The sequence below is a fragment of the Canis lupus genome, chromosome 1, assembly GCF_011100685.1.
Source record: "Canis lupus familiaris isolate Mischka breed German Shepherd chromosome 1, alternate assembly UU_Cfam_GSD_1.0, whole genome shotgun sequence".
NCBI lineage: Eukaryota > Metazoa > Chordata > Mammalia > Carnivora > Canidae > Canis > Canis lupus.
In genome coordinates, this window is record NC_049222.1 from 103647209 (window position 1) to 103718959 (window position 71751).

Here is a 71751-nt window from a genome sequence, read left to right on the forward strand (position 1 = left end):
GGAGAAGCAAGTTTTTCAGTGGGGAGCCCAATGTGGGACTCGATCCCAGGACCCCAGAACTTGGAGGTCATGTCCTGAGCCAAAGGCAAGTGCTCAACCACTGAGCCACCCAGCACCTGTCCTTTTGCTCTTTTAATGGAGGCTTCATCACGTAGCCATGCCTGATGAACTCACTGGCCGCTGGTGATTGATTCTACCTCCAGCCATCATTAGGTGTTTCCCCAAAGTCACTTACTCACGTAACAAAAAACATATTTATCGTTCTCACTTAGGAAATTCCAAGGATTTTAGGAGCTCTGTGCCAGGAACTGGGTGAAGGCCAAATACATATTTATTATAAATCACAGTATCACAGGTAGATGGTGGGCATGGGTCCTGGGCTCACCCTACACGTAATCTCACACGGTGAAACCTTCCTCTAGGGGGAGTTAAGGCCAGGATGCTTTGCCCCTTTATTTCCTGCTCATTTTCAGGGCTTGATTCTCTCATTCTTCCTTAGATTCCATGAGCTACACAACATCTTGGGAATATATTCCTTCTCTGCCATAACTAGCCAAGTGTTTTCTGCTGCTTGTGAACCAGGACTCTGAGTGAGTACAGTCCAAATAGGAGTACAGTCACTTACAATCACTGGTACTTTTACCAACTAACCTGGCATAAGAGCTCAGTGTGTAGACAGTGCTTTCATTCACTGGTCGTAGTCTGTCGGGCTGCTGGAACAAAATACCATAGACCGGGTGGCTTATGAACAGCAGATGCGTATTCCTCAGTTCAGGCTGGAAGCCCAAGATCAAGGCGCCAGTTCTTTGGTGTCTGGTGAGGGGCTGTTCTCTCTTGCACCATATGAACAAACCAGGAAAAGATGTCTTACTAAAACCCAACCCTGCTGGCACCCTGATCTCAGGCTTCCCAGCCCCTCGAACTGTGAAAAACAAATGTTTGTGGTTTAAGCCACCCTGCCTGTGGTATTCAGCCCAAAATAAGACTGGACTGGGTGATTCTTTGCTGTGGGGGCCGCCCTGCACATCTCAGGATGCCTCGCAGCACCCCTGGCTTCCACCTGCTAGATACCAGGAGATTCCTCTCTCTCAGGTTGTGGCAATCAAAACTGTCTCCAGACATTCCCTGATGCCTGTATTTGGGACTCTTCTATTATTACTGTTGATTCTATGACTCCATGCTAGTCACCCAGCAGATTCTGGGAACTCCACTGTAATTACCCAGCTGGCTCTGGAGCTCCTCTTGCAATTATCCAGCTGGTTCCTGAGACTACACCATGATTTCCTAGCTCATTCCAGTGACTTTACATCCTTCAGTGATTTTGCATAATTATGGCCAATTCCTAGAACACTGCCATAATATCTGGCCTTCTATAGAAATCCAATCATAATTGCCCAGTTTTCTTACTTTATGTATTATGTAGAGTCCTGCTGAGGTCTCTGGGATTTCAGTCCCTTTTCTGGGTAGCAGGAACATAGATGGAATTCTGATTCTATCTTGTCCTCAAAGAGCTTATAGGCTGTTGGAAGGAGAGAAATTAAGGCACTGTATCACCCAGAGACATGACAGAGCCAGCACAGAACCTGGTGGGACCACAGAGGACTGTAGAGAGAAGACAGCAGGGCTTCCTGGACAGCTGGGTAGTTTGTGCCCTGCACAACTCCAGGTCACCATCCCACAAACTCCATTTTCAATACAGTCCCTTGGAAACTTTGAATGCAAGACCACTTCTGAGACTTCCCAGACAGGCATCCAGGCCTGCTCTGGAGCTCCTCATGCAATTATCCAGCTGGTTCCTGAGACTACGCCATGATTTCCTAGCTCATTCCAGTGACTATGCATCCTTCAGTAACTTTGCGTGATTATACAAATTCCCCATCCCTCACTCAGACACCAACCACACTGCTCCCCCTGGTCATCTTTGAACAAGCACCACAGGCATCCACTGCAGGCTTTGCTCCAGCTGCTGCCTCTACTTACTGGGAGCTGTGTACCGCCAGCTGACCACTGACCAACTTCACCTCTTGCTCCAACTGTTGCCACATGCCATGTCCTCACGCTTTCCCTGGCTTCCTCATGAACATCAAAGCCCTCCCCTGCCCCCAGGTGCTCTAGATTCTTGGACCTCCCCTCCACTTTCTAAATCATTTTTTAAAAATTTTATTTATTTATTCATGAGAGACACACACAGAGAGGCAGAGTTATAGGCACAGGGAGAAGCAGGCTCCCTGTGGGGAGCCTAATGTGGGACTTGATGGCAGGACCCTGGGAACATGACCTGAGCCAAAGGCAGACGTTCAACCACTGAGCCACCCAGGTGTCTTCCACTTTCCTATTTTCCAAATCACTCTTCTTCTTCTGGTAGACCTCGAATTTACTGCTGTCCATGGTGTATGGCCTGTTTCCCTCTGCAGAAATATAAGCTTCTCAAGGGCAGGGATCCTTGTCTGTTCATCTGATGAATCTCAAGAGTATTGAATAGTATCTGGCATACAGTAGAGGATCAGCAAATACTTACTGAATGAAAGAAAAAATAATTTCTCAGATGAAAAAAAATTGTTTTCCCTTTGACTTCTAAAAGCATTTCTCCACTTTGCCCACAAGAGGGAGAACAAGATACATGCTAATTCCTTACGGCCCCAGGTGGGTGGTCTTTGATGATGAACCTGCTCCTGTTCTTGGATTTCAGCACCTCTTTGAAACATGGGAGACACAAAGCCCCCATGTGCCTATCTCTCTGTGTTGGTGGAGACCCAGTCACACTCGAGGAGAAACCCACCTCCAAATCATCGCACTACCAGGAAACCATCAAAGGACGCCAGGATGAGCTCACAGGGGAGGACTCTTATCCAACATTTTGATTTTGTTTTTTTTAAAGATTTTATTTATTTATTCATGAGAGAGAGAGAGAGAGAGAGAGAGAGAGAGACAGGCAGAGGGAGAAGCAGGCTCCCTGTGGGGAGCCTGATGCGGAACTTGATCCCAGGACCCCAGGATCACGACCAGAGCCAAAGGCAGACACACAACCACTAAAACACCCAGGCGCCCCGAGGATGCCGATTTTCATAAAAGCACAGCCCATGTTCTGAGGTGAGCTGCTGCTGCCCCATCCCTTGGGCACCTCTGTGTAAATACCTAGGTGTTATCCTCACACTTCCCTTCTGGGGCTGGTACTAGGAGTCGGTGGCACACAGCTTGGACATTCCTTGTCAAATGAGCCAGGGGGTCTCACCTGACAGCCTCCTCCCAGTTCTGGGGCCTGGGGGTGCATGCCCGACTCTGGTCGAATGTTAGACTTTCTCACCACATTCTATGCTTGTCTCACATCCTTCCTTGAATATTCTTCAATCTCTCTATGCCTCCACCTGGGTCCAGTCATCTGGCCACATTTCAGCTCACGATGTCCCTTGTCAGTCCAGTTTACTATCAGTTGAGTTCATAATTTCAGTCGCTACATTTTTCAAAATTCTATAACTTTCATTTATTTTTTTATTTTAAAAATATTTTATGTATTTATTTATTCATGAGAAACACATAGAGAGAGGCAGAGACATAGGCAGAGGGAGAAGCAAGCTCCCCGCAGGGAGCCTGATGCAGGACTCGATCCCAGGACCCTGGGATCACGACCTGAGCCAAAGGCAGATGCTCAACCACTGAGCCACTCAGGTGCCCCCAGAATTTTCATTTATTTGCATTTATATCCTCCAACACTCTCCATTTCTTTGTTTGACACCATAAATTATGGTTATTCAACGCCCAGTGTGGTCTATTCTTATTACATTTCTTTCCTCTGAGCTTTCTGGCCTCCTCTTGAACTCATGATACATGGTTGTTTTTGATGACTTGCCAAAAATGCCGTGCAACAAGTTCAAGGCTGCTTTGCCTCTTTGTGGCAATCTTTCTCCGGTTTGGTTTTGCTTCTGGCAGGGAGATGGCTTGGGACTAGGTGCCTCTGTTTAAAACTGGATTTCTGCCCTACTGAGATCTTACTAATGTCCAATTGACCTTCATCCCCTCAGATCCCATCCCAGAGCCTGGGGTGTTTATGGTGTCCCTCAACCATGAAGGGTCCTTCAGCTTGACACCCTTGATTTGAAATGTCGTTTAATTAGACTGCCAAATGTTCCTTCAGCTTTTGGGATCCCTGGGTGGTGCAGCAGTTTGGCGCCTGCCTTTGGCCCAGGGCGTGATCCTGGAGACCCAGGATCGAATCCCACGTTGGGCTCCCGGTGCATGGAGCCTGCTTCTCCCTCTGCCTGTGTCTCTGCCGCCCCCCCCCCCCTGTGACTATCATAAATAAATAAAAATTAAAAAAAAACTCAAATGTTCCTTCACCTTTTCAGCCACACATGTACTGCTTTTACTTTCAGAATCAGTAAACTGTCCATGTAAAACTACCCTCAAAAATAAATTCCCCTATCTTGGCTTTCTTCTGTTTTACATCTTATTTTTTTTTAATTTATTTTTTATTGGTGTTCAATTTACTAACATACAGAATAACACCCAGTGCCCGTCACCCATTCACTCCCACCCCCCGCCCTCCTCCCCTTCTACCACCCCTAGTTCGTTTCCCAGAGTTAGCAGTCTTTACGTTCTGTCTCCCTTTCTGATATTTTAGAATCATTGATTCTGCCTGCTTGGAAGCTCTCCAAGGCCTGCAAACACATGTTTTTATTTTATTTTGTTTTATTTTATTTTATTTTATTTTATTTTATTTGTTTGTGTGTGTGTGTGTGTTTTACAGTGGAAAATGTAGTTTAAAACAACCTAGTCAGACGTTTCTGGAAACCAAACCTTCCATCAGCTTCTTTTTGGGGGACTACCTTCCTGTCTTAAGTCCATACATTTGTATAAATCCAAACAACTCATCTCTCTCCTGGAGGTGGAGAGCTTCCTAACTGATCTAATTACACAGCTTTTGTTTCCTTTAATAAATGTAAAGTATAATTTATTAAATTACTGTTAAACATAGTGTAGCAATACTAGGTGAGAGCATAGGATCATCAGGATTGGAATCCAGGTCCACCTCTTACTTGATGAACATGCTATTCAAATTATTATTATTATTATTATTATTATTTTAATTTCAAGTTTTTATTTAAATTTTAGTTAGTTGACATACAGTGAAATACTGGTTTCAGGAATAGAATTCAGGGATTCATCACTTACACATAACACCCAGTGTTCATCACAGCAAGTGCTCTCCCTTAAGGCCCATCCCCCATCCAACCCATTCCTCCCCACCTCCCCTCCATCAGTTCTCAGTTTGTTCTCTATCATTAGGAGTCTCATGATTTCCTTCCCTCTCTCTCTTCCCCCTCCATGTTTATCTATTTTGTTCTTAAATTCCACATATGAGTGAAATCATATAACTGTCTTTCTCTGATTAAGTTACTTCACTTAAGATAATATCCTCTAGTTCCATCCACATTGTTGCAAATGGCAAGATTTCATCCTTCTGATTTCATCCTCTCTGATAGCTAATGTTATATATAACATCTTCTTTATCCAGGCACCTGTTGATGGACATCTGGGATCCTTCCACAGTTTGGCTATTGTGGACATTGCTGCTATAAACATTGGGGTGCAGGTGTACCTTCAGATCACTACATCTGTATCTTTGGGGTAAATACCCAGTAGTATAATTGCTGGGCCATAGGGTAGCTCTATTTTTAACTCTTTGAGGAACCTCCACACTGTTCTCCAGAGTGGCTGCCCCAGTTTCCATTCCCACCAGCAGTGTGAGAGGGTTCCCCTTTTTCTGCATCCTCACCAACATCTGTTGTTTCCTGTGCTGTTAATTTTAGCCATTCTGACTGGCACGAAGCAGTACCTCATTGTGATTTGATTTCTATTTCCCTGGTGCCAAGCAATGCTGAGCATTTTTTCATGGGCTTATTGGCCATGTGTAGGTCTTCTTTGGAGAAATGTCTGTTCATGTATTTTGCCCATTTCTTCACTGGATTATTTATTTTTGGGGTGTTGAATATGATAAGTTCTTTATAGATTTTGGATACACTAATCAAATTAATTAATCCTCTAAGCATCAGTATTCTCATTTATAAAATGGGTCTAATAATGGAAACTCCTTTCCTGAGCTATGATGCTGATTAAGTGAACTACCCATTTGTAAGACTCACAATAGCATCTGCCACATAAGTGCTCAGAAAAATGTTTGCCATGATTTTTACTGCCTCCTTGGGTTCTGTCTCCATAAATGATTCATAGTGAATGTTTCAGACAAAAATCTGATTATGCCAGGCTTATATTTCACACTTCACCCATAATCTTTAAAGATAAAATCCCAAATCTTTACACGGTAATTCAGTCCCCACTATTTCCCGCTTAGTTCTCCCATCTCTGGCTCTTCTGGAATTGCTACAACTTGTCTGAGCTGGCAAAGTTGTTTCCTGACTCTCCCACAGAAGCTTTCCCCTCTGCCCAGACTCTTCCTAGCCCTCCACTCTGCTTTCCCAGGCCAGGAGTTTATCGGTCCATGCACTCCTGCCGAAACAGTGTTATTATATCCACACACAAGGTCAAGTCCCCTTTTCACCCAAGCTCAAGGCCACTGCTTTCTTTAGTGCCCTTCTTCCATGAGCAGGGGTGGCTTACTGAGCACCAGAATGTCATGGCTTCTCTTGGATAGCATGGCATGATCACCAGAGACAGCCGTCCTACTGGGCACAGTGTTACCTGCCTCATGGCACCCACCGTGGACTTGTGACTTGGCCTCACCTTTGGAATGTGAGCAGAAGAGATATGTGTCACTTCAGAGTTTTGTTTTGTTTTGAAATGGATGTACCATTTTTACTCTCTCTCCTTTCTGGTGACAGAGTACTCCAAGGTCTTGGGAGGTGTTGGAGCCAAAATATAGAAGAATCCTGGGAGCATGAGTCGCCCCATGGAGGAGCTCCAAGTGTCAATCTGGGACACCCATACCTGACTGAGCAATAAACATTCCATTGCCATGAACTACTGATATTTTTGAGGTTGATTTATTTTAAAAAAATCTGGGACACCTTGGTGGTTCTGTGGTTGAGTGTCTGCCTTTGGCTCAAGGCACGATCCCGGGGTCCTGAGATTGAGTCCCACATCAGGCTTCCTGCAGGGAGCTACTTCTCCCTCTACCTATTTCTCTGCCTCTCTCTATGTGTCTCTCATGAATAAATAAATAAAAACTTTTTAAAAAAACTAAGGTTACTGTAGGTTACATATAACCACTGCAATTATATAATTATTTGAATAGTTCAATAGGTCAGTTCGATAGGTGTCTTCCTCATTAGACCATGAGCTCCATTAATTTGTGTATCTCAAGCATTTGGGACAGGCACAGGCCCCTTACGAGGTACCCAATAAATATGTATTAGTTGGGGGGAAAAAAGAAAACTCACCAAATCACATTTATTAAAATTCCTTGGGGAGATAACTGGCTTGAGGTACTGCATTCTTTGTGAGACACTTACATCTAACACTTGAGTCAGTGCTCGGAATCCCTCTCCACACCCCAGAGCCAGGGTTGCCAATCTGGACTTCACGTTTCAGACTGAAATAATGTTCAAGGAGGGCGTGAGTGTGGAAAAGAAAGTCAGGGGGTGGGATGGAGCAGTTCTGTCCCATCCTTCCAGTCAAAGGAAGGAGGGACTAGGTCTTGTGGATGACCTTTCTGTAAGACCCTTGGTAAGAAAACCACAAGATGATTGGGACTGAGTCTTTGACTCCCACACTCTGTCCATCTGTCTTCACGCCTGACTGCATAGGAACACGGCCATGTCTCTGCAAGAGACAGTCACTGTGGCAGCCTAGCACAGTGTCATGTGATCACAGCTGGTGATTTCTGGTGGGACAGATACCCAGATGTTGCCTAATCTTGGGTCTTGTTCCTTGTGTTCAGACCAAAAGGAAAATGAATGGGCCCCATGGAGTCCTTCAAGCCCAAAGTCAAGAACCCAGAGAATGGGAACTGACCCCCACTCACATGACTAATCTCTCTCTCTTCTATTTGGTTGTGACAAGTCTCTTCAAGTTAACCAAGATGCATGTTATTTTTCGTGTCTCTGTGATGTTACTCGGAACACCCATTTGTCCAGTTCCTCTTATGTCTTGAAGAGTCAGTCAGCCCAGATGGTGCATAGGATGGAGGGGTTATAATAGTACACTCCGTTGCTATACAGACTCATGTATTTCTTCTTTACTTCCCACATGAGGTGGAGGTGTCTGTTTGCTCACTGGGAATGTGTGAGTTTTTCCCTTCGCAAAGGAGGAGTGTCCTTGGGAGATGGTCTCCCTTGCAACCACGTTTGCAAGAAATTGTGTTCTTCAAAATACACCATAGGAGAATCAAGCCTCATCTAGAGCTCGAATAGATATTCACAATGCATATACCTGACAAAGAACTTTGTGCTAACAAGAAAAATAGAAAGCTTCCTACCATTTACTCACAAAAGAGAGTCAATGCAATTTTTTAAGATGAGGAAATGAGAAAAGGACTCATAGGGACATTTCACATAAATACAAAAAAAGATATCCAAATGACCAAAACCATATGAAAATATTCCCAGCAGCATTAGTCACCAAAGAAGTGCAAACTGAAACCATAGGGAGATACCACCACCGGTAGTGGCGTGTCTGCAACAGAATATGTAAAACTCCAGCAGTTGGTAAGGACGTACCGTAACCAAAGCACTCAAACGTACCGTGTATAAATCAATACAATCACCATGAAAAATGTTGGCCATACCTGCTAACAGTGGATAAGAACGCAACACAAAACACAAGGATTACGCTCCTACATTTGTACCAACTGACATGCACCTATACACTCATCTATATTAGACTCATGTCTAATAGACATGTCTTAGGCTATTCAGAGCAATACTCTCTGTCCTAGACAAGAAGCTAAATAAATGCCCATTAACACTAATGGATAAATACATTGTGGTTATCACACAACAAGATATTCCAGAGCAACGAGAATTGATGGTTTACATTTCCACACATTATTATGGATCAATCTTACCAAATTTGGTGGAGTAAAAGGAGCCAAACACATACAAAGAGACTGTGGAATATATTCACCTCTGGGTAAAGAACACAAACAAGCAAATTGAATCCATGCTGTTAGAAATCAGGATATGCATTACTTTTGGAAAGAAGTAACTGGAAAGCAGAATAAGGGGGCCTTGTGTGTGCTAGTAATGCTCTGTTTATGAACCAGGGTGATGGTGACATGAGAGTGCTCCGTTCGTGCAGTTTTATCAAACTGTGCATTTGATATGCGTGCTCTTTGTCCATTGTACCTCGATGAAAGTAAATACAAACACACCCAAGACTCATCACAGTAAAAGTGCTGAAACACAAAGAATCTTAAAAGCAGTGAAGGAAGAAAGGGCACATTACTTTCAAAGGAGCAACAACAGCAATTACAGTTCATTCACAACATAGATGACTAGCATCACTAGGTATTTATCCAAAGGACACAAATATAGTGATCCGAAGGGGTACCTGTACCCTAATGTTTAGAGCAGCAATGTCTACAATAGCCAAACTATGGAAAGAGCCCAGATGTCCATCAACGGATGAATGGATAGAGACGATATAGGGTATATATACAATGGAATATTACTCAGCCATTGAGAAGAATGAAATCCTGACATTTGCAACGATGTAGATGGAACTGAGGGTCTTATGCTAAGTGAAATAAGTCAATCAGAGAAAGATAATTATCATATCATCTCACTCACCTGTGGAATTTAATAAACGAAACAGAGGATCACAGGGGAAGAAACGAAAAAATAAAATAAGATGAAATCAGAGAGGGAGACAAACCATGGGAGTCACTTAACTATAGGAAACAAACTGAGGGCTGATGGAGGGTAGGGATGGGGTAACTAGGTGATGAGCATTAAGAAGGACATGTGAGGGATAGGCAAGATGGCAGAAGAGTAGGGTCCCCAAGTCACCTGTCCCCACCAACTTACCTGGATAACTTTCAAATCATCCTGAAAACCTACTAATTCGGCCTGAGATTTAAAGAGAGAACAGCTGGAATGCTACAGAGAGAAGAGTTTGCGCTTCTAACAAGTACAATGTGTTTGTAGCCACTCTGCACTGAGCAAAATGACTAGAAAGAAGAACTCACCACAAATGAAAGAATCAGAAACAGTACTCTCTTCCACAGAGTTACAGAATTTGGATTACAATTCGATGTCAGAAAGCCAATTCAGAAGCACAATTATAAAGATACTGGTGGCTCTGGAAAAAAGCATAAAGGATTCAAGAGACTTCATGACTGCATAATTTAGATCTAATCAGGCCAAAATTAAAAATCAATTAAATGAGTTGCAATCCAAACTGGAGGTTCTAACAACGAGGGTTAATGAGGTAGAAGAAAGAGTGAGTGACATAGAAGACAAGTTGATGGCAAGGAAGGAAGCTGAGGAGAAAAGAGAAAAACAATTAAAAGACCATGAGGAAAGGTTAAGGGAAATAAATGACAGCCTCAGAAGGAAAAATCTACGTTTAATGGGGGTTCCAGAGGGCACCAAAAGGGCCAGAGGGCCAGAAAGTGTATTTGAACAAATCATAGAGCTGAAAACTTCCCTAACGTGGGGAGGGAAACAGGCATTCAGATCCAGGAGATAGAGAGATCCCCCCTAAAATCAATAAAAACCACTTAACACCTTGGCATTTAATAGTGAAACTTGCAAATTCCAAAGATAAAGAGAAAATCCTTAAAGCAACGAGAGTCAAGAGATTCTTAACTATATGGGAAGAAGTATTAGATTAACAGCAGACCTCTCCACAGAGACCTGGCAGACCAGAAAGGGCTGGCAGGATATATTCAGGGTCCTAAATGAGAAGAACATGCAGCCAAGAATATTTTATCCAGCAAGGCTCTCAATCTCTCATTCAATAGAAGGAGAGATAAAGAGCTTCCAAGATAGGCCAAAACTGAAAGAATATGTAACCACCAAAATATTGGTGGTTAGGAAACATATCTTTCCTAAGGAAAGAGGAAGTCCAAAGAAACAATCCACAAAACAGGGACTGAAGAGGTATTATGATGACACTAAATTCATACCTTTCAATAATAACTCTGAATATGAATGGGCTTAATGATCCCATCAAAAGGCACAGGGTTTCAGACTGGATAAAAAAGCAAGACCCATCTATTTGCTGTCTACAAGAGACTCATTTGAGACCTAAGGACACCTCCAGCCTGAAAATGAAAGGTTGGAGAACCACTTACTATTCAAATGGTCCTTAAAAGAAAGCAGAGGTAGCAATCCTCATATCAGATAATTCAAATTTTATTCCAAAGACTGTAGTGAGAGATGAAGAGGGACACTATATCATACTTAAAGGATCTATCCAACAAGAGGACCTAACAACCATGAATATTTATGCCCCTAATGTGGTAGCTGCTGAGTATATCACTCAATTAATAACCAAAGTTAAGACATACTTAGATAATAACACTTATGCTGGGAGACTTCAACATGGCATTTTCTGTAAATGACAGATATTATAAGCACAAAATCCCAAAAGAAACAAGAGCTTTAAACGATACACTGGCTCAGATGGATTTCTCAGATATTTACAGAACTTTACATCCAAATGCAACTGAATACACATTCTTCTCAAGTGCACATGGAACTTTCTCCAGAATAGACCACATACTAGGTCACAAATCAGGTCTTAACTGATGCCAAAAGATTGGGATTGTCCCCTGCATATTTTCAGACCATAATGCTTTGACACTAGAACTAAATCACAAGAAGAGATTTGGAAGAAATTCAAACACGTGGAAGTTAAAGACCATTCTGCTAAAAGATGAAAGGGTCAACCAGGAGATTAGAGAAGAATTAAAAAGATTCAGGGAAACTAATGAGAATGAAGATACAACCATTCAAAATCTTTGGGAAAATGTTGGAGAGGATGTGGAGAAAAGGGAACCCTCATACACTGTTGGTGGGAATGTGAACTGGTGCAGCCACTCTGGAAAACTGTGTGGAGGTTCCTCAAGCAGTTAAAAATATACCTGCCCTACGACCCAGCAATTGCACTGCTGGGGATTTACCCCAAAGATACAGATGCAGTGAAACGCCGGGACACCTGCACCCCGATGTTTATAGCAGCAATGGCCACGATAGCCAAACTGTGGAAGGAGCCTCGGTGTCCAACGAAAGATGAATGGATAAAGAAGATGTGGTTTATGTATACAATGGAATATTACTCAGCTATTAGAAATGACAAATACCCACCATTTGCTTCAACGTGGATGGAACTGGAGGGTATTATGCTGAGTGAAGTAAGCCAGTCGGAGAAGGACAAACATTATATGTTCTCATTCATTTGGGGAATATAAATAATAGTGAAAGGCAATATAAGGGAAGGGGGAAGAAATGTGTGGGAAATATCAGAAAGGGAGACAGAACGTAAAGACTGCTAACTCTGGGAAACGAACTAGGGGTGTTGGAAGGGGAGGAGGGCGGGAGGTGGGAGTGAATGGGTGACGGGCACTGGGGGTTATTCTGTATGTTAGTAAATTGAACACCAATAAAAAATAAATTAAAAAATTAAAAAAAATAAAGTAAAAATAAAAAAAATATAAATAAATAAATAAAATAAATAAAAACCTCCCAAGACACAAAAGTCCAGGGCCAGATGGCTTCCCAGGGGAATTCTGTCAAACGTTTAAAGAAGAAACCATACCTATTCTACTAAAGCTGTTCTGAAAGATAGAAAGAGATGGAATACTTCCAAACTCGTTCTATGAGGCCAGCATCACCTTAATTCCAAAACCAGGCAAAGACCCCACCAAAAAGAAGAATTATAGACCAATATCCCTGTAAAGACAGATACAAAAATTCTTAACAAGATACTAGCCAGTAGGATCCAACAGCACATTAAGAAGATTATTCACTATGACCAAGTGGTATTTACCCCAGGATGCAAGGCTGGTTCAACACTCGGAAAGCAATCAACGTGATAGATCATATCAACAGGAGAAAAAACAAGAACCATATGATCCTCTCAATAGATGCAGAGAAAGCAGTTGACAAAATACAGCATCCATTCCTGATAAAAACTCTTCAGAGTGTAGGGATAGAGGGAACATTCCTCAGCATCTTAAAAGCCATCCATGAAAAGCCCACAGCAAATATAATCCACAGTGGGGAAACACTAGGAGCCTTTCCCCTAAGTTCAGGAACATGACAGGGATGCCCACTCTCACCACTGCTATTCAACATAGTACTAGAAGTCCTAGCCTCAGCAATCAGACAACAAAAAGAAATAAAAGGCATTCAAATTGGCAAAGAAGAAGTCAAACTCTCCCTCTTCGCAGATGACATGATACTCTACATAGAAAACCCAAAAGACTCCACCCCAAGATTTCTAGAACTCACACAGCAATTCGGCAATGTGGCAGGATACAAAATCAATGCCCCGAAATCAGTGGCATTTCTCTACACTAACAATGAGACTGAAGAAAGAGAAATTAAGGAGTCATCTCATTTACAATTGCACCCAAAAGCATAAGATACCTAGGAATAAACCTAACCAAAGAGGTAAAGGATCTATACCATAAAAACTACAGAACACTTCTGAAAGAAATTGAGGAAGACACAAAGAGATAGAGAAATATTCCATACTCATGGACTGGAAGAATTAATATTGTGAAAATGTCAATGTTACCCAGGGCAATTTACACGTTTAATGCAATCCCTATCAAAATACCATGGACTTTCTTCAGAGAGTTGGAACAAATCATCTTAAGGTTTGTGTAGAATCAGAAAAGACCCCGAATGGCCAAGGGAATATTGAAAAAGTAAACCAGAGCCGGGCATCACAATGCCAGATTTCAGGTTGTACTACAAAGCTGTGGTCATCAAGACAGTGTGGTACTGGCACAAAAACAGACAAATAGATCAATGGAACAGAATAGAGAATCAAGAAATGGACCCTCAACTTTATGGTCAACTAATATTCAAGAAAGGAGGAAAGACTATCCACTGGAAAAAAGACAGTCTCTCTTCAATAAATGGTGCTGGGAAAATTGGACATCCACATGCAGAAAAATGAAACTAGACCATTCTCTTAAACCATACACAAAGATAAACTCAAAATGAAAGAAAGATCTAAATGTGAGACAAGAATCCTTCAAAATCCTAGAGGAGAGCACAGGCAACACCCTTTTTGAACTTGGCCACAGCAACTTCTTGCAACATACATCTATGAAGGCAAGGGAAACAAAAGCAAAAATGAATTATTGGGACTTCATCAAGATAAAAAGCTTCTGCACAGCAAAAGAAACAGTCAACAAAACTAAAAGACAACCTACAGAATGGGAGAAGATATTTGCAAATAACGTATCAGATAAAGGGCTAGTATCCAAGATCTATAAAGAACTTATGAAACTCAACAGCAAAGAAACAAACAATGGAATCATGAAATGGGCAAAAGACATGAACAGAAATCTCACAGAGGAAGACATAGACGTGGCCAAGAAGCACATGAGAAAATGCTCCGCATCCCGGCCATCAGGGAAATACAAATCAAAACCACAATGAGATACCACCTCACACCAGTGAGGATGGGGAAAATTAACCAGACAGGAAACAACAAATGTTGGAGAGGATGCTGAGAAAGGGAAACCCTCCTGCACTGTTGGTGGGAATGTGAACTGGTGCAGCCACTCTGGAAAACTGCGTGCAGGTTCCTCAAAGAGTTAAAAATAGATCTGCCTATGACCCAGCAATTGCACTGCTGGGGATTTACTCCAAAGATACAGATGCAATGAAATGCCAGGACACCTGCACCCTGATGTTTATAGCAGCAATATCCACAATAGCCAAACTCTGGATGGAGCCTCAGTGTCCATGGAAAGATGAATGGATAAAGAAAATGTGGTCTATGTATACAATGGAATATTACTCAGCCATTAGAAACGACAAATACCCGCCATTTGCATCGTCGTGGATGGAACTGGAGGGTATTATGCCGAGTGAAATAAGTCAATCAGAGAAGGACAAACATTATATGGTCTCATTCATTTGGGGAATATACAAAATAGTGAAAGGGATTAAAGGGGAAAGGAGAGAAAATGAGTGGAAAATATCAAATGAGTGGGACAGAACATGAGAGACTCCTAACTCTGGGAAAGGAACAAGGGGTAGTGGAAGTGGAGGTGGGCGGGGGGTGGGGGTAACTGTGTGACGTGTACTGAGGGGGGTACTTGATGCAATGAGCACTGGGTGTTATGCTATATGTTGGCAAATTGATCTCCAATTAAAAAAAGAAAAAATAGAAGGATGTGTGATATAATGAGCACTGGGTGTTATATGCAACTGATGAATCATGACCTTCACCTCTGAAACTAAAAATACACTATATGTTAATTAAATTTATTTTAAATTAAAAAAATTTTAAAGTATAAAAATAAAACCACAGGGGAAAGAAAAGAAAGAAAGAAAGAAAGAAAGAAAGAAAGAAAGAAAGAAAGAAAGAAAGAAAGAGAAAGAAAGAAAGAAAGAAAGAAAGAAAGAAAGAAAGAAAGAAAGACAGACCAGTGTCAGCAACACTAGGATGCAGTCTCTGCAAGTGCTGGAGGAGCTGCCAACCCACATCTCCAGAGTAGGAGCACGCCCTTCAGCTCCAGAGATGAGAACAAGATTATTTCAGGCAGGGGAAAACTGTTTATCACCAACAGATGGGGACCAAAAGTATAAAAGGTTCAGGGAAAAGGAAATTAATTCTTGCCAATGGGAACAGAGACACACGATGGAGGAAGAACCTTAGAAAAGATAAATATTTCTTTTTTTTTTTTTTAGATTTTTTATTTATATATGATAGTCACAGAGAGAGAAAGAGAGAGAGGCAGAGACATAGGCAGAGGGAGAAGCAGGCTCCATGCACCGGGAGCCCGATGTGGGATTCGATCCCGGGTCTCCAGGATCGCGCCCTGGGCCAAAGGCAGGCGCCAAACCGCTGCGCCACCCAGGGATCCCCAAGATAAATATTTCTGTAAAGATAAGCATTTTGGATGGTGAACTCATCATTACTGAATTAGTAAAACTTTGGCACATGCTTATTATGTATTTGAAAGAGATTTCAAAAATCACTCTACTTTGTCATAAAGTGAAAAATGACCTTGGATGTATATACATGCATGTGTGTATGATAACAGTGTATTTATGAAACTGTAAGGGAAATGTACCAGGATTCCAGATGTTGGTTACTTTAGATAAGGAAGGAATGGGACAGGATGGGCTACCAATTTTACCAATTTTCTGGCTTCCCTACAGGATGTTGATTTCACAGGTTTTGTCTCTAGCATTCTGTTGAATTTTCTTTTTTTTTTTTTGTAAAGATTTTTATTATTTGTTTATTCATGAGAGACACAGAGAGAGAGGCAGAGACATAGGCAGAGGGAGAAGCAGGCTCCCTGTAAGGAGCCCAATACAGGACTCAATCCCAGGACCAGGGATCACAACTTGAGCCAAAGGCAGAAGCTCAATCACTGAGCCACCCAGGTGCCCCTCTGTTTAATTTTCTTGAAGTTGGGCTCTAACCATCACTCTGGTGCTGTATGTTTAACAAATCGCTCTCTGAAAGAAAATGCCTGATATGTAGCATTTGCCGATTTCTGTAGTATAAGCACTCAAACCCTGACGCCTTTCAAGCTGCCACAGTGACTTGACGGAAATAGAGGCTCACAGTCTTGTGTCAGGATCCTGTTTGAGCTGGTGGACTCCAGCACATCATCGAATATAGCACTGAGTAAGGAGAAAATTGTATTCACAAGGGTCTAGGGCTATAGGGGTGTCAGAAAAATAAAGGTCGAGGGAGGGGCAAGATGGCGGAGGAGTAGGGTCCCCAAGTCACCTGTCCCCACCAAATTACCTAGATAACCTTCAAACCATCCTGAAAATCTATGAATTCGGCCTGAGATTTTTTTTTTAATTTTTATTTATTTACGATAGTCACACAGAGAGAGAGAGAGAGAGAGGCGCAGAGACACAGGCAGAGGGAGAAGCAGGCTCTATGCACCGGGAGCCCGATGTGGGATTCGATCCCGGGTCTCCAGGATCGCGCCCTGGGCCAAAGGCAGGCGCCAAACCGCCGCGCCACCCAGGGATCCCCTCGGCCTGAGATTTAAAGAGAGACCAGCTGGAATGCTACAGTGAGAAGAGTTCACGCTTCTATCAAGGTAGGAAGACGGGGGGGGCGGGGGGGGGGGGGAAGAAATAAAGAAACAAAAGGCATCCAAGGGGGAGGGGGCCCCCGCGAGGAGCCGGGCTAAGGCCGGGGCGAGTGCCCCCAGGACAGGAAAGCCCCATCCCGGAGGATCAGGAGCTTCACCAATCTTCCCGGGAGGAAAGGCGCTCGCAGGGAGTTAGAGCAGGACCCCAGAAGGGCGGGGATGCCCTCAGGCTCCCTGGGACACTAACAGACACCTGCCCCCGGGGAGAGCGCACCACACCCCGAGGCCGAGCTCCCTAAAGGGCTGCAGCGCTGGGCCCGGGAGCAGCTCGGAGGGGCTCGGGCGGAGGCTCCGCGTGGAGGGGGCTGCACAGCCTGGAGCAGCTCGGAGGGGCTCAGGCGGAGACTCCGGGAGTAGGGGGCCGCGCGGCCGGGAGCGCGAATCCAACAGCGCAGGCCCGGGAGTACAGGGCACCAGGGACACAGCCCAGGATCCGACCTCCCCCCGGAACAGGCAGAGGCCAGGAGGGCCCAGGACAGCAAGGACGCTCCTGCCCCGAGCTGAGCGGATCAGTGGCCCCGCCCCGGAGCCTCCAGGCCCTGCAGGCTGAGAGCTCTGGAGTTACTGCGGGAGCTGACTCTAGGGCTCCAAGCTGGCCGCCGCCACTGCGCCACTGCGGTTGTTCCTCCTGGGACCTCACGGGGTAAACAACCCCCACCGAGCCTCACAGTGGCCTCACCGGATAAACAGCTTAAATATCTTTCGCTGAGCAGCTCCCCCAAGTGCTCACACCTGAAAATCAGCACAGCAGGCCCCTCCCCCAGAAGACTGGCTAGACGGACAGGGGAAAAACAAATTATTGACCAAGCAGCACTGGAAAGTTCCAGGGGAAGTCAAGAGACTTACAGTATACAGAATCAGAGGATACTCCCCCTTGTTTTTTTTTTCTTTGTTTTTTGTTTTGTTTTGTTTTGTTTTGCTGTTTGATTTCCGTTTGCTTCCCCTTTTTTCTTTTTCTTTTCTTTTTTCTTTTTTTCTCTTTTTTCTTCCTTTTTTCTTTTTCTTTCCTTCTTCCTCTTCATTCTTTTTCTCCTTTTCCCAATACAACTTGTTTTTGGCCACTCTGCACTGAGCAAAATGACTAGAAGGAAAACCTCACCTCAAGAGAAAGAATCAGAAACAGTCCTCTCTCCCACAGTTACAAAATCTGGATTACAATTCAACGTTAGAAAGCCAATTCAGAAGCACTATTATACAGCTACTGGTGGCTCTAGAAAAAAGCATAAAGGACTCAAGAGACTTCATGACTGCAGAATTTAGATCTAATCAGTCAGAAATTAAAAATCAATTGAATGAGATGCAATCCAAACTAGAAGTCCTAACCATGAGGGTTAATGAGGTGGAAGAACGAGTGACTGACATAGAAGACAAGTTGATGGCAAAGAGGGAAACTGAGGAAAAAAGAGACAAACAATTAAAAGATCATGAGGATAGATTAAGGGAAATAAGTGACAGCCTGAGGAAGAAAAACCTATGTTTAATTGGGGTTCCCGAGGGCACCGAAAGGGACAGAGGTCCAGAATATGTATTTGAACAAATCATAGCTGAAAACTTTCCTAATCTAGGAAGGGAAACAGGCATTCAAATCCAGGAAATAGAGAGATCCCCCCCTAAAATCAATAAAAACCGTTCAACACCTCGACATTTAATAGTTAACTTGCAAATTCCAAAGATAAAGAGAAGATCCTTAAAGCAGCAAGAGACAAGAAATCCCTGACTTTTATGGGGAGGAGTATTAGGGTAACAACAGACCTCTCCACAGAGACCTGGCAGGCCAGAAAGGGCTGGCAGGATATATTCAGGGTCCTAACTGAGAAAAACATGCAACCAAGAATACTTTATCCAGCAAGGCTCTCATTCAGAATGGAAGGAGAGATAAAGAGCTTCCAAGACAGGCAGGAACTGAAAGAATATGTGACCTCCAAACCAGCTCTGCAAGAAATTTTAAGGGGGACTCTCAAAATTCCCCTTTAAGAAGTCCAATGGAACAATCCACAAAAACAGGGACTGAATAGATATCATCATGACAGAAAAATAAAGGTCGGGAAGGGGGAGACGAAGGCTGTGCCAGGAAGAGAAAGGGAGGAAGAAATCTTATCTGGCCAGTGAATAAGAGGATTTTAGATAAAATTCTCCAGGAATAGTTTTTATAAGTATCATACCTACTAATTATACAGAATTCCAATGTGTATTCAGTAACTCAATGACTTTTTTTAAATATTTATTTTTATTTATTTATGATAGACTTAGAGAGAGAGAGAGGCAGAGACACAGGCAGAGGGAGAAGCAGGCTCCATGCCGGGAGCCGGACGCGGAACTCGATCCCGGGACTCCGGGATCACGCCCTGGGCCAAAGGCAGGCGCGAAACCACTGAGCCACCCAGGGATCCCAACTCATTGACTTTTATGAAGGAAAATTGATGGCTTGATATGTGGTACTGAGGCAAAATTCTACTTGGAATAATCATTTTAATTTGTGTGTTTAAAAAAATTTTATGGGAAAAAAATTTTTATGGGGCCTCTGGGTACCTCAGTCGGTTAAGTGTCTGTCTTTGGCTCAGGTCATGATCCCAGGTCCTAGGATCGAATCCCGCGTCAGGTATCCTGCTCAGTGGTGAGTCTGCTTCTCCCTCTCCCTCTGCCCCTTCCCCTGCTTGTGTGCATGTGCTCTCTCTCTCTCTAAAATAAAATCTTTAAAAAACATTTTTAAAAATAAAATAATTTCACAAGAACACTTATATATTTAGTTGGTAAAGGAATATTTAGTTGGGTAATAATACAACTTTGTAGTTAAGGAAAAAGAGGAAAGAAAAACTTTAAAGGTTTTAACATAAGTGTTTGGTGACAACAAATTGCAATCTCTTTGACATGAAGCTTGGATAGAGATGGAGCTCATGTCTGGTACTAACCAGGGGTGCAGGTTACCTGATACAGCCCTGGGTCTCCTGTGAAGAAACTATCCAGAAAACTAAGTTCTCTTCTTAGCCCAACCTGGGGAATATCAGAGAGCCCCCCAGAGCAGAACAAAAACCATTCATTTTTATGGATGATTGCTAGCTCGCAGACTATCTAAATGGCGGTGTTGGTGCCTCCCACACCACATCCTGCACATTTTTCAGCTGTGCCCCAGATCCTACAGAAGCATTTTCACATCCTCACGTTGATTTCCGTAAGTCCTGGAAGGGACAGGAGGAAAGGGTCATACTGGAATATCCTGTCCCAAAGGGTGGGAGCCTGTGGGAAGTGGGGTCCACTGACAATATCCTGGCCAGCCTGCTCAGACTCAGAGCCAGGATAACACCAAGTTACTGGGAGCTCGGATTTGTGTGGAAGTGGATCATCATTCATGAGCCTTCCTTGCATTGTTCACGAGCCTTCCTTCCAACAAGGCCAGAGGATCTGGACCCAAGTGGGTTAGTCAGTCCCTACCCCTAGGTTGATTTTTTTTTTCTGAAGAGGCAGAAGTCATGGAGCACACAGGTGTGGGCTAATGCAGATGCCTTGGGGAGGACTTTGCAGTTCAGTCTCCTGGAAACAGCAGGAATCAGAGACATTTGGGCCTGCTAGGCTCAGATTCTGTTCTGCAGACCCCTGATGCTCAGAAATATGGGTCTTTGAGATCTAATCAGGTACTCCCTTGGGTAACAAGGGAGAGACCCAGAGCCATACTGTGCAGAACCTTCTGAGGACCAGGATCCAGCTCGGGAACCACAAGGCGTCTATGAGGTCATTACCCCATCAAAGTCCCGGGAGGACTGATCTCAAGGAGTGACCCACGCTGTGGTATTTTTTGAATAGTTGGGTTATTCTGATGTGAACACATCTTTTTTTAAAATATTTTATTTATTTATTCATGAGAGACACAGAGAGAGGCAGAGACACAGGCAGAGGGAGAAGCAAGCTCCCTGCAGGGATCTCTGCACGGGATTTGATCCCAGGACCACAAGATCACAACCTGAGCCAAAGGCACACTGAGCCACCCAGGTGTCCCTTCATCTTTTTGTTTTTAATTGAGATACAATTTCCTTATAACATCCTGTGAATTGAAGGTGTACAACATGTTGATTTGATACATTTATATTGCCATAGGGTTGCCATTGTGGTGTTAGCCAACACCTCTATCATATTACATATTTACCATTTCTTCTTGTGATGGGCATAACTAAGATCTAGTGTCTTAGCAGGTTTAACCTTTAGAATACAGTTTTATGGTCTATAATCACTGTAGTGTGTTAGGGTTCCAGGGTTTATTTACCTACTCATACAAATATACACTCTTGCACAACGTCTCTACCAACCAACCCCCCCCCACACACACACACACACAGGTGCTGGTAACCACTCTTACACCTGTTTTTTCACTGAACTCACCTTTTAGTAACATTTCATGTTGCATCTTATATCACTGTATTTCTATAGATTTTGCCTTTGCAAACATTTAGCTTATATTTAATCAGCAAATGTATATGTATCCGAATCTATTAAAGGAAACATCAGTCCAAGGAAAGGTTTTGCTGGAGGAAGGTGTGCTCTGCTTATCCCATACTGAGCCTTAACATCAATATTCTCCAGTTTGGGATAAAAATTTTAGAAGAATACAAAGGCTGAGGGGCTTTCTAAGAGGAGTGAGGGATGATAGCTACCCATCACCTTCCCTAACTAAAAAACCACCCAGAATAGCCAACTTGATAGACACTATGACCTCAGTTTTCTGAGGAGCCTATAGTACTGGTGCTTTCAGCCATTCCTATTCTAAGTTGCCAACCCATCCCCACATCTTCCTGGGCATATGCAGGTATGTTGAGAGTATTAATTAGGATCCAACCAGGAAAACAGAAAGTCTTTTATGTATTTGAAAAAGAGAAAGAAGTCAATGCAATATGTACTCTGAATTGAATCCTGGCACAGGGAAAGAACATTAGCGGGGAAAAAATGGATAACATCCAAATACAGTCTGTAGTTTAGTTAATTACTGTATCAATGTTAATTGCTTGGTTTTGACAGATGGGGCCTGGTTATGCAAAATATTGATGTTAGAGAGTCTGGATGAAGGGCATGTGGGAACTCTCTGGGGCTTTGCAACTTCTCTGCAAATCTAGCGTTATTTTAGGGTAAGACGTTTGTTTAAAAAATGTTATGGAGCAAATGAATGTTTTCCAAAAAGAGGAAAAAAAGAAAAAAGATCAGTGGTTGCTGGGAGGGCAGAGAGGTTACAAGGACTCTTTGTGGCAACGGAAATCTTCATGATGATGGTGGTTTCACAGCTGCCGGAGCGCATCGGATTGCACACATTTGTGGATGCGGTTTGTTTTATGAGATCATGCCTAAATAAAGCTGATTAAAAATCACTCATAAAGACTACGCAAAAGGGCAGCCCGGTGGCGCAGCGGTTTGGCGCCCCCTGCAGCCTGGGGTGTGATCCTGGGATCGAGTCCCACATCCGGCTCCCTGCATGGAGCCTGCTTCTCCCTCTACCTGTGTCTCTGCCTCTCTCTTTCTGTGTCTATGAATAAATAAATAAAATCTTTAAAAAAAAAAGACTATGCAAAAAACGGAGCAGGGAGGATTTTGTTCGTGGGAGGCATTACTCCAGGGAATAAGGATTGCAAAGCAAAGCAGGGGACCAGGCCATGATGCTGAGGACAGCTAGTGAGCAAGCCAGAGTTGCAGAGAAAGGAGGCAATGCCACCAGGAATAGATCCCGCAGGGGAGAGGGAGTGGGAAAGAAGGAGGGAAGGAGACAGAGACAGAGACAGAGAGACAAATAGATCCCAGGGGGAACACACACAGAGAAAAAAGATGAGGAAGGTGCAGATTCGCGGGGCTGGCTGGTGTAGGTCATTTTTCAAGAGCAAGCAGTTTTGGCCTCCTGTTTCAAAACACGTATTCTTGACAGCCCTTAGAGATGGGTGAGTAATTTCAGTTCACTCTTACAATAAAATGGAAGCTTCAGATTCTGGCCTAGCAAAGGGAGAGTCTCCCCAGACTCCTCGACCAGGGTGACCTCTGGGCTTTAGCCTTTAGCCTCCAGGATCTGTGAGGCCAGGGAGAGAAGACTTACCTCATCACCGTCAAGGTGAGAGCCAGGTTCAGCCATCCAGCTTGACTCTGGGGAATCCCAACTTCCTTTAATTTCTGACTATTTAGCCTCCCTATAGCTTTCATATCTTTAAGGCACTTGAGAATATTCTTTAAAATATTATATCAAGCAGCTTTAGGTTTTTAAAAATAATTGTTATAATTGAAGATGGAGTGTTGGTCCATATTCTTATCCAATATTTTTTTAAAGTTAATTTATTTTTTATTGGTATTCAATTTACTAACATACAGAATAACCCCCAGTGCCCGTCACCCATTCACCCCCACCCCCCGCCCTCCTCCCCTTCTACCACCCCTAGTTCGTTTCCCAGAGTTAGCAGTCTTTACGTTCTGTCTCCCTTTCTGATATTTCCCACACATTTCTTCCCCCTTCCCTTATATTCCCTTTCACTATTATTTATATTCCCCAAATGAATGAGAACATATAATGTTTGTCCTTCTCCGACTGGCTTACTTCACACAGCATAATATCTTATCCAATATTTTGACAGAAAACCTAGGATTTTACTTATTAAGAATTCCAGGAAGAAGGGCACCTGGGTGGCTTAGTGATTGAGTGTCTTACTTCGGCTCAGGTTGTGATCCCAGGGTCCTGGAATCAAGTCCTGCATCAGACTCCCTGCAGGGAGGCTGCTTCTCCCTCTGCCTAAGTCTCTGCCTTTCTCTCTGTGTCTCTCATAAATAAATAAATAATTTTTTTAAAAAAAGAATTCCAGGGGGATGGGGTCCTTGGGTTGGTTTAGCAATCTACAGATTCTAGACCTCATGTTGTCCTACACCAGTTGTGTCTGCTGTTTTGTTCAAGCTTGTTGCCTCATGGCTGTAAGGTGGTTGCTACTGCTTTATCACATTGTCATGCTACAGTTGCTAGTGAAGAACAGCAGTAAAGGGGCAAAGGTGTCCTGAGACCCTACATTTTTAAGGGAGAAATAGGATTCCCAGTTATTGTGGTATATTCTGCTCTCAGCATCATTGGCCATACTTGGTCATGTGCCCCACTCTGGATCAATTACTGGAAATGGGATTGCCAGATTGCCTTCACCCAAACTTCATTTCCCACCCTGCCAGCCCCAAGCTTAGAGCAGAGCCACTCCAACAGCTCTAGGTTCCTGTTAGGAGGGAACTAGTGAGCAATGACTGCTGTGTCACTACCATCAGTGTGCCCCATGGCCATGCCTGGGAGAAATGGCTCTTCCAGGTTGGCAGAGCGGTGGACACAAGAATCTGTGCCGGGGTTCCTGTCCTTTTGGGCTCTGTGATGCATAAGTGTGCTCCCCACCCCGGTTCTGCTCTTTATTTCAGCAGACTGCTGGGTGTCCCATCTGGTCCCGCGCCTGAGGTCTGTGTCCTGGCCATTCCACCCCTTGAGGGTTTTGCATATACTCGTGGGCACCCTACATTTCCCTGGTTCCAATGTCACTGGGGGAAGATGGGAAGGGAACGTAGTGTTAGCATAACATTTTTAAAGTTCTCAACATGTGACTGAGAATTTAACGAATATTATGATAGTCAATGCTGGGAGGAAGATTCTAGGCTTCCCATTTCAAATATGAGGAAATGTTGGTGTAAAGTGGCATAATGTCTTGCCCAAGAACAGATGGTCTTTTTTTGGAGCTGGGACAGATATTCAAGTCACTTTCTTGTACACAGCCATGTCCTGCCTGGTCCCTGAGGTTGAAAATTAGGTTTTCCCCTCAGGGGTTCATCTGGGGGTGAGTTCAGCCTCATCCAAGCATGAAGGAAGAGGCATCTTTTGGAGGCCAAAACCCTCGCTCTGTCTCATAGTGGGACAAGTGGGAAGGACAGGGGAACATGCTTCCTCTTTGTGGGGGACTGCTGATGTAGAAACTCCATAACATGCCTCAGCTGACACATCCTGTCCCCGTGTCGGCTGCAGGCTCTATCCTACCCAGTGGCTCCAGGACGGTGCAGGCTGCAGGGATCTCGGCATGTTTCCCCATGTGACCACCTTCCTGGCCCTCAGTGAGTCCTGAAATGGAAATAAAGGGTTAGGGGGACAGCGTGAGTGGGCAGAAGATTTGGGGAGGGGGCCTGCTTCCCTTCCCAGTCCTGCCCCCAGTCCAGAAGACTCCAGGATCCTGGGGGAGTGAAGTAGGTCAACACCCTACCTCCTGCCCCAGACAACCTAGGTCAGACCATGTGGGTTCAGTTCTAGAACAGAGATTAATTCAGACTCCAGAGGGGCTGGGGGAGAGAAGCACCTATTTGGAAGAGGGGGCCGGGGGCTTGTCTTGAGACTATTTCAGAGCAAGAAGATGGACTGGGGTGGCCCCTGATGGAACTGGGAGTGGTCTCTCTCTCACCAGATCCTCTCTTTCAGCGCTCTGCCTGGGTGGAGGGCTCCACGCACAGCAGGGTGAGTCTCCTCCTCATCCTCTTTGCATCCCAAAGGCAGCTCTGGACAGGATGGTGCTGACCCTGGGAGGGCCTGGGAGGAGGCCCTGAAATTTGCCCCAAATTGCAAACAATCGCCAATGTATGACCCTTGCAAACTCTCTCCCTATTCCCCACCTGTGCTTCCGACAGCCACCCCCCTAAACAATTAGAACTGTGCAGGACCAGGCTGAGCCCAGGGCTCTCCCACACAAGCCCAGACCCCCCTCTCAGCATCCCCTTGGCAGAGAGCAGAGTCGTCAAGTGCCAAGTCCCAGACACCATCCTTGATCCCAACTTCATCCTCGATACAAAACACATCACCAGTGACTTGATTTTTCAAGGATAATTTTAAAATTTCACTCACATTTTTGGAATTTATTTTTCATATTTTTTTCTATTTGGGGCAAAATATTAGATTTTTAGAGTCCTTTCATCATCTCTGCTCAGATCAAATAAGACCCACGAACTGCTCTTTGGTCTAGATCTGTCCATCCTCACACTGTCCAGCTCACTTACCTCCAGATACCTCATCTTTCTTTCTCAAAAAACACCATTTCCCCTTCAACTCTGGACCTCCTCACACACTGATTTTTTTTAGGTCAAATGCCCTGGCTGCTGCTCTCTACTCAGTGTGCGTGCTTCACACTGGACACTCTGCTCTTAGCTCAGATGCCTCGTCCTTCCAACCTCCCCAAGAGGACCCCTCAATTCCCGTACTCACCCCCAGGGCATGCATCACAGTCTGCATCTGTGGACTCAGACAAGTATTTGATGAGTGTCTGTCCTCCCTCAATACTCTCAGCCCCGAGAAGGCAGGGATCATGAGTGTGTTTCTCATGTTTGTAGAACCAGTGGCACATGGAGAGCATCTGTACATGGATACATAGATGCTAAAATACAGTAGAAGGAAGGAAGGAAGGAAGGAAGGAAGGAAGGAAGGAAGGAAGGAAGGAAGGAAGGAAGGAAGGAGAAAGAAAGAAGAAAGAAGAAAAGAAAGAAAGAAAGAAAGAAAGAAAGAAAGAAAGAAAGAAAGAGAGTAGGCAGACAAATGAGCAAAGAATCTCTCTCAGCTCCTGCCTCCTGAGGGATTTTTTTTATTTCTTTTTATTGGAGTTCAATTTGCCAACATATAGCATAACACCTGAGGGATTTTGTAACTTTGATGCTGCCTTCCTGTTTTCAGGACTACAAAACCCCTCTTCCTCCACCGCCAGCCTAGCTGAGGCAGACGGGGGTTTTTAGGAGCGTTACAAACAAGGAAGTAGAAATAAGGCTGATCTATTTTTAACTGTTTGAGGAACCTCCACACAGTTTTCCAGAGTGGCTGCACCAGTTCACATTCCCACCAACAGTGTATGAGGGTTCCCTTTACTCCGCATCCTCTCCAACATTTGTTGTTTCCTGCCTTGTTAATTTTCCCCATTCTCACTGGTGTGAGGTGGTATCTCATTGTGGTTTTGATTTGTATTTCCCTGATGGCAAGTGATGCAGATGCTTCAACGTGGATGGAACTGGAGGGTATTATGCTGAGTGAAGTAAGTCAGTCGGAGAAGGACAAACATTATATGTTCTCATTCATTTGGGGAATATAAATAATAGTGAAAGGGAAAATAAGGGAAGGGAGAAGAAATGTGTGGGAAATATCAGAAAGGGAGACAGAACGTAAAGACTGCTAACTCTGGGAAACGAACTAGGGGTGGTGGAAGGGGAGGAGGGCGGGGGGTGGGAGTGAATGGGTGACGGGCACTGGGTGTTATTCTGTATGTTAGTAAATTGAACACCAATAAAAAAAAATAAAAAAAATAAAAAAAAAAAGAAATAAGGCTGAAATGAAAGTAGAAAAGACAGAGCAAACCCAGAGATGGGTGCTCCACAGAAGACTTGCATTGCAGACAGGAATCCTCATCCACTGAGGTCTGTGGGACCAGGTGAACTGGTGTCCCAGCACACCCCGCACTGGACTTCAGCTGGTGCTTCGCAGATTGCGCCCCCTAGCTGAGGCTAGCCCGTCCGGAGCCATTCCTACAACTCCAGACTCCTGCTTACCTTGTTCCCACAAATGGCCTGTCATCTTCATCCACTGTTTCTGTCCCAGCCCACCCCACCCCCCATCAGCCCCAGAAAGTGGCCACGGGTAGGAGCCGTCTGTATGTATGACCTCCCTCCCACCTCCCAGGACAGGACAGGCTGTCTCCTCAGAACGGACCCCAAGAACCTGCTCTGCTTCCCTCCTAGGGGTCCTGCCCAGCCCCTCCATCTGGGCCCAGCCGAGCTCTGAGATTCCCCGGGGGCAGCCGGTGACCATCGTGTGCCAGGGCCCTGCTGGGGCTGAGACATTCCGCCTGGAGAAGGAGGGAAGTGCTCTACATAAAGATGTGAGGAACCCACAACATGAGACGCAGGCCAGATTCCCCATCCCTGCGGTGGGTGAAGACACTGCCCGGCGCTATCGCTGCCTCTATAATAAAGACGGCACCTGGTCTGACCGCAGCAAGGAACTGCAGCTGGTGGTGACAGGTGAGGACATCTCACCTCTGCCCTCAGATTTCTCTGGGCCTGAGTGATGGCCGGATGTGGCCTTCGGATGGGTGCTCAGGGTACAGAGAGGCCAGGAGTGGGATAGACCCTGGGGGTGTCCACCTAGCATCGGTCCTTCTGCCCTGGTCACAGAGGACCCCCCACAACACACACACACATCTATTCTTCAGCTGGTGAGTAACAATGCTTGGGGACATTGCTGGGGGGGTGCTCTATGCTGGCAATCGGGCTGCAGGCCCAGCCTCCACCCCCCTAGGCTTGGGTTAGGGACTGGTGAGACCACAGTGAGGGGCTGCCACCTGCAGGGCACCACTAACTGGTTGAACTACTTGTGCCAAGTGCTGTGAAAGCAGTCAATGCTAGTAGCACAGGATGTGGGAGGCACTCTCCGACCTCTGAGAGCTCCCCCCCAACTCCTCTAATGTGCAAAGCCTTGCAGGTTTCATGCCCAAAGGCACAAAGCTCTGAAGGGGTGGAACCAGCCCAAGGGGGGGAGGGGCAGACCTCAGGTGGTGGCCACCCCCTTGTGGGCAGGGTCCTACTCTTGGCAGCTCTGCAAGGAACCTGGGTCTAGAGGCACAGAGAAACTAACAGCTCATCTTCCAAACTCAGACTCTGCGGGAGAGACCAGGGCTCTTGATGGTTATGTCCCCACAGTGGCATTAGGTCAGGTAGAGGAAGAGAGAGCCCCTCTAGGAGAACCCTGAACCCGATGGGTGGGGGGTGCACAGCCTCACCTGCTGCCCCATCTATTGCTGTGCAGACTGAAGGTCGGAGCAGAAGCTCCACAGCTCCTGCAGGGATTGAGATTCCAGCCCTGCCTTGGGACTCTATATCCGGTGGTGAATCACCAAAATCACACCTGGCCCAATTTCCTTATGCGCCAAAGGGGCAGTAAGTGTACTGACCCTGGAGCCCTGTTTCAGGGATATAGGGGTTGGTTTACGCAGGGCATGGCACTCAGGTCTGCTGAATGGGATAGCATGAAGACGTGCTGGTCTTACTAACGTGAAGGAATGGTTTTCTTCTTTTTTAAGATTTTTAATTTATTTATTCAGAGAGAGAGAGAGAGGCAGAGACACAGGCAGAGGGAGAAGCAGGCTCCATGCAGGGAGCCCGATGTGGGACTTGATCTCGGTCTCTAGGATCACACCCTGGGCTGCAGGTGGTGCTAAACCGCTGCGCCACCGGGGCTGCCCAGGGTTTTCTTCTCACTTCCTTGTAGGCACCAGACACCCACCTGCTGAACGCTGGATCTATTTGGGGAAATAAGGGAAAGGGTCCTTGTGGTCCGAAATTTTAATGGGAAAATTAACTAGAATGAGGGATCCCTGGGTGGCGCAGTGGTTTGGCGCCTGCCTTTGGCCCAGGGCGTGATCCTGGAGACCCGGGATCGAATCCCACGTCGGGCTCCCAGTGCATGGAGCCTGCTTCTCCCTCTGCCTATGTCTCTGCCTCTCTCTCTCTCTCTCTCTGTGTGACTATCATAAATAAATAAATAAAAATTAAAAAAAAAAAACTAGAATGAGAACTAGAAATGTTTATATATATATGTATATATATAAAACTTTATATATATAATTTAAATAGAATGTATCTATATAGTTAACCCATATAAACATTAACTTACAATATAAAATTTCAGATCTATAATTTAAATGTATTAGAATGTATGTTTACATTATGTATTAAATATACAACTAATATAATTAATGTAAGAAAATACATTAATATATTATTACATATGAATATACTGTGCAGTGTTACATATTATATAATGTCATACATTATATTCTATGTCATGGATTGCTATCATTTATACATGTAAATGTCAATAGAAATACGTACCTTATAATAGTAAATATGTATGATTGAGATATAATTGAGATATATAGTTTATACATTAAAATGATTTTACATTATATATAATTAAAATTATCTAAATTAAATTATACATATATAAGTTAAAACACAAAATTTATTTTTTAAAGATTTTTTATTTAGTTATTTATTCAGAGATAGAGGCAGAGACACAGGCAGAGGGAGAAGCAGGCTCCATGCAGGGAACCGGATGTGGGACTCGATCCCGGGATTCCAGGATCACACCCTGGGCGGAAGGCAGGCGTTAAACCACTGAGCCACCCAGGGATCCCCTAAAACACTAGATTTAAAATGTATATTTATATTTATTATATATGACAGCAGGTAGGGTCCTGCACCATGCATCAAGGACAAGGCATTGAGGGGAGACATTGAGGACTCAGCCTCTAAGGCAGCGGGAGGGAGGGAGCACCGTCCAGAAGAGGCGACATGGGGGCTCAACCCTGTGCACTCTGAGGAGCCCAGCAGCACCTCGGTTTGGCTACGAGTGAAATGGATGAGTGGTGCGTGCGCAGAGTCCAGGGCCATGCTGGTGCGGAATGATTGGCATCAGGCCACAGGAGGACGTGGAGTCTCGGCCTGTTGCTCACAGAAGGGGGGCTGTGAGAAACAGAAAGAGTTCCACCCCCTCCATGGGGGCTGCTGTGAGAAACAGGAGTCTCAGCAATGGGGATGTTTGCACGTGGGATGGGCATCCAGAAGCAAGCAACCGAGGGGAGGGTGGAGGGCAGGACCATCCCACACATCCCGCCAGAAGTCATTAGCCCAGTTGTGGCCACTGAGCCCAGGAAAAATGGCCAGCACAGCTGAAGATCTCACTTTTAAATGTATTTAATTTAAATTTCAATGGAAGTAGTCCGGTGAGGTTATCATACGACAGCACGATGTAGAGCATGTCCATCCTCGTACAAAGTTCCATGGGTCTGTTCTAGAGGAGCCCCCCTTTGGGGTGCTGGCTTGGGAAGACTCAGCCTTCTCTGTCCAGCTCAGGCCTCTGACCTTCTGACTGTGTGCTTCATTACTCCTTCCTAGAAGTCTCACCGGTGCCCTGGGATGACAGTAGCAGTCTCGGTGAGTGAGTGTGCTCCTTGGGGAAGGGGAAGGAATGGACTCTGGTGTTGGTCATCGTCCAGCTCTGCCAGTGCCCCCGGGACAGAGGACTTCAGCACTCAGGACCCTGGTTTTGGAATAATGCTTCTCATGTCATAGGACTATTATGCACTTCAGAGATTTTATACCTAGGTGTGTACATGCCCGGTAATGCAGTAGGTGGTCAATAAATGCACGTCCTGATAATCTGGTTCCATCTTCCCTGTTCCCCCAGGCCTGTCAACAGAGCATGTTTATATTCTTATTGGGGTCTCTGTGGCCTTGTTCCTTTGTGTCCTCCTGCTGGCCCACATCTTCATCCATCGTCAGCAACAGAAAAAACACAGTAGGTCTCAGGGGAGGGTCGGGGTGTTGGGAAGAAGACCTTTCTTTTTAATTCATACCCCTGATTGTCCTCAGGGCCCTCCAGCAGCAAAGGTGAGGAGCAGAGGACCCAGGAGAGGTAAGGTCCCCGAGACTGACCCCGGACCTTCTCCCAGTCCTCTGCCTCCACGCGGGCCCCCAGGACTCACTGTTCTTTCCCTCCAGGGTCAGCCCGGCTGTTGACATCCGAGAGAGGACACCAGGTGAAAGGCCAGGGAGGAGGGACAGGCCTGGGAGAGGGGAATGTTTGGAAACATTCTAGGATGTTCCAGATGGAGTATAATATTGAAAGCTGAAGCTATGAATTTTTGGGCAAATTTGCCTTCCGAGACCCACCCCAGAGACCTGACCCCTTGTCTCTCTCTCCCCTCCAGATCTGGCTACAATCAGCAGACTTCCTGAGAGGGACAGGGAAGGGAGCATCTCCGTAAGTCCTTGTGTGCATTATCCATTGCCGCATGATAAATGAGGCTTAACAAAGTTATCTCCATTTGTTTGCTCAGCAATTTGGAACCAGGTTAGCGGGGTAGTTCTGGCTCAGGGTCTTTTTGGAGGTGGCTGTGAAGATGTGGACCAGGGCCGCATCAGCTCACCTAGGGCTGGAAGATCCACTTCCAGTATGGCACCCCTGACTGACTGGCAGGGCCCTCCGTTCCCCCCCACTGGGGCTTCTCCATGGCAGCTCCCCAGAGAGAGGTCACAGAGAGGGAGGGGCCGAAGCCACATTATCTTTTGTGGCATGCCCTCATTCTGCCATAGCCTACTGGTCACACAGTCTAGCCCTGATCCTAAGTGGGAAGGAGCTAAACAGGGGTGATCCCAGGAGGTGGGATCATGGGGGTCACATGGAGGCTGGCTACTAGTTAGTCTTCCCTTCCCACAGTCCCCTACCTTCTCACCTGGGTCTCTCTCTCTCAGACCCCTACTGCAGGAGGCCCCCAGGACGTGACATATGCTCAGCTGGACCACCACATCCTCACACAGAGGACAGCTCCAGCCACATCCCCACAGTCTGTGGAGCCCATGGCTGAGTCCAGTACATATGCAGCCCTTGCCAGACACTGACTCCATGCCCACCTCGCCTCTGCTCCTAGACGCATGGGGCGTCATTCCTGCAAAAACATGAAGTGGCCATTTGGAGGACTTCCCAATGGAATCATCCCTTTCTGGAAAGCCATACAGTCAGAGATCCTGGAGGCAAGGCCAGTGTCAGGAGGCTTCTAGTCAACATTTAGAAGATTCATTAGCCATGTGGTCCCTCCTGACATCAACTAGATCCTTGGAGAGAGCCTGTAGCATTTATTTCCAAAGACCCAGCTACAGATTCCTAGTAGTTTCCAGAGACCCAGCTATAGTCACTTGGCTGTTTCCAGAGACCCAGCTATGGTCTTGCAGTCCCACAGATGATTCCAGTTGTGTCCTGTGTATCCCCAACTGCCCCTAGAGGCTCCGTTTTAATTTTCCACTCAGCTGGCTCTAAAGACTTTCCAGAGTTTGGTTAGTTGATCTTGAACTGGGACTATACTTGCGCAGCTAATATCTGAGACACTGTTTCCTGCACTATGCTTCTCTTTGTTCATCAATAAAAGTTTTCACAGGCCCACTCTGCAGCAGTCCTGTGCAAGGAACCAGAGTACACAGGTAACTCGGTCCCAGTCTCTGCTCAGAGTTTTGAGCAGAAAACAAGACAAAGAATGCATCAGTGTTTTCTGGACGAGTGTCCTAGGGATGAATGAGGGAGATGTCTGAGGGGACGTGTGCCTGAGTAAAAGCGCAGATGATACAGCCCCACACATGCCCACAAATGCATGCATGCACTCACATACACACAGACACACACCCCTGCACATGCACATGCCCACCAATGTACACACAGACACACCTACACAGGCACATGTTCACAAATGTACCCGTGCACACATATACACACAGACACCCCCCATGCCCACAAATACACCCATGCAATGTACCCACAGACACATACACCTGCACATATGCCCATGCCCACAAATGTACCCATGCACACACTGTACACACAGACACACATCTGCACATATGCACATATTGCAAATGCATACACACATGCACGCAGGCTACTAGACATTATATATGGACAGTATGAGGGAGTTCGTGAGGCCGTGATTGCACAGGGAGGGCTCCTGAGGTGTTCAGTCCACGCGAAGGAATGTGGCAGCTTTCTGCTTCCCATCCCTACTCCAGACTCATCCACACTGGCTGCCCTGCATTTTCCAAAACAACAGGACCGTCCAGCTCTAAGACCTTGTCTTTCGTTGATTTTCACTCTCTCATGTCACTCAGCTAATGCTCTTTCAAATTTGGGATTGGACATCATTCTTCCTAACAGGCTTACAGCAACTCCTCCATGTAAAGTGAGGGGTATCAGCTTCCTGCAGCTGCTATAACGGGTGACCACACTCCTAGTGGGTTCGGACAACACAATTATTATCTTCAGTTCTGCATGTCAGGAGTCTGAAATCAATTTCTTTGGGTCCCAAATCAAGGTGTCCACAGAGCCACGTTCCTTCTGGAGGCTCAAAGGAGAGTCCATTTGGTTACCTTTTCTGGCTTCTAGAGGCTCCTGCATCCCTTCCTCTGTGGCCCTCTTTTCATCCTCAGGGAGCTCTATGACTTCTTCACGTCCCGCTCTGATTAGGACTTCTGTTTCTGTGACACCTCCTTCCCCTGTCTCTGATCCTCGTGATTACACTGGGACCACTGGACAATCCGGGATCATCTCCCATCTCAAAATCCTTAACTCACTGACAACAGTAAAGAACCCCTTTGTCATATGAGGTAAGGTAACGTGTAAGGCAGCACATGAACAAGTTCATCTCCCACTAGTCAGCAAAATGGTGGATGTCTGATTTCCCCTGCCCCTAGAACCTCCACCTAAGAGGAGGTCAGATAGGAGACTATGGAGATTGGAGATCAGGTGCCCACAGCGACAGGTGACCCCTGTGTGGTGCTGTGGTTGCTCACCAGCACGATACCCTCCCTTCTGGGCTCTCCGTGTCACTGTCTTTCCAGCCTCCCTCACAGCTAGGTGTGTCCTGGAACAGGGACTGTCCAACAGTGTGTGCGCAGGGGTGGTGGGAGCTGCTCCCCAGCCTGGCCTGTGCATACTCTCCCTTTTTTTTAATTGAAGTTCAATTTGCCAACATATTGTATAACACCCAGTGCTCATCCCATCAAGTGCCCTCCTCAGTGCCCGTCATCCAGTTGCCCCATCTCCCCACGCACCTCTGCAACCCTTTGTTTGTTTCCCAGAGTTAGGAGTCTCTCATGGTTTGTCTCTCTAATTTTTCCCACTCATTTTCCTCCTTTCCCTTATAATCCCTTTCACTATTTCTTATATTCCACATATGAGTGAAACCATGTGACAATTGTCCTTCTCTGATTGACTTATTTCACTCAGCATAATGAATTTGATGGAACCCTCCAGTTCCATCCACATTAAGCAAATGGTGGGTATTCATCCTTTCTAATGGTTGAGTAAAGTCCATTGTAAATATATACCACAGCTTCTTTATCCATTCATCTGACAAAGGACATTGAGGCTCCTTCCACAGTTTGGCTATTGTGGACATTGCTGCTATGAACATTGGGGTGAAGGTGTCCCGGCATTTCACTACATCTGTTACTTTGGGGTAAATACCCAGCAGTGCAATTGCTGGGTCGAAGGGCAGATCTACTTTTAACTCTTTGAGAAACCTCCACGCTGTTTTACGCAGTGGCTGCACCAGTTCACATTCCTACCAACAGTGCAAGAGGACTCCCCTTTCTCCACATCCTAACTCCACCTTTTGATGCAAGGTGGCTGCCAGAGCTCCAGCCATTGCATGTGCTTGCAGATTGGAAGGTAGAGAGAGGCAGAAATGAGGAAAAGGCCCTCCAGGCTTAACTGCCATCCTTTAAGCTGCCGTCCCGGGAATCCTACCACCAGGCTCCTCTGTGTCATTTCACAGACATGGTCACAGGGCTGCACAGAGCAGATCTGGAGTTCTCAGTATTAACCTGTGATGCTCTGTTGAACAGTGACAGAGAGCCCAGATGTTGAGGGCAGGAGCCGTCTGTATGACCTCCCTCCCACCTCCCAGGGAAGGACAGGCTGTCTTCAGAACGGACCCTGAGAGCCCAGTCGGCTTCCCTCCTAGGGGTCCTGCCCAGACCCTCCATCTGGGCCGAGCCGGGCTCTGAGATTCCCCGGGGGCAGCCCGTGGCCATCGTGTGCCAGGGCCCTGCTGGGGCTGAGACACTCCACCTGGAGAAGGAGGGAAGTGCTCTACTTAATCTGTGAGCGACCCAGTGCTAGAGACGCAGGCCGGATTCCCCATCCCCATGGCAACTGCGGGGCTCTATCGCTGCCTCTATAATAAAGACAGCACCTGGTCTGACCGCAGCAAGGAACTGCAGCTGGTGGTGACCGGGGAGGACATCTCACCTCTGCCCTCAGGTTTGCCCCCAGCTCCCTGGACCCTGTTCCCTGCCGCATCCCCTGTTCACAGGCTCCTCTGCCCTCCTGGCCTCTTCAGGCCCTCTACTCCCTCTCTCCCTCTGCACGCCTGTCCCTCTGCCTTCCACCTGGTGGCGTTAGGTCCCGGAGCCCTGGTCTCATCTGGACATACGAATGGCCTGGACGCTCAGTCCCAGCATTGGTCGGGGAGGCACAGAGCTTGGCATGGGGGCTGGGTGGGGAATGGGCTTCCAGAGACTGAGCCCTCTCACTCAGGATAGTGTTAAACTGTCCTTTCCTGGACGGGGCCAGGATCTGTGGGGCCCCAGGGCATGTGCCTTGCTTGCAGGCAGCCGTGGTCTGAGTGGGGCAGGGTGGACTTCCCCCAAGTGCATAGTGCCGAGTGCCGGGGCTTCCCATGTCCTCCCAGCTCCCACACCAACGGAGCTGAGGGGACTCTGTGCCAGGCACTGAGGTGGTGTGTCCTCCTGATAGGGACATGCACTGCTCCTCCGCCTTGTGGGGGAAGAAATGAGGTCATGACTGTGAAAGGCCCCCTGGGCCCCGAGTAGGCAGCCCCAGACTCAGACTGTTGATCACCCATCCCTCCTGTCCCCGCTGAGTCTGCACACTCTGGCCCTAAACCCATGACCTGGGGAGTGAAAGTCAAGGGTGGTGTTGGTCATGAGGAGAAAGCTCAAATGCACCAAGTCAGGCCCAAGCATTCATCATTGCTTTCTGACTCCTAGCAGCCCCCCACCCACGGAAGGGGGTCCCAGACAGCTGAGTCACCTGGGAATGTGCCCAAGGGCATGCTGGGTGGGGTCAGGTCCTGGCACCCAGTCCCAGTGGTCCTGGGCTGGGTTGGGTCTTACCTACATGTGAGTGACTCTCCTGCCCTTGTGCTTCCAGCAACCCCCTCCCCAAATTACACAAATTACACGGTGGGGAACTGTGTCCCCCTGAGCCTGGCTGGTATGGTCCTGCTGATCCTGGTGGTGATTCTGGCAGAAGCTTGGTACAGCCAGAGCAGGAGCCAACAGGGAGCACAGGGATGGAGCCAGGAGGTCTCCCAAGGGAGCCTCGACCCCAGGGTCTCAGGGGGGACACTCCCAGGGCGCTGAGGTTCAGGCTGGAGTCCAAGGTGACCTGGCACTGCCCTCGGGCCGTGCGCCCTCGGAGCCCATCCTGGGTAGTGAGTGCAGCGGTGCAGCGGCCATGCCTCCTGCCTCTCCAGCGTCTGCCCCTCTGTGTGTCCCAGCTCTGTCTCCAGGTCTGACCTGCACCATCAGGCCAGCCCTCCTGCCCACTGCTTCCCGGGCGCCCCTCCTCTCGGGGTTCCTAGGCTCCCTTCCCTCCAGCCCCTGCCTCCTCTTCCTTCTCCTCCCACCTGGTTCAGAGGCTCTGTGATGCTCAGCTCAGGCCAGTCCTCAGTGCTCACCTCTCCCTTGGGTGATACCAGCGTCTGGGGCTTCCCTTTCACATTTCAGTGGAGGGCTCCACGGTGGAATCTCCCTCCCCACCCCTCCTGGAGCCTGGCATCCCGGCTGCCCTCTGGGAACCAGGAACCGGCCACCTCAGACCCCAGGGGCTCACTGACTCCTGACACCTGCCTCACTCAGGGAGGCCCCAACTCTACCTGCCCTGGGGCTCCACACATCCTGTGTCTCCTCCTCCAGGATGGTCTCTGCCTTCTTCCCTCTGCAGGCTGCTCCTGGTGTTGCATCGGGAGTCCAGGGAAGGACATGCAAATCAAAGCCTTGGTGCCATAGCACCACACGCTCATTAGGACGGCTTCTATGTGTTTCACGTAGTCTCAGGGAAAGTCACAAGTGTCTGGAGGAAGTGGAGAGATTGGAACCCCGTGCAGGGGTGGAGGGTGTACTGGGGGGAAGTTCCTCAGAAAGTAGAGAATGTCTGTGTGACCCAGCAGTCCCGGGGCTCGGGGCGCCGGCGGGAGGAAGGGAAGCAGGGACCTGGCAGCCTGTGTGCTCATCCACACCAGGGCCGTGCACAGTCGCCAGGACAGTCACAGCCTCCTGAAATGTGGAAGATGGAAGCTGAACCAGGGCCAGCGCCAGGCACCCAGCAAGGACTCCACCGGCCAGTCGGGCGTCGAGGATGGAGGAAAGAGCCCCATGGCCAGGAAGGCGGGTACCCCAGGAACTAGAATCTGCAATGAACTGAGCTCTCCCCTTGAGGCTCCAGGAAGGGGGGTGACCCCGTAGACGCCCCCTGGCGGCCCCCTGGTGACCCTGCGTCAGGCCTCTGGCCTCTAGAACTGACCTGTTGCTGTGGCTCCAGTTTGAGCTCACCTGTTGTGGCAGATGAGGAGCTCAGACCCCTGTATCTGACACTGTTCTCAGTGACTCCCAACCTTCTGGAGACGGATTCCTGTCTGGCCTCATCCCCTGACATTTCATCCCAGACCTCTGAGCACCAGTGCCCGAAGCCCAGCCTGGCCACATTCTGGATGCATGGGCTTCACGTCTGAGGCTCTGCAGTGGCAGGTGGGTTTTTGGCAGCGCCCAGCCCCAGCTGCTCATGTCACACTTGTATCTCTGACATTGCAAACCCTGCTCCTAAGAGTCAATGTGTTTGACTCTTTGTCAATGTGTTTGGCGGGATGAGCACTGGGTGTTATGCTATATGCTGGAAAAACTCAAGTTTTTCCATCTGCCCCGTGGCTCTGGTGTTAATCAGATGGAAGCTTACCTTGACTTTTATTTGTTTATATTCACACCAAGATGTGCTTTTCCCATATTTCATGGTATAACTGTGTTTCGGAATATGCAGAACACTCGTGGGTTTCAAAAGCTAACCCCCCCCTGAAGTGGTGCGTTCGGGAATGATCCACCTCCTTCATCCCCTTCACCGAGTGCTCCCACACAATGCAGGTGACTATGTTTGTCAGATTCTGGTTTTCAGGATGAACAGTGATCCCTGGAAACCCCTGTGCATGTCCACAAACACACCTCACATGTCAGCAGACATGTCATGTTGTTTCACTCCTTTCTTAGAAGGAAGTTAGCCCATTAATGTGAGTACTGTGCACCGTGCTTTCTACCCTTCCAGATTCCTACGGCTCCTGTAAGAAGCTCCCACACTCTCGGTGCTGGGAACTGTGTACACTCATGCCCCTGTGGTTGTTTGGATGAGGACTCAGACAGGGTCTCCTTGTAGCGGCTAAAGTTGCTAAACAAACACTCATGAACAACAACGGATCAAAGAAAAAAACTAACAGAAACAAAAAAAAAATTCTCTAAAGAGACAAAAACAGAAACACACATACCAAAATTTATTTTGGGGCTGCTGCAAAAGCTTTTCAGAGAGCAAAGTTTATCATCATGAATGCATCTCTTAAGAAATTGGAAAGATCTCAAAAACACAAGCTAACTTTACACTTTGAGGGACAAGAAAAAAATAGAGTAATACCAAAGTTAGCAGAAGGAAGGAAGGAGAGATGAGAGTAGAAATAAATGAAATAGAGACACCCCCCACCCCCCCAAATAAAAAAGATCAATGAAACCGAGAGTTTGTTATTTCAAAAGATAAACCAAATTGGACAAACTTTTAACTAGACCACCTAAAAAGAAAAATGAGAGAAAACTCAAATAAAATTGGAACTGAAAGAGTAAGCATTATATCTGACATCACAGAAATAGGTAGAATCGTAAGAGCGTACCACCAATGACTGTGTGCCCACAGATGAGACAACCTGCAAAAAATGGATCAATTCCCAGAAACACACAACCTACCATGACTAAATCAGGAAGAAATAGGAAATCTGAAGAAACCAATAACAACCAAGGACACCAAGTCAGTCATCAAAGACTTCAACACAGATAAGTCCAGGACAGCAGACGACTTTGCTGGAAAATTCTCCTGAACATCCAAGGACGAATGAAGGCCAATCCTTCTCAAACTCTGCCCAAAAGTGGAAGAGGAAGGGGAAACTCTCAAACTCATTCTTCAAGGCCAGGGTTATCCTGATGCTAAAGTTAGATGAAGTCACTACAGTATAAGAAGGAGGAGGAGGAAGATGAGAAGGAGAAGAAGAAGGAGGAGGAGGAGGAGGAGGAGGAGGAGGAGAAAGAGGAGGAGGAAAAGGAGGAAGAGGAGCAGGAGGAGGAGGAGGAGCAGAGGGAAGAGGAGAAGGAGGAGGAAAAAGGTGGAGAAGGAGGAGGAGAGGAGGAGGAGGAGGAGGGGAAGAGATCAAAGTTTTTATCTCTCCATCATCACTCAGGATCAATTCCCGGACAGATCATTCTAGCTGGCATTATTTTCTTTTCAATGTGTTAATTAGTCTTGAATTTGGATGTCTAAGTATCTTCTTGGACATAAGGTTTAGGAAATTCTCAGTTATCATTTCTTTTTTTTTAATTTATTTTTTATTGGAGTTCAATTTGCCAGCATATAGCATAACACCCAGTGCTCATCCCGCCAATTGCCCCCCTCAGTGCCCGTCACCCAGTCACCCCCACCCCCCCACCCACCTCCCTTTCTACCACCCCTTGTTCGTTTCCCAGAGTTAGGAGTCTCATTATATGGTCTCATTCATTTGGGGAATATAAAAAATAGTGAAGGGGAATAAAGGGGAAAGGAGAAAAAATGAGTGGGAAATATCAGAAAGGGAGACAGAACATGAATGCAGCTATTTTGAAATCATGGTCAGCTACATGGCAAAATTCCAAGTCTTAAATCGGTTACCGGAAGACTGTTCTCTTTTGGTGATGATGTGTGTCTTTGATTCCTCAATTTCTCACATTCCTTGGAGCCTCGCATGTTTTAGCATTTGAAGTGGCAGTCATTCCACAGATATTTAGTAGTTGTCTTGTGTGGGAGACATTTTTCATTGGTCCCACTTATAACCTGATACTTTCTCCAGCTTTGCACGGATGCACAAAATTCATAAGCTTATATTTCCTTTCTAGCTCTTGCAACCCACCAGGCTGGCTGCTGGAAACTCTCCTTTAAAAAAAAAAAAGAAGAAAGATTATTTATTTATTTATTCATTAGAGACACAGAGATAGAGAGAGGCAGAGACACAGGCAGAGGGAGAAGCAGGCTTCATGTAGGGAGCCCAGGATCACGTCCTGGGCCAGAGGCAGGCGCTCAGCTGCTGAGCCACCCAGGTGTCCCTGGGAACCTCTCTTTGTTTTGCTACAAGTTTGTGGTTTCTCTCTTGCCCACAGACCTGGATTTGTTTTCTGAGCCTGCACAAAGATCTGGCCACAGCATGCAGTGAGGTGTGAATTTTCACACTTGAGGGTGGGGTGTGCCCTTGGGCCGAGGCTCGGGGTGTGGGGGGCAGATCTCCCAGCAGCTCAGAGACAGGCTTCCTGCTGGGGTCCTGAACACAGTCAACAGGAACCACATCTGTTTAATGCCCTTGGACATTTTTATCTGCCTTTTTCCCTGTCTCCTGCTCCCCCTACCCAGTGTAGAGGTCCTGCTTCAATACTCTGGGTGTCTCCAGCAGGCCCACACAGCTGGGGAGGCCGGGAAACCACTCACCGCTGTCCCATTTCATGTTGGCTAGTTCAGCAGCCCCAACCAAGCCCCCTTGTTGGCAAAGTTCCTCTTATCCTCTCAAACGGATCTCCATTCCCTTCATTTACAACAAAAGGTCAAGATACACACGTCATTTGTCATTTTTAAATATATGCACCCTAACACTCAGTGGGTGTCTCCGGGTCTCTGTAAAATGTTCAATTACGTATCTCTTTAGCTGTTGCAGGCATTACCCTCGCTTCTGTCCTTCTGACAATTACAACACGTCCTCGTTCTATTCTCCAAGCATCTCGAATTCCCATGCAGCCTGGTCTCTCTATGCTGCATTTCTGAAAATCCCTCAATACCATATTCCAGTTTTGTAAATGGCTCTTCAGCTATTGTCTTGTCCTTAATGGAATGAGTTTTTTTGAATAGGATAATTTTACTGGATTTTTCATCTCTAAAATTTCTTAAGTGTTTCAAGAATCACCTATTCTTCTGCAACATAATTTATATTCTTGCATCAAAAATCCAATATCTCAAAAAAATAAATGATTCAAATAATTAAAATTAAAATAAGAAAATCCAATATTTCCTTTTATTTTCTCAGATATTTGAATATGCTTAATTTTATTTTCATATTTTCCTAATGATTCTATATCCTTGTATATGGTAATTCCTATTAATCAGTAGCTTATTGTCCATAGCACTGTTTACCATTATCAGGACCACCCTCTCATGTCCATTCTTGTTGGACGCTCTCCTCCTACATACCCGTTCGTACAAGAAGGGTTTCTCCTGAGGCTGTTCTGGGAGTCAGGCTGAACTTGAGAGACAATTGCAGCTTCTGATCCGTGGTGTCTACTCTTTCAAATTCAGCATCTGCTCAGGGTTGTATTAGGCAGGGATGGGTCTGATGCAAGCCTCAAGTTCACGTAAGAGAAAAGCTACAGCAAAACTGTTTCACACATATATAGCGGATGTGACTCAGAGCTGGCTTGAGTCAGTGAACAGAGAAACCCCTGTGCATGTCCACAAACACACCTCACTGGGAGCCCTGCCCCTCGCCTGCCTGTGAGGACCCTGGAGTCCCTCTCTGTGTCTGCACAGGTGGAGGCCTCTGCTTGATGGCCTGATGATGGGCCTGGGAATTGGCAGCTGCTCTGCCTTGTTCTCTGTTCTGTCTTGTGGTTCTCTATGATTTGGAGAACTCTCATTTCTCTGTTCCTGCATATGACTATCTCTACACACTTCAGAAATATGGTCAGTAGCACTTATGTGGTATGTGGAGTCCATGAGGAGTCTTGACTGGGTCCAAATTATGGGTCTGACCCCATAATCTCCCATGTACCAAACTCCATTTAACCTGTTCTGAAAACTAACAGTGATGGATTCCCCCTCCCCCCTGAACTAGGAACCACTGACCCCCCGCAACTACTCTGAGGAGTGGGGTTCAGGACAATAAGACTTGTAGACAGGATATTATCACCCTGGGTCACATAGACAAATGGATAATAGATGAATATTTAGATAAAGGATAAGTTTTTCTTCAAAATCAGAGCTCTAAACCAAATATGTGCTCCATACAGCTTACAGACAGGACCCCAGGATGGATGGAGAGGATGGCTCTGCCCCAGGAACAAGGGGCAATGATGTGCTGGGAGGGACTCAAGGCTGTGTTCCCATAAAGGGGATATGGACAATGGCACAGGAAAAAAGAGAAGTCCATGGAGGCTGTGTTAGAAAGAAAGCCCAGGCTCTGGGGTCAGGAGAGGGGCTGTGTTTCTTTCCCTATTTGCCTACATTTCTTTGGGTTCATTGTCGTGGTGACCTAGATCTGAGGTGAGCAGAGATATTGTACGTCTATCTGTGCTGACATGAGCTCCACAGCACAGCAGGAACCCATGTCCCCTTAAGCATTTCTGGGCCTGGGGACCCCATCCATGATCAGAACCCCAGGGATGTGCTAAGGTTAAAGAACCCCATGGGGGAGGCTCTGGGAGGGAAGTACATGCCCTGGTCTCCTCACCTGGACAGGACATCTGAGAAAGTCTCAGGAATCACTGGCTGCACCATCATAGACCTCAGAGCCAGGCTAGGGGACCTGGGGACCGGGTGTTCCCCTTCCTGTAGTCACATCCTGCTAATGTGACAACCCCATTATGGGTAAGACTGGCCTCCAAGTACCCACACCTTGTGCGTCTGCCTATCCTCTGGGCCTCATGGTCCTATCATCTGCAGGGCCAGGGCCAAAGACAGGAGACACCATGACCCCCACCCTCATGGCCCTGCTCTGTTTAAGTGAGATCTGAGGAGGGGAGGGGACACCCTAGTCTGGGAGGGACCCATCCCACAGCCAGGTCCTGGTCTGCCAAAGATCTCAGGCTCAGGAGGCTCATGGAGAGGAGGGGTTCAGCTCAGGATTTGAGGCAAACCTCTCACAGGGACTCTCTTCCAGGGCTGAGTATGAGCTCCAGGACGCGAGTGCAGGCAGGTGAGTCTGTCCCCAGGGGGTCCCAGTCCCACCTCCTCACTGAGAACAGGGACCACCCACCAGGCAGGGGCTGGTGATCAGCAGCTCTGGGCAGACAGAGTGGGGATACCTGGGGGGTTGGGGCTGAGCTGGGAACCGGGGGTGCAGAGGGTCTTGTGACCCAGCCTCTGTTTCCTTCCAGGGACCCTCCCCAAACCCACCATCTGGGCTGAGCCTGGTTCTGTGATCCCCTGGAGGACACCAGTGACCCTCTGGTGTCAGGGAAGCCTGGAGGCCAAGGTATATCGCCTGCATAGAGAGAGACAATCGGTGACTTGGGACAGACAGGAGTCACTAGAGCCCAAGGACAAGGCTAAGTTCTCCATCACACACATGACAGGTGTATATGCAGGACAATATTACTGTTACTATGGAAGCACCACTGAGTGGCCAGAGCCCAGTGACTCCCTGGAGCTGCTGGTGACATGTTGCGAGCCCATTCAGGGCCCAGCCCCAGGTGCTGCCCTCAGGAAGGGGGTCTGCTCTCAGGGTGTCACCCTCTCACAGCCGAGTCCTGGGGATCATGTGGGGGGATCTGAGCCCCATTTAACACAGCCCCTCCTCTCACCTAGGATTGCATGGCAAACCCAACCTCTCAGTCCTGCCCAGCCCTGTTGTGCCCTCAGGAGGGCATGTGACCCTCCAGTGTGATTCATGGACAGGATTCCGCAGGTCTGTCCTGATGAAGGAAGGACAATGCCAGCACCCCTGGACCCAGGACTCCTAGCGAGCACCTAGTAGGGGGATCCAGACCCTGTTCCCTGTGGGCCCTGTGGCCCCCAGCTTCACGTGGATGTTCAGATGGTATGGTTATAACAACATCCCCCAGGGTGGGGTCCTTCCCCAGTGACCCCTTTAAGCTGCTGGTCTCAAATAAGGAAGTCAGATTTTTGTCCCATCCATGGTTTGAGGCACCAGACAGGTTACTGGGGTCTTTGCTCCCAAGGGAGCCCCAGATGAAGGGGGGATGGTGAGGGGACCATGGAGCTCACAGATCAGAGAATCAGAGGGTGAGGGACATGAGACCTGGGGTCAGGATGGGAGAAGGGAGGTTTGGGGAGAATCAGCCCCTACAATCCACAGCTGGTCTTCTCCCAGGTGTGTCAAGGAAGCCCTCTCTCCTGACCCAGCAGAGCCCTGTTGTGACCTCTGGACTCTCCCGTGCCTCTCTGATGTTGGCTATGACAGATTTGCTCTGTCCAAGGAGGGGCATGTGGCCCTTCCCAGTGTCATGGCCGGCAGTCCCAGGCTTGGCTCTCTGGAGCAGACTTCCTTCCCCCTGGGCCCAGTGAGACCCTTCCACAGGAGCTGGTACCCATGCTATGGTGAACAACCTCTCCTCCCAGTGGTTGGCCCCCAGTGAACCCCTAGACATCCTGATCGCAGGTGAGGGGCCATGGGTGCAGGTAAGGCCCCAGACTCTGCACAGGTTCCTGTGAGGGAATCCCAGGTGATGGTGGCCAGGGCCAGGGGTGTGAGGTCCCCAGGGAGGGAGGAGACAGAGAGAGAGACAAGAGATGGAGATGGGAGAGACTCAGAGGACACAGACAGACTCAGGTCAGGCCAAGGCTGGACCACCCCTCACCCACCCTTCCTCTCTCTAGGACAGTTCCCCTACACACTCTTCCTCTGGGGGCAGCCGGGCCCACGGTGGCCCCAGGTGAGAATGTGACCCTGTGGTTCAGACAGGAGGGTTGTGAACACTTTCCTTCTGTTCAAGGAGGGGGCAGCTTATCTCTCCTACTACTACCCCCAGCCCCCCGACTGCATTTTAAAGTACCAAGATGGGCTGTACCAGGCTGAATTCTCCCTGAGTCCCGTGACCTCAGCCTGTGGGGGAACCTACAGGTACTACGGCTCATCCAACACCTCCTCTTAGCTATTGTCACATCCCAGTGACCCCTGGGAGCTCCTGGTCTCAGGTGAGGGCCCCCTCACCCTTTCCTGTCTGAGCTCCACCAGCTCAGGACCCACATCTCAGGAAAGTCCTTCAGTAAGAGATGTAGGAGCATTGGAGGCTCCACAGAGGAGGGTCCAGCCCAGGAGAGAGTGGAAAAAGCTACAGCCTCCACCTGGGGTCCCCCATTCTTCAGTCTCAGCAGAAGTAAGGAGTAGGCTGCTGCATGAGAGGTGGGTGAGCGAGGATGATCCTGAATAGACACAGGTCTCCCACAAACCTTTGTTTGTGCCTCCATATCAGAGAGCCTCCATATCAGAGAGGCTGCCTCCATATCAGAGAGCCTGAACCATGGTGTCAGCTCCACAAACACTCTCCTAAGAGAAGCCTCCCTGCCTGTGGCACTGCTCTGCTTCCCTCTGTGCCCCCTGGGGCTCCCTCCCTCAGGGGTGCCCACATGAGCCTGAGGAGGGGCCATTCTTGGCTCATGGAAGTCCCCAGGGATGCTGTACCCCGAGTCCCTGAGAACTTGGTGTGCACTCTGCATTGTGTATGGAAGCTTGTCCAACATCCCGGTGCCTGCTTCTCACACCTTCTAGAGTGACACCTGCACGCACTATGACAGATGTAACTAATGTGACAGAGATGTCAGACTCAGAAACACTCTTTCTATTCCTGTGTCCACTGGAGTTAGATTAGATTCACACGTTCCTTGTGGGGAAGAATGTCTGATCAGCACGGAGTCTGAGCACATTTCATAGGAGTCTCATCTATCTATCTATCTATCTATCTATCTATCTATCTATCCATCGTCATCTATTTTAAACTTTAGATTATAACATACAGGTAGTGCAATATTGGTTTCTGGTGTAAAATTCAGTGATTCATCACTTATATGAACTTCAAGCCTTTGAAGTTTATTTATAAACTAATGTCAATTCATAGACTGTCTGAAGAACTCCTCACCTACTTTAATACCATACTCCTGAGTTGTCTGATTAAGAGTCTGTAAGCCTAAGAGAGCTCTCAGTCTGGGCATAGTTTATATGCTGTGAACTCACTCTCTCCCTTTCAACTGGTTCTCATATGTTGTTAAATATTATCATAACCGCAAACACATGGAAATTTCACTTTTTCATTTTGAAATGTACACCCATTTTTCTCACATCATAGGACTGAGTAAATTGTCCTCAAGCATCACATCAAGAAAACAAATTTGAATTCTATCAAACGTTTAAAGAAGAAACCATACCTATTCTACCAAAACTGTTCAGAAAGATAGAAAGAGATAGAGTACTTCCAAACTAGTTCTATGAGGCCAGCATCGCCTTAATTCCAAAACCAGACAAAGACCCAACCACAAAGGAGAATTATAGACCAATATCCCTGATGAACATGGATGCAAAAATTCTCAACAAGATACTAGCCAATAGGATCCAACAGTACCGTAAGAAGATTATTCACCATGACCAAGTGGGATTTATCCCCGGGATGCAAGGCTGGTTCAATACTCATAAAACAATCAACGTGATAGATCATATCAACAAGAGAAAAAACAAGAACCATATGATCCTCTCAATAGATGCAGAGAAAGCAGTTGACAAAATACGGCATCCATCCCTGATAAAAACTCTTCAGAGTGTAGGGATAGAGGGAACATTCCTCAGCATCCTAAAAGCCATCTACGAAAAGCCCACAGCAAATATCATTCTCAATAGGGAAACACTGGGAGCATTTCCCCTAAGTTCAGGAACATGACAGGGATGCCCACTCTCACCACTGCTATTCAACATAGTACTAGAAGTCCTATCCTCAGCAATCAGACAACAAAAAGAAATAAAAGGCATTCAAATTGACAAAGAAGAAGTCAAACTCTCCCTCTTCGCAGATGACATGATACTGTACCTAGAAAACCCAAAAGACTCCACCCCAAGATTGCTAGAACTCATACAGCAATTCAGCAATGTGGCAGGATACAAAACCAATGCCCAAAAACCAGTGGCATTTCTCTACACTAACAATGAGACTGAAGAAAGAGAAATTAAGGAGTCAATCCCATTTACAATTGCACCCAAAAGCATAAGATACCTAGGAATAAACCTAACCAAAGAGGTAAAGGATCTATACCATAAAAACTACAGAACACTTCTGAAAGAAATTGAGGAAGACACAAAAAGATGGAAAAATATTCCATGCTCATGGACTGGCAGAATTAATATTGTGAAAATGTCAATGTTACCCAGGGCAATTTACACGTTTAATGCAATCCCTATCAAAATACCATGGACTTTCTTCAGAGAGTTGGAACAAATCATCTTAAGGTTTGTGTGGAATCAGAAAAGACCCCGAATAGCCAGGGGATATTAAAGAAGCAAACCAGAGCTAGGGGCATCACAATGCCAGATTTCAGGTTGTACTACAAAGCTGTGGTCATCAAGACACTGTGGTACTGGCACAAAAACAGACACATAGATCAATGGAACAGAATAGAAAATCTAGAAATGGACCCTCAACTTTATGGTCAACTAATATTCGAGAAAGGAGGAAAGACTATCCACTGGAAAAAAGACAGTCTCTCTTCAATAAATGGTGCTGGGAAAATTGGACATCTACATGCAGAAGAATGAAACTAGACCATTCTCTTGCACCATACACAAAGATAAACTCAAAACGGATGAAAGATCTAAATGTGAGACAAGAATCGAAATCCTAGAGGAGAACACAGGCAACACCCTTTTTGAACTTGGCCACAGCAACTTCTTGCAGGATACATCCATGAAGGCAAGGGAAACAAAAGCAAAAATGAATTAAATAGGGACTTCTTCAAGATAAAAAGCTTCTGCACAGCAAAATAGTCAACAAAACTAAAAGACAACCTACAGAATGGGAGAAGATATTTGCAAATGACGTATCAGATAAAGGGCTAGTTTCCACGATCTATAAAGAACTTATGAAACTCAACAGCAAAGAAACAATCCAGTCCTGAAATGGGAAAAAGACATGAACAGAAATTTCACAGAGGAAGACATACACATGGCCAAAAAGCACATGAGAAAACGCTCTGCATCACTGGCCATCAGGGAAATACAAATCAAAACCACAATGAGATACCACTTCACACCGGTGAGAAGGGGGAAAGTTAACAAGACAGGAAACAACAAATGTTGGAGAGGATGCGGAGAAAGGGGAACCCTCTTACACTGTTGGTGGGAATGTGAACTGGTGCAGCCACTCTGGAAAACTGTGTGGAGGGTCCTCAAAGAGTTAAAAATAGATCTGCCCTACGACCCAGCAATTGCACTGCTGGGGATTTACCCCAAATATACAGATGCAGTGAAACGCCGGGACACCTGCACCCCGATGTTTATAGCAGCAATGTCCACAATAGCCACACTGTGGAGGGAGCCTCGGTGTCCATCCAAAGATGAATGGATAAAGAAGATGTGGTCTATGTATACAATGGAATATTCCTCAGCCATTAGAAACGACAAATACCCACCATTTGCTTCGACATGGATGGAACTGGAGGGTATTATGCTGAGTGAAATAAGTCAATCGGAGAAGGACAAACATTATATGTTCTCATTCATTTGGGGAATATAAATAATAGTGAAAGGGAATAGAGGGGAAGGGAGAAGAAATGGGTAGGAAATATCAGAAAAGGAGACAGAACATGGAAGACTCCTTACTCTGGGAAATGAACAGGGGGTGGTGGAAGGGGAGGAGGGCGGGGGGTGGGGGTGACTGGGGAGTGGGCACTGAGGGGGGCACTTGACAGGATGAGCACTGGGTGTTGCTCTGTATGTTGGCAAATTGAACACCAATAAAAAATTCATTTATTATTTAAAAAAAAAGAAAAGAAATGACAAATGCCCACCATTTGCTTCGTCATGGATGGAACTGGAGGGTATTATGCTGAGTGAAATAAGTCAATCAGAGAAGGACAAACATTTTATGGTCTCATTCATTCGGGGAATATAAAAAATAGTGAAAGGGAATAAAGGGGAAATGAGAGAAGATGAGTGAAAATATCAGTGAGGGATCCCTGGGTGGCTCAACAGTTTAGCGCCTGCCTTTGGCCCAGGGCGTGGTCCTGGAGTCCCAGGATGGAGTCCTGCATGGGCTCCCTGCATGGAACCTGCTTCTCTCTCTATCTCTCTCTATCTCTCTCTCTCATGAATAAATAAAAGAATCTTTTTTAAAACTGTTAAAAAGAAAATATCAGTGAGGGTGATAGAACAGGAGAGACTCCTAACTCTGGGAAACGAACAAGGCGTAGTGGAAGGGGAGGTGGGCAGGGGGTTGGGGTGACTGGGTGATGGGCACTGAGGGGGTCACTTGACGGGATGAGCACTGGGTGTTATGCTATATGTTGGCAAATTGAACTCCAATAAAAAAGAAAAACTCTTGGTACAGATTAAAATGCAGAACCCAAAGGAAGGGAGCTGGTTGACATGGAACGACATGGGACTCTACTCCACACATTGGCACCTCTGTCCTCCTGACAGGAGCCCCTGACACCAATGCCTCTTCCTTGGATGCTGGATTCTTGGCTACTGAATCATTGAGCACTCTCATCTGCAGGGTTGTGAGCTAGGAGGTCTTATGTCCCAGACTGAACAGTAAACATACAAGGACATGATTTCTGTGTTGGGAGGCTATAGTTCTCTGCAACCCTGAGCACCTGAGGCACAGCCAGAATCTATCCAGACTGACTCAGAAGCCAAGTCTGAAATCAAGGAAAAGAAGGAGACTGAGGGCATCCACTGGGGAGAGCAGACGAACCCCTCTAGTGCAGTGAAGGGCTAGTTTAGGAACTGTAGAGGAACGAGATGATGACAAGTGGAGGGATATAGAACACAGAGAAGAAGGCAGGCTGGATGGGGGTCTCCAGTTCCTCACCATGTGCTTCCATTTCCCCTCAGGAGTAGCTGACACTGTGAGCCCACCCCAAAATATGTCAGACCCCAGCACTGGTGAGTAGGAGAAAGTCTCAGTTCTCGGGCTGGTGTGGAGGGTGAAGTCCTTCTTGTCGGGGAGAGGTGGATATCCTGGGAGGACATCTGGATCCCGGGTGATTTGGGCCCACCCTGACCTCTGGGACCTCTCTGTCCTAATCCTAACCTCTGACCTCAAGGATTACATGCACAGTGGAGAATCTCATCCGCTTGGGCATGGCTACCTTCGTCCTGGTGCTTCTGGGCATTCTGCTCCTAGAGGCTCAGCACAGCCAGAGAAGGACCCCAGGTGCAGCCAGGAGGTAAACACAGGGAGCAAACCCACCCTTCCCTGTGGCAGAGCTTTGGACATGAAAGTAATGTGCCTAGGGGGATCTGGAAGAGAGCATGGAGCTCCTGTTAGCTGAGCTGTCTGCTGAGAACACAGAGAGGGAAACATGGTTTAGGGGCCAGGAAGTATCTGGGCTGTTCCCTGTCCAGAACTCATCCTCCATGACGTGTGATGCTGTCCCTCCTGCCATTGTTGGATGTCCTTGACTGTCCCTCATCTTCCCTCACGCCTGTTTCATGAGGGTATGGCCCACACAGCAGGTTTGGGTTTATACCTTCCTATAGCAGCAGCTTCTGGTCCTATTCGTGGCATACATTTTCTACCTGCTGAGCTTTGCCTGAGTCTGCTCAGACAATGAGCCACATCCCAGGGGAGAAGCTGGGTCTCTGAACAGACACTTCAGTGTCCCGGGGTGTGTCATTAGGAAATAAAACTAGGTTCCTGTGTCAGGACCCATCTTCCCCAGAATCTAAACTGAGATGGAGGTCCTCGGTGTAGACGTGGGGCTACTTCAGAGATGAGGCACAGGTATCTGCAATTTTGTTTGTCAACGTGGATGATCAGGGCCATGATGGCAGAAACCCTTATTCTCACATCCTGTCATCTGTATCTGCTTTAATTATGACATTCTCCAGGTGTTCATGATCCATTTTCTTCTTCCCTTTTCTGAATGCTTCATAAATTGAAACCATATTGTATGTCTTACTATTTTGACCCCTTCACACAGTCATCAGATTCCTTCATGATCTTCCTATTGCTCATTGCTAATTACATTGATGCTTTTTCAGGGGACACATTGCCTATGAGAGCAATGGAAGTAATTGGAGGTCCTTCTAATTTTGCCTAATAATGCTTAACATTTTAGGGACAATATGGGCCTTAAGATGTGCATTCCCTCCTTGTTGATATATACATGACACCATAGTATTTGTTTGTTCCTTCATTTTATATATAATGTATCACATATCACTTCCTTCATATTTATGTAATATACGTAATGAAAAGCTTTCTAATATTTGTACTCATTTGATTAAGCATTTATTGTATAAAAATCAGTTTCTGTGCACTTAACCTATCTTATTAATAGACTTGTTAAGGTTATAATCTTGTAGAGATATGAATTTGAATCTCTGCTTATGTACAGCCTTATGCTGCATATATTTCAAGGATGTGTGATTACATACATACATGTACCTGCGATGTCAATATAATTTTAAACTAAGTTATTTTTCCTTATGAAAACATTGTGAGGCAGCCTGGGTGGCTCAGCGGTTTAGCGCCTGCCTTCAGCCCAGGGTGTGATCCTGGAGACCCAGAATCGAGTACCGCGTCGGGCTCCCTGCATGGAGCCTGCTTCTCCCTCTGTGTCTCTGCCTCTCTCTCTCTCTCTCTCTGTGTCTCTCATGAATAAATAAATAAAATCTTTAAAAAAATAATATTTTAAAAAAGAAAACATTGTGGCTTTACATTTAGTTTTGTTGAATATCTATACGACTATCAGCTAATATTTTAAATAAAAATAACAATGTTTTCTAATTTATTTTTTTAAGATTTTATTTATTCATTCATGAGAGACACAGAGAGAGAGAGTCAGAGACACAGGCAGAGAGAGAAGCAGGCTCCATGTAGGGTGCCCAATGTGGGACTCGATCTTAAGACTCTAGGATCATGCCCTGGGCCAAAGGTGGGAGCTCAACCACTGAGCCATCCAGGCATCCCAACCTTTTCTAATTTAAAATCCCCCTCAAGAAATATCAGAGAGAGTGAGAGAACATGAGAGACTCCTAACTCTGGGAAATGAACAAGGGGTAGTGGAAGGGGAGGTGAGTGGCGGGATGGGGTGACTGGGTGACGGGCACTGAGGGAGGCACTTAACAGGAGGAGCCCTGGGTGTTACACTATATGTTGGCAAATGGAACTCCAATAAAAAAATATACCAAAAAATAAATAAAATCCCCTTTAATAATTTTGTTCTCATGAGATTTCATCGTTAGTGTATATCTGTTTTTTTCTGAGGAGCAAGCTCTGATCCAATCTGTGATTGGTCAGTTGATCTTTCAATGTTAGTACGAAATGAATCCCCCTGTAAATTATAATCAACATTTTATTTAAGCATTGGTTCTTCATGCATTCACATCTGCATTCTCTTACTTTCACTTCCAACACCCAGAATAGTCTTGGGTGCTCAGAATTCACTTCCTTTATATAATTCCGACAACCAATTTGGTGGTTATATGTGCATTTCTCATATTTGGTAGTTAACCTATTGTTAATTATTGGTATTTAAATTTATCATTTGAACACGTTTCAAATTCACCCTCCCCTTTAGATAAGAAATATATGATTCACATTAGCTGAACACTTATACAAGACCACTCTTAGAACTTCATTTAATCTTTTTTTTTTAATTTTTATTTATTTATGATAGTCACACAGAGAGAGCGAGAGAGGCAGAGACACAGGCAGAGGGAGAAGCAGGCTCCATGCACCGGGAGCCCGATGTGGGATTCGATCCCGGGTCTCCAGGATCGCGCCCTGGGCCAAAGGCAGGCGCTAAACCGCTGCGCCACCCAGGGATCCCTAGAACTTCATTTAATCCTAATTACCAAATATAACCAGGCTGAGGGTTAAGACCTCAACACACGAATTTGCAGGAGAACATAAGCACCCAGTCCAATAACATTAATAAACCCAAAAATATTTATTATTGAGTATTCCCAGAATGCATAAAATCCTACCAACACTCAAAATGAAATAAAGAAAGACACCCACAACCCACATCAGTAATGAAATACAAATCTCACAGGCTTTTATAGTGTCACCTAAATAAAGTCTGTTGAGGGTTTGGAGCAAGCTATGCCTCTAGGGAGGAATTAAAGGAGTAGGGAGCTCAGCTGGAGACCAAGCAGCAATTTCTTGTCTTGAGTCTGGGGCAAAGTCCTTGATGGATGCTCCTGGGTCAAGGGGTAGGTTTCAATTTCTGTAAAATCAGGCAATTACAAGAAATCAGTCTCTCTGATCTTGAACATCGTCTGCTAAGTATACAAGCAGGAAATTCTGCATTTCATGTCCTCCAGTTCCATCTTAGAATCCTTTCACAAGAGATTTAAGTGGACCTTATGAAGAACTTTATCCAATTTGGATAAATGGGTGAATTTCACAAGAACAATTCTAAAACCAGCTCAAGAATAAGTAGGAAACCTGAATCATCTTTGGGCTCTTAAACTATATCTAAAGATTAAAATCATCCTATAAAACTAACTCCAGGTCCAGCATATTTTACTGTGAGTTCCTCCAAACAATTATGGTTGACAAACACCATTTGTATAGATATTTTTATAGAACAAACACATTCCCACACATTTTCAGGGGCTAGCATGAACACCCAACAAAAATACTTAAAGAGAAGAACATCGCATTTAGTCTCCCACATACTTAGATGTAAAATAACTTTTAAAAATGTAGGAAGGGAGGCGTCTGGGTGGCTCAGTAGGTTAAACGTCTGACTCTTGCTTTCAGCTGAGGCCATGATCTTGAAGTCACAACGTACAGCCCCACATACAACTCCTGCTGGGCTGGGCATGGAGCCCACTTGGGAGTCTCTCTCTTCTTCTCCTTCTGCCCTCACACAACTCTCATGCTCTCTCTCTCTCTCTCTCTAAAATAAAATAAAAAATAAAAATAAAATGAGGGAAAATATCTGATTACATTACTGTTCAATTCACATGGGTCATAGGTGGTAAAAAATATTTTAATATACATCAATTTTCCCAACAAATCAGGACTTTAACATACCCATTGCTCTCTACAGTTTACAAGTAGGACTTAAAACAGGGAGGACAGTTCTGCCCCCAATCACATGGGACATTGATGATTCAAAGGGATTCACAGCCATATTCTCATGAATGGGAGGTGATAGAAAAGTCCAGGAAAATAAAGAAGTCCATGCAAGCTGTGATAGAAAGAAATACCATGCTCTGGGGCCAGGAGAGAGGATGTGTTTCCTTTCCTATATTTCTCTTCTAGGCTTTTTGCCACAGTGACCTTGACCTGAACAAGCAGAGATGTCACAAATGTGTCTGTGCTGACATGAGCGCCACAGCACAGCAGGAACCCATGTCTTCTGCAGCATCTCTGGGGCAGGGGACCCCGTCCATGGTGAGGACCCCAGGGATATGCTGAGGTTGAAGGATACCCTATGGAGGAGATTCTGGGAGGAAAGAACATATGCAGGTCTCCTCACATGGACAGGACATGTCAGAGTCCACTTGCTGCACCATCATGGACCTCAGACCCAGGCTAGGCCCCGGAGAACAAGGTGTTTTCCTTCTTGTATGGTTGCTGACGTGACAACCCCATGATGAGGAAGACTGGTCCCCAAGGGGACACACCCTGTGTGTCTGTCTGTCCTGTGGGCACTGAGGTTCCTCCATCTGCACAGCTGAACCAGAGAGAGAAGACACCATGACCCTAACCATGATGGCCATGCTCTGTCTAGGTGAGATCTGAGGAGAGGAGGGAACCCCCTAGTCTGGGAGGGACCCACCCCACAGCCAGGTCCTTGTCTGTCAAAGATCCCAGGCTCAGGAGGCTTATGAGAAGGGATTCTGCTCAGAACTCAGGGCAAACCTCTCTTCCAGGGCTGAGTGTGAGCTCCAGGACCCGAGTACAAGCAGGTGAGTCTGTCCCCAGGGGTCCCATTCCCACCTCCTCACTGGGAACAGGAACCACCAACCAGGCAGGAGGCATGGAGATCAGCATCTCTGGGCTGACAGAGGGGGGATACCTGGGGGTTTGGGGCTGAGTTGGGAATTGGGTGTGGGGAGGATCTTGTGACCCAGTCTCTTGTTTCCTTCCAGGGATCCTCCCCAAACCCACCATCTGGACTGAGCCAGGTTCTGTGATCCCCTGGGGGACACCTGTGACCATCTGGTGTCAGGGGAGCCTGAAGGCCCAGGAGTACCTCCTGCATAAAGAGGGAAAGTTATGGCCTTGGGAGAGACAGCCTGCACTGGAACCCAAGGACAAGGCCAAGTTCTCCATCATGTACATGACAGCAATATGCAGGACGATATTGCTGCTACTATAGAAGGGCCACTGACCAGTCACATTACAGTGACCCCTTAGAGCTGGTGGTGACAGGTGAGAGTCCACTTAGGGTCCCAGACCTCAGGAAGAAGATCTGCTCTTAGAGTGTTGCCGTCTCACAGCCGAGTCCTGGGGATCATGTGGGGGGATCTGAGCCCCATTTAACACAGCCCCTCCCCTCTCCTAGGATTCCATGGCAAACCCAACCTCTCAGCCCTACCCAGCCCTGTCGTGCCCTCAGGAGGGAATGTGACCCTCCAGTGTGGTTTACAGACAGGATTCCACAGGTTTGTCCTGATGAAGGAAGGAGAAGGCCAACCGTCCTGGACTCAGGACTCCCAGCGAGCCCCCAGTGAGGTGTTCCAGGGCCTGTTCCCTGTGGGCCCCGTGGACCCCAGCCTCAAGTGGTCATTCAGATGCTATGGTTATTACAGCAACACCCTCCAAGTGTGGTCATTCTCCAGTGACCCCCTGGAGCTGTTGGACTCAGGTGAGAAGCCCAACCCTCTCCCCTCTATGTCCTGTTGATCTATTCAGAGGTCTTTCCTCAATGGTTACCTGGGCTGGGTTGGGAAAAAGGGGGCTCTGAAGGAAGGTCATTCAAAGGGAGATCTATCCCTCAACTCAAAAGAAGCCAACAGGGGCCCTCGCACCCCTGTCCACAATTTGACCCTCTCCGGGGTGGACAGCCGGAAGATCTTCAGGGGTTCAGGAGGCAAGTATAGGAGAAATTTGGGTAAGATGCAGACTCCTAGGTCAGCCCAAAAATCCATCCACAAGACCACTTGTCATCAGAGTGCCACAGGGGTCCCTTTGCTCAGAAGGAGCACACACTACTCCTGGTCAGTTTGAGAGCCCCGTCAGAGGATCTAATGCCCCCTCAGATACTCAAACAATCTTGTGTCTCAGGGGGGCTGAGAGTCCAGCAGAGACACCTAGGGTCCACATGTCTCCAGGGCTCTAGGCTGGGCCAGGGCAGATGAAGGAGAAGAGTGTGAGCAGAGACAGGGTCTCTAGGAGAAGCTCCAGCCCCCCACCAGTACTGTCCTTTACCCCAGGATTCTCTAGAGACTCAGCCCCCATCCACACTCCCCGGGACCCAGCTCACCAGCTGGTGAGTTACAGGGGCTTCTGTTCTGGGAGTTATCATTTCTCCCAGTCTCTCAAGAGGATGGCTGGGAGTCAGGCAGGGATGGCAGGCCACCACAGGGCTCCAGGAGCTCTGAGGCCGGCGGAGGAGGATGGCAGAGGGATAGACTGGGGCCCCAGCTGGGGGAAGAGCAGCCAGGCTGAAGTGGGGAGCTCAGGAGCCTACCTCCTCACCTCCCTGTCCTTGGATTATGAGGTATGGAGGGGTGCTCACCAGGAGAGGGTGTCTCAGTGCTCCCTGAGATAGTGATTTGGGGCAGGTCCCTGGTCCTAGGTGAGGAGTCCCTGTTGTCCCTGTCCTCTCTAAGCAGAAAAGGTCAGCTCAGTGCCCTGTCTACAGGAAAGTCTGAGACAGGATACAATAAAGGGATCCCAAGCAGCGGTTCCACAGAGGAGGGTCCACGCAGAGAGTGTGGAAATAGATGGGACGCCCGCCCCGCCTGGGAATCCACATCTAAGCAATCTACACAGGGCTGAGGAGGGAGAGGCAGGGGCCTAAACACCAGGACCCTGAGAGGAAATGAGATCAGACAGGTGACAAGGCAGAGCAAACCCCCCACCCCATGATTTCCTAGTGTCTCTCACTCAGATGCTGGGCACTGGCTACTAGCCAGGGGCAGGGGCGGGGTAGATGCGCCAGGGAGGGGCAGGTTCAACCATATGGGGCAGAGTCTGCAGGTGCTTCTGTCTCCTGGGAGGTGGAACTTCTGAGAAAGGCATTCCCAGTCTGAAAAGGGGGGCGGCCTGCACTAAGATCATTTCTCACCTTCACTGCCCGGCCTCTCCCAGGACCTGGGAAGGGGTAAGAAGCCCAGGGAAGGGATCCCTGGGTGGCGCAGTGGTTTGGCGCCTGCATTTGGCCCAGGGCGCGATCCTGGAGACCCGGGATCAAATCCCACGTCGGGCTCCCGGTGCATGGAGCCTGCTTCTCCCTCTGCCTGTGTCTCTGCCTCTCTCTCTCTCTCTCTCTCTCTCTCTCTGTGACTATCATAAATAAATAAAAATTAAAAAAAAAAAGAAGCCCAGGGAAACGCAGATGCATATGATTTGGTCCCTCAGGCGGGGGTCTTAGCAGAACAAGAAGTATTCTCAGTAGCATGGAGACAGCACAGATTAGGAAATGCCCACTGATTGATCATCTCAGCTCCTCCTCATCCCGTACAAAACCGTGCAATTTTCTAAAAGCCACCTGCCCCTTGTCAGCACACCTCAACTCCTAGGCGAGGTTTTGGAGAACGTGTGCGATTGAGGATGAAGAGGGGCAGTTTTGCAGCACTTGGTGTCCAGGCCTGACTCAGAGCACAGGCAGGATATGGGATGATGGAGGAGGAGAGTCTGGGACAGTTGTAATGATGGTCCACATTCCCTCCCAATTTCCAAAGACCCTGAGTATGGAGCCCCTCACTCACACCTGAGGAGGTCTCTGAGCCCTCTCACATCAGGCCTGGAGCTGCTGAGACCAAGGTGGGGTTTGCTGAGAGCGCAGGTGGAGCCCTTACCAGACACATTCCTAGAGAGATGCCTCCCTGCCTATGAGCACCGCTCCACAGCCCCCTGTGCTCCCCTCGGGGCCTCCATGCCCCTCAGTGCCCACCTGACATCAAAGGTAGGTTCACACAGACAGAGCACACAGGAGTCCCCTTGGATGCTGTGCAGTGTGTCTGTGTGCAATTCGTGTCTGCGCTGCATTGTGTGTGGAAACTTGTCCAGTGTCAACCACCCTGACTGCTTCTCAGAACGTTCGAGGTGAGCCTTGCAGATGCAAAATACAAATTTACATTATGAGGATTTAGGACTTTAAAATCTCCAATTTCATTGGGTTTATATGAAATGCATATATCCTTTATAGAGAATAATTTGTGATTATAAAGTGTTTTTCTGGCAGTCCCAGTGGCTCAGTGGTTTAGTGCTGCCTTCAGCCCCCGGGGGGATCCTGAAGACCTGGGATCGAGTCCCATGTGGGGCTCCCCGCATGGAGCCTGCTTCTCCCTCTGCTTGTGTCTCTGCCTCTCTCTCTCTAGCTGTGTCTCTATAAATAAATAAATAAAATATTTTTTTAAAATAAAGTTTTTCATAAAACATGCTTACAAATATGGTTCATAAAGGATGCAGATATGCTCTGAAGTTTCACTCATGAAATTGTCAACTCTCAAAGCTTAAAATTGTTCAACTACTTGACTTATAAGTATGATTTTTTATTTCTTTATACTTTCTAAAAAAACAGTTAAGTTCTAATAATCTGTTCTAATACAGTGATATTTAGTTATATTCTTTTTTAAAAAATATTTTATTTATTTATTCATGAGAGACACAGAGAGAGGGAGAGAGAGAGGCAGAGACACAGGCAGAGGGAAAAGCAGGCTCCATACAAGGAGCCCAATGTGGGACTTGATCCCGGGATTCCAGGATCACATTCTGAGCCAAAGGCAGACACTAAACCGCTGAACCACCCAGTGATCCCCAGTTATATTCATTTTATTCTATTAACTTAGTTTTGATTCTCCACCTTCCCATTGCTTTGCAACTGATCTCCTTTAATTTACTGATAATCATTATATCAACTGCAAAAACATTGAAACTTACCTGTTTATTTCTAGATTATGCACTAGTCTTATTTAAGGCAAAAAATATATATAATAATGACAAGATGTTAACACAAAGCTAAGTGTTGTTTTAAGAAAACATCTAAAGTGATACCCAAATTACTTAATTATTTTAAGTTAAACTCATTTTTAAACTCTGTATTTTTATGTATATAGCAATACTGACCTATTTCAGTCCATTTTTCTGTTATGTTCAGATTTTATTAGGAAAAAATATGCTCTTCTTAATACAAATTAGGAATGGAATTTTTTCTGGGCTTGTACATTTCCTGACTTATTCTTTTAAATTTGTAGCCACTGCCCCACTTTGGGCACCAGGGCCCAGCCTGGCATAGGAACCGCGGTAGGTCAGCTCTGCCTGCCTCTTGAAGGCTCATCCAGTCATTGGATTTCTATCATCAGGACCTGTCCTTGAGCCCCCACATCGGGTATAAAATTAAACAAGTAAAATGTGTATGTACCCAACCAAAACAATGCCAGCAACTCAAAGGAAGCTGGGCTCTCACACCTCTGGGTAGCTGGGTGGAAGCCCGCCTGCCCGGTGCTCTGGGCTTCCATGGCCAAGGGAGGAAAAGCTGACTCCCAGCCCCCAGCAAAGGCTCCACTAGGTGCTGGTGGCATCCTCCTTAGCTCCCTCCAAGGGCGGCTCCAGAGGCTCTAGCCACCCAGCACTACTGCGTCCCCTTGTCATTGGGCCCTTGCTCACTATCTCCAGAGGAGAGGAGGGAGAGGAGTAAGAGAGGGAGGGAAGGGCAAGGTGATGAAGGAACCAAGGAAAATGAAAGCCAATCAGAGCAAGTTGTCTGGGGTCACAGGTGGGAGACATTCCTCTCTCTGGAGAACTGGGGCAGCCAGGGCTCTCACAGACACGCAGAAGCTGTGACTCAGCTGGTATTTGCCAGAAGCTTCCCCAGTATCTGGGGCGGCCCCTGCTTCCCTGGAACCCAGAGGGGCGGGGAGGGGCTGAGGGAGCAGGTCCGCTCAGCCAGGTGGCCCCAAGGTAGTCTCACACGCCACCACATTTCCTTCCCACCTCTTTGAACAAGTCCGTGAGAAGATGCTGGGGATCCCCGGGAGCCACTTTTTGGGGCTGAGAAAGATTGATTCTAGTTTCGGGTTGGCCGCCCACTGCCTCCTGGGGATGTTAGTGAGCCCCTCTCCCAGGACAGCCCAGAGCTACACTGTCCTCAGGCTGCTACTGAGCCAGTCCGAGCTGAGCCACATTGTAAATGCAAGACACACTCTGGAGTGTAAAGACTTGGGCGGGGAGGAGGGATGTGTGCAGAATTTCTCTTAGTATGTTTTGTATTGATTGCATGTTAAAATGATGTTTGGGGTGTATTGGGTCGAATCAAAGATATATTAAGATTAATTCACCTGTTTCTTTTTACTTTGTCAATGTGGCTACTAGAACATTTTAAGTGAAAGAAAGAAAGAAAGAAAGAAAGAAAGAAAGAAAGAAAGAAAGAAAGAAAGAAATTTGTAGCCCTAGTGAGATACATTTAAAAGACTTCTTGGTATCAAACATTTGGATATTAACCCAATGAATAATGTCTATACTTTATTCATACTTTCTGAATATATAAGCTTATTTTGAATTTTCACATGGAGATTTATAATTAGAATTCATATATACTCTTTTATCTTTTTGTTTTTTATCTGAAAATGGGTTAAATTTGTTTGTGGGATTACCTAAGTTTGTGCTCATCACTTTTATAACAATGCCGATTTTCTCTGTTCCTTAAGGATTGGAGGTGAGAGAGGTTGTCTTTGAAGATAAAAATCAAGTGACTTGTGTTCTTCCTTGAAATCTTATAGCAGTTTTCAGAGTTCTTCGTGAGTGACAGAGAAAAAGAGATGAGGAAGAGGACAATGATGATAATAATGATGGTGGTGGTGATGATAATGATGGTGAGGATGATGATCTGGTGGTGGTGGTGATGATGGTGATGGTGGTGATGGTGACAGTGGTGATGGTGATGCTGATGAAGATGATAATGGAGTTCCCTCATCTATCCTGTCACATCTGGCCTGTCTCCATTGCAGCAGGCTCATATATCCCAGTTTCCTATTTTCCTCTGGATACTCCTGTACCCACAGATGTGACTTCATTCCATACTGAAAAGCATGTTTAGATCTTCCTAGGAACCTGCTCTTCCTGCAGCCTGTAATGCAGCTAGTCTGGGTCTTCATGTTACTCCCCTCAGCCTCCTTCTCCAATTCAGGAATCAACTTAAATGTCTTCTCCAAAAGCAACCTTCACTCTGACATTGTTCAGAACAGACCTGCCTCCTTCCTACCTATGATATGTCAAATAACTAACACATTTACGATGTATGCATTGAATTCTCTTTCTCTCAATACATTCATATATACCTATTTATTTTCTGTATGTTTAAGACCAACCCCTTATCCATGGACACTGGATCCTAAAGTGTTGAAAAATACAAGGTCTCCTATCAAAAGGAAGTAGCTTTCATGCTCAGAATGAACACAGAGAATAGAAGAGCCCAAATACTTCTGTACTGAGAGATGATTGTACCACTAAATTCTGAGCTAAGGGATGCAGGAAGAGTCCAAAGGGACTCAGAAGCAAAGTCTGAATTCACAAAACACTGGGAGACTGAAAGAATCCAATGAGAACAGAGGCATATTTCTATAGCAGAGAAAGGGTTCATTACAGTCTATAAAGTTATATCATGAGAAATGCAGGAAGGTACAAGAACACTCAATCAGGGGACAAATTTGAGTCTCATCAGGACCTCATTTTTCCTCATGGTTTTATGATTCTCAGAAGCATCTGACAACATCAACTCATCACAAACGAAGTCAGATCCCAGCAGTGGTAACTAGCAGAAAACTCAGTTTTAGGGCTGGTGTGGAGGGTGAAGTCCTGTCAAGGGGAGGCAGGTACCCTGGGTGGACATCCAAGATCCCAAATGATTTGAGTCTGCCCTGACTTCTGTGATCTTTCTGTCCTCATCCTTAGCCTCTGACCCCAAGGATTACACAGTGGAGAATCTCATCCGAATGGGCATGGCTACTGTGATGCTGGTGGTCCTCGGGATTCTCCTCTTTGAGTCCTGGTACAGTCAGAGAAGAACCCAAGATGCAGCCAGCAGGTAAACACAAGAGTGAACAACGCAACAATCAAAATCGCAGAGCCTGGGAAATACATCTCCTGTGCCCAGAAGGTTCTAGAGGAGCATGTAGGGCATGTGCTGTGTAAACTGTCAGCAGGTCATTGTGAAGTGGAGGAGTCATGGCTCATGTGCAGGGGCAATGGATGCACCCTTCTGTCATTAAACTGGACGCACCTTCTCTACCATTGCTGAGTTGTCTTTACTGGCTCTTGTCTTTCCCCATTTCAGTGAGTCCAGCTTATACCCATATGGCAGATTTTAGTCCACATCTCCATACACTGTATGCTTTGGGACAATTTCAGGTAACACATTTTTCTCCACTTCTAATCACTACACACCTTGAGGTACACAAAGGGGTCTCCATCTCTGTAGGTCAGATAATGCAGGTTGTTTTAATGATTCACAAATTGGCATTAAAAATCCACAAAATGCTCCAACACCCTCTATGCATCCACTATCCTCACTTCCACCAGATGACAGGGTTGTACTGCCTCTGAGAAACCCACTGTACAAAACACTGATTCTTGGCACTGGCCAGTATCTCTGGTGCATCGCCTCCCTTCATTGGCAACCACAAGGAGCCACTGTGAGGTCCCTGATGGGGAGTGATGTGCAAATACAAGCCAACATAGGACACTTTAATGCCACACTGGTAGCCCCAAAGTACATCAGGGATTCCCTGCATCTTACGTGGGATGATTCTTTCTACTTCCACTTGTGCCACAGGATCAGTAAATCACACGTGAAGCTCCATCACATCCAGATACGGTGTAAACAGAAAAGTGTAATATCATTCATGGAAGGGGGCGTGAGCACACACACCTAATGCATTTCTTGTAGGATGCAAGTTACATGAAACTGAGAGAGGGGATTATACTATTCTAGTTACAGTGAGACACACAGCAGTGATCTTTAAATATAAACTTTAGAGAAAATGTGTGCATATGCACCAGGATCCATCACAAGAACATTCACATGAGTTATGCATATTGACCAAAAATCATTTTTAGATTACATGCACAAATTATAAAAGAGGAAAAGTAGAAATTATGTATTCTATGTAGGATATACAATACCATATACACTATGTCATAAAAACACACTGAAAAAATTGCAAATGCTCATGTCCATTTATGTTCAAACATGATAGTGAAAATGTAGGTGAAAAACCATGTGTTTATGATTATTCCACTCACCAAAGGTAAAAAAGACATCATGTATTACTTAGGAATGTGTGTCTAATGGAAACCCAGAAAAAAAAAGGAAAGAAAAGAATTTCATGAAATCCGTGTTGGTGGTTACAAATAAAGCCATATTGGATGGTTTTGTGCAAGAATCTTCTGGAATGTGGGCGTGTTGTTCCTCCCAAGCACTGGGTGAGTCATGGGTCCTTTTGTCTTCATGGGTAGACAGTATGTCTCTAGTTTCCATGCAAGTTAGTAAATACAATATGTAGTTAAGAATTTAAGAAGGACTTGATGGGATGAGCACTGGGTGTTATAGTATATGTTAGCAAATTGAACTCCAATAAAAAATACAAAAATTAAAATTAAAATTAAATTAAATTAAAACTAATATAAAAAGAAAGAATAAAAAGGAGAGTGATGCCTGACTGGCTTAGTCATTAACGTCTGCCTTTGGCTCAGGTTGTGATCCTGGGCCTGGGAGCTATACTCATTTCAGGTTCTCCACAGGGAGCCTGTTTCTCCCTCTGCTTACATCTCTGCCTCTCTCTGTGTATATCTCATAATTTAAAAAATAAAATCTTTCTAAAAAATCATTTAAGGAGGATTTATGTCCGTTTCTGAACATATCATGAAGCTAGGATCAGAACTGGGATGCAACCCACCAATATAGACTTGAGAGTTATTCCAGAGAGGAGGGTCAACCCTCTCAGAGGGTGACTTTAGAATTACACTTGATTGGTCCCTACGTCATACTCAAGGATCTGGTCTTTGCTTGGACCCCATGGAGAGGGAATTGTGTCGAGGTCATGGGGCAGAACCAGCTCCCCTTTGGAAAGGGGTTTGACAGATCCTAAAAACTTAAAGCGAGAATGACCACATAACCAAGATATTCCACTGCTAGGAGTAAGTTGTAGTTCTGCAAGATAGACAGTTCTAGAGAATCACATACAACTAGGTGCCTACAGCAAAACATACAGTCCTGACACAGAATCTGTAAAGAGGGTAAATCTCATGTTGAGTGCTCTTATCACAATGAAAAACAAGGGAAAGAATTGCACCCAGGAAATCAAGCAGACACTTAAGCAAGTATGTTCACAGAACAACTAACAAGAAACAAAAGGCGAAAAAATAAAAAAATAAATAAATAAATAAATAAATAAATAAATAAATAAATAAACAAAAGGCGGCAACAATCAAGGTCAACCAACGATGATGGATAAACAAGCATTAACTGCTTCCTGCTAGTGCTTTGCACAAAGCATGGAAACAGAATCGAGAAGAGCTAATGGCTGTGGGACAAGAGGCAGAGAGGAGGCAGGAATGACTCAGGTTTTTCTGGAGAGAAGGTGCTGCAGTCACAGAAACAGAGAGTCAGAGAGAGGAAGTGTGTGAGAGAAACAAACCACAAACCCAGGCTCAGAGGTCAGAGATGGTAGTTCTCTCTGGGAGACAGTTAACAGTCTGTAACATGTTTCCCATCCGTCTCAGGGGGTCTCTCATCCTGGATAGCCCCACTGGCTCCTCTGGTCAACCAAGGCAGGGCATGAGAGAGCTCTCCGTGCTTCACACCCTTCTACATGACACACGATGACGACTCCACACAGTTCTGCCCGGGAGCCCTCATTCCATTAATGCGACCATCACCACAGTCAGGCTCAGTGGAAGACTGGAGACATCCTTTTGGAGCCATCACATCAGCCTCATCCCTTGACCCTCCTGCAGGAACTCAGTTCCTGAGACCTGATTACTCTCATGGCTCCAACGCTACCTGTCACTGCTTCTCCCTGCACAAATCCTGCCCACCTTTCTCCACCTTCCTCTAATTACTCCCAATATCTACACCTGCCCATCCATGTGCTGACAACCCGACTGAACTAATTTCTCCAGCCCAGCAGGGCCTGCTCCTCCCCAAAAGCAAAATCATCCCAGTTCACACCCTCCCCTCCCCAGACACACATACAAACTATGTATCTCACAAAGCCAGTCTGAACAGAGCAGACAGACTCCTTTCAAACCTCTCAGGCCATGAAAACTACAGAATCCTCTCACTGGCTCTTCCCACCAACTGTGATAGTATTTGTGTTACAGGGATTATATGAATGTCTCAAAAGAACCCAGAAGCACCACTTAGGGCCCAACCACCTCATCACATACTCATCAGATTAAAGTCAGAGCGTTAAGATTTCATTTGGAAATAAGAGATTGATCACTGCAGAGTGTACACACCTTCCTCCTACAGAACCTGTGCTCCACAGTGGTCAGCTCCTCAATGCAGTAATCTGCTCACATATGACCTTCCTGACAATTTTCCTGCTTCCTGAAGGTAAAATCCAGGAACACCAGCATGTCCCCCTCTCCCTGAGGACACAGTTCTGGGAGAGTTCACCAGCCAGCCCAAAGACACTACCCCTCAACACTCTTATGCTCGCCCCATCTTGTCTTGGACTCTTCACCCCAGAGGGTCCCCACAATCCTGTGACTAAGCTTGCTAGATGTCTACCTGTGTCTGAGACACTCTGTCTTTGCTTTCTCTCCTTCTCTACAGCTTACCAAACCAATGGCCAATTTCCCATTGTCAATCATTTGTATTGTCTGTTGTCACTAATCACAGCCCCCAGGAGTTCAGGGAAAGAGTCTGTCACCTCAACAATGAATCTCCAGTGCGTGGGGTCATGACTAGATGTGGTCACTGCTCGCTAAACACTGCTTGATCACCAGCCTCATGGAAGGAAGGAAGAAAATTTGCATTTACAGAAACTCAGGAAAAGGAAGTGTTTCACCCGGGGCAGGCAGATTCTGTGATAGGCAGGGGCAGAACTGAAACTGACATTGGACTGACTCCCAGACTCTGCTCTACTGCCCCAGCCTGGAGACCTGGTACGATGGCCACTTCTGGACGTGGGCTCCATGAGGAAGAGGCAGAGGGAGTGGGATCCGGGGAAACTCACATCTGGTCTGCAAGGCTCCAAGGCCTGCTGCTGTTGGGCCACCCTTCAGGGAGAGAAGAGCAAGACCCTGAGTGGGTTGTTCCCCTTCCTGTGAGGCTGGTCATGAGGGCCCTGTGACTGAAAAAGGGCCTGGGCCATGTCACACCCCACGCATCTGTCCATCCTGCAGGCTCTGGGGATTTTATAAGCTGTCTGCACCTCTGGGGACCATGGAAGGCAGCGCCAGAACCCTGAACTTCACTGCCCTTCTTTGCCTGGGTAAGATCTCTGGAAGAGAGAAGGGATGGGGTTGTTTTCTCCCTGCCCTAGGTCCTGGTTCCTGAGAGACCCCAGGTCAGGGAAGATCTGCCAGGGGAGCAGAACTTCTGGGGGAGGAGTGTCCTGAGCCCCAAATGTGACCCCAGTGCCCGGGGACCCACCCAGGCCTGGAGCAACTACATGTGGGTGGAGGGACCCATTCACAGGCACTCTCTTCCAGGGCTGTGTTGGGGACCATGGGACCAGGCACAGGCAGGTGAGTCCTCCCCAGATATCCTGCTTCTGCCCATAACCCCAGGACAGCTAGGGGCAGAGCGTCAAGGATGATGATGACCAGTGTGGGAGGGGCCTTGGGGTAGCAGGGGGAAAAATAAGGCGTGAATGGCACCCTTGCAACTATGCATCTGATTCCTTTCCAGGGACCCTCCCCAAGCCCTCTATCTGGGCTGACCCAAGCCTCATGGCCACCAAGGGGAGCTCTGTGACCCTCTGGTGTCAGACGTCTCTGCAGGCTGATGCTTACTATCTGTTTAAAGAGAGGGTCTCTGGGTATTTTTACATGGAGATCTCCCAGGATTCCAAAACCAAAGCCAGTTACTCCATTGAATCCATGAGCGCACATGAGGCAGGGCGATACCAGTGTGCATATCAGAGCAGGAAGAGCTGGTCACAGCGGAGTGACCTCCTGACCCTGGTGGTGACAGGTAAGGGCAGGTGCTGACCCGACCTCTGGGGCCCCTCCTCCAGGCTGAAGAGAATGGAATGTGGTCTCAGGGGACCCCTTGCTCACAGCACAGAGTACATGGAGTACATGGGTTGACTGCCCGCTGTAACATAGCTCCCTCCTTCTCTCTCAGGAGTATTTGGGGCACCCACCCTCTCAGTTAACCCAGGCCCTGTGGTGGCCTCAGGAGTGAACATGTCCCTCTCCTGTAGTTCACGTTACCCATGGTAGTCATTCCATCTGCTGAAGGAGCAGGGAGCTGATGTGCCCCAACACCTGGATTTGACGATCCTTCGTGAGAGGTACCGGGCACTCTTCCCTGTGGGCCCTGTGAACACCTCCCATGGGGGCACCTACAGATGCTACATTTCTCAACAGTCGTACCCGTATTCATGGTCACACCCCAGTGACCCCCTGCACCTTCAGGTCACAGGTGAGGCAGTCCCTGCTGCACCCCATCTTTCTCCTGGGCCCATATGACTAACCTAAGCCATATGCCCAATAGAGCCCTGGGAGTGATGCAGGGTGGGTGACACTGGCCTCCTAGGGCCAGAACTACAGGTTGGAGGCTTTGGGAGGGACCCACGATAGCTTCATGTAGGCCTTGGGCCCAATGTGGGTCTGGGTCCCCTCAGTGTCACTGTGCCCTTCCATGCAGGTGCCTACAGGGAGCCCTCCCTCTCAGCTCAGCCAGGCTCATTGGTTCATTCTGGAGACAACCTGACCCTGCAGTGTCACTCAGAAGCTGGCTTTGATAGATTCGCTCTGACCAAGGATGAGGAGCTCAGACCTGCCCAGCATCTGGATGGTCAACCCAGCCCCGACTTCCCCCTGGACCCTGTGAGCCGCACCCACGGGGGCCGGTACAGGTGCTACAGTGGACACAACCTCTCCTCCACGTGGTCAGCACCCAGTGCCCCTCTGGACATCCTGATCACAGGTGAGAAGCCCCCTGCCCCATGTCCTGTCTGCTGAAGGCTCAGGGGCCACTGTCACCCCTGGGTGATGGGGTCCGGGGAGAGGGTCAGGAGCACAGGCTGAGATGGGGCCATGTTCTAGGGACAGGGGCTGAAAAATGGCCGGTGAGGGTCATGGAGATGAAGGACATCCACTCAGAGAGACAAGAGGAGCTGAGAGGGGGTCCCACACAGAGTCTCTGGAGAGACGAAGGTGGTCCCCCAGCTGGGTCAAGGGCATATGTGGAGAGGCAGGCCTCTACACATCACGACCTTCCTTTTCCCCAGGAATATACCCAAAACCATCCCTCTCAGCCCAGCCTGGGCCTTCAGTATCCTGGGGAGAGAATGTGACCCTGCAGTGTCGCTCTGAGATCTGGTTCAATACCTTCCACCTGTCCAAGGAGGGGTCCCTTGCTCCTCCCCAGCACCTTCATCTGCAGGATACAGCTATACCGTATGAGGTCAACTTCACCCTGAATCCTGTGACCTCAGACCACCAGGGGACCTACAGGTGCTACAGCTCACACAACTCCTCCCCCTACCTGTTGTCAAGTCCCAGTGACTCCCTGGAGCTCCTTGTCTCAGGTGAGAGGTCCACTCATTTGTCCTTTGATGGCCAAGATGCTCGGGTCATTGGCCTGTCCTTGCAGAGATCTGGGCTGGAATGGAAGAGGGAATTAAGGAGCCCAACCATTGGATGATCCCTCTTATCAGGAATAAAAAAAACAGAGTCCATGCCATGTTCATGTCTTACCTACACCAGAGGAAAAGAGGCAGAGCCAGGCGAGTGGGGAGGAGACTGAAGACTATAAAGGAACTGTGAGGAGGTACGGTGGGGTGAGGAGAACAGAGGGAGCCACCACAGCCCCACAGCCTGCTTCTTGTTCTAAGCAGCATTTGGAGACTGCAGGCCCTCACCCCATGGACAAGCTTCATGTCTGCTGGATTAGAGTCTTCTTAGCCTGCAGGAAACACAGCCTTCCCAGGCCTAGGCTGAACTTTGCTGATTCTCTGCACTTTAAATGTTTACAGTGCAGTGGTTCCACAGGACCTGGGGCCAGGAGAGGGCGCTTGAAGGGTGGGGCATCACATCTGCAGCAGCACTGAGCTCATGGGGGATCCACTGGTAGTCAGTGGGAGAGGAAAAGCACGAAGGAGGGCAGCCCAGGTGGCTCAGCAGTTTAGTGCCGCCTTCAGCCCAGGGTCTGATCCTGGAGACCAGGGATTGAGTCCCACATAAGGCTCCCTGCATGGAGACTACTTCTCCCTCTGCCTCTGTGTGTGTGTGTGTCTCTCATGAATGGATGAATAAAATCTTAAATAAAATAAAATGAGTTTTTTTATAAAAAGAAAAAGCATGAAGGAGCCAAATCAAGGTGCACAGAGGTGTGGCCTCTGTCTCTGTCCTTGGTGCTGATATCTAGAAAGGAAGACTACAATGGCACCTGTGGAAATAGGACCTGGATATGTAGAGCCAGAGGAAAGGGTGCCTCCCATTTCCAGGTCAGGAGGCTGGAGAATCTCTGTAAGTCATACCTGCAGCTAAGTTGATCATCCATTCTTGATTAAGACATTGAAAAAATTCTCTTCAGATCTGAGACTTTGTTCTCCCCGTTAAATTCTGAATTATCCCGGAGTTAAAAGACTAATTCAGACCTGAAATTTGATGTCCCTGACTTCTCTGGAAGAAGTTTCAGGAAATTCCTCTCTCTTGGTACCTTTTACCTCGTCTGAATGTAATAGTTAGTTGAAGATGGAAAGTGAAGTGGAAATACATAATCACAAGCCAGGGACCAGAAGGAGTTGGTTGGGTGATGTGCAGGAATGGAAAGATAGACCCAACCCCTCCATCCTCCAGGATCCTCATTCTAAGGACGAAATGTAGCCTCTGATGATTCTTTTCCCCTCCTAATTAGATGGATGGTGAGAAGCTGGAGTTACTGACTAAAGGGATTGAGATGGCACTGGCTAGTTTCAGGGACTCCCTGGACATGAGAGAAGGGACTCTTAAGCCTTCCTGTCTCCTCAACCACAAGCTCTATTTCTGACTCTCAGGACTAGCTGATACTGTCAGATCATCACATCACAAGTCAGACTCACAAATGGATGAGTGATGAGGATTTCTGTGTGGGGCAATGGGCTCACAGGGTCACATGGTGCAATAAATGCAAGAGGATGGACATGCAGGGATCCCAGGGTACTTGCAGTCTTCCCTAACCACCACAACTTCCTTGTCCACAACCTCTAGCCTCAAACAGCCAAGATTATACGGTGCAGAATCTCATCCGGTTCGGCATGTCCGCCTTGATCCTGATGGTTCTTGGGGTGCTGCTCTTTCAAGCTCAG

The 71751-nt window shown here is 46.9% G+C and overlaps 1 protein-coding gene, 2 long non-coding RNA genes and 2 pseudogenes across 5 annotated transcripts; all 5 read left to right on the forward strand.

Annotated features, from left to right (window-relative positions):
- The first annotated feature begins 497 nt into the window (after positions 1–497).
- Positions 498–6975, forward strand: LOC119870909. Its single transcript, XR_005354471.1, has 2 exons — positions 498–590; positions 6837–6975. It is a non-coding gene; the product is annotated as an uncharacterized LOC119870909 (long non-coding RNA).
- An 18221-nt stretch (positions 6976–25196) lies between these two features.
- LAIR1 (leukocyte associated immunoglobulin like receptor 1) lies at positions 25197–33263 on the forward strand. Of its 3 annotated transcripts, XM_038527876.1 has the most exons (9): positions 25199–25351; positions 25710–25745; positions 28001–28282; positions 31217–31255; positions 31509–31619; positions 31694–31736; positions 31823–31860; positions 32032–32084; positions 32576–33263. In XM_038527876.1, the coding sequence occupies exons 1-9, from the start codon at positions 25318–25320 to the stop codon at positions 32720–32722; spliced, it is 783 nt and encodes a 260-aa protein (XP_038383804.1). In that variant the 5' UTR covers positions 25199–25317; the 3' UTR covers positions 32723–33263. The 3 variants fall into 3 exon arrangements, with proteins under 3 accessions (XP_038383806.1, XP_038383804.1, XP_038383805.1); XM_038527878.1 differs by lacking the exon at positions 31509–31619 and having other exon boundaries at positions 25197–25351; XM_038527877.1 differs by lacking the exon at positions 25710–25745 and having other exon boundaries at positions 25208–25351.
- A 10628-nt stretch (positions 33264–43891) lies between these two features.
- On the forward strand, positions 43892–46268 carry LOC119870278 (annotated as a pseudogene).
- A 9524-nt stretch (positions 46269–55792) lies between these two features.
- Positions 55793–71751, forward strand: part of LOC106559619 — a 16216-nt pseudogene continuing 257 nt past the window's right edge.
- LOC119875991 lies at positions 67378–68691 on the forward strand. Its single transcript, XR_005354458.1, has 4 exons — positions 67378–67393; positions 67634–67722; positions 67943–67978; positions 68580–68691. It is a non-coding gene; the product is annotated as an uncharacterized LOC119875991 (long non-coding RNA).

Excerpts from the sequence above, each read along its gene's own strand:
- LAIR1 (XM_038527876.1), top strand. The coding sequence starts at position 25,318 with ATGTTTCCCCATGTGACCACCTTCCTGGCCCTCA. Across the intron at positions 31,620-31,693 it reads TCAGCAACAGAAAAAACACA|GGCCCTCCAGCAGCAAAGGT; the intron begins GTAGGTCTCAGG and ends GATTGTCCTCAG. Across the intron at positions 32,085-32,575 it reads ACAGGGAAGGGAGCATCTCC|ACCCCTACTGCAGGAGGCCC; the intron begins GTAAGTCCTTGT and ends TCTCTCTCTCAG.